At 48.6% G+C, this 59,926-nt stretch overlaps 4 protein-coding genes across 8 annotated transcripts; 3 read left to right on the forward strand and 1 right to left on the reverse strand.

Moving 5' to 3' along the window:
• The first annotated feature begins 3,525 nt into the window (after nt 1-3,525).
• Nucleotides 3,526-19,178, forward strand: LOC142831496 (serine protease 41-like). The gene is made up of 7 exons (XM_075941683.1): nt 3,526-3,660; nt 4,321-4,434; nt 4,576-4,608; nt 4,817-4,985; nt 12,838-13,118; nt 18,316-18,473; nt 18,823-19,178. The coding sequence occupies exons 2-7, from the start codon at nt 4,368-4,370 to the stop codon at nt 19,042-19,044; spliced, it is 930 nt and encodes a 309-aa protein (XP_075797798.1). The 5' UTR covers nt 3,526-3,660; nt 4,321-4,367; the 3' UTR covers nt 19,045-19,178.
• A 4,686-nt stretch (nt 19,179-23,864) lies between these two features.
• On the forward strand, nt 23,865-25,726 carry LOC142831497 (serine protease 33). The gene is made up of 6 exons (XM_075941685.1): nt 23,865-23,910; nt 24,276-24,299; nt 24,414-24,576; nt 24,727-24,998; nt 25,217-25,386; nt 25,568-25,726. The coding sequence occupies exons 1-6, from the start codon at nt 23,865-23,867 to the stop codon at nt 25,724-25,726; spliced, it is 834 nt and encodes a 277-aa protein (XP_075797800.1).
• A 4,950-nt stretch (nt 25,727-30,676) lies between these two features.
• Nucleotides 30,677-36,259, forward strand: Elob (elongin B). Its single transcript, XM_075941698.1, has 4 exons — nt 30,677-30,754; nt 30,859-30,993; nt 32,415-32,520; nt 36,084-36,259. Exons 1-4 carry the CDS (start codon nt 30,752-30,754, stop codon nt 36,194-36,196), a joined length of 357 nt encoding a protein of 118 aa, XP_075797813.1. The 5' UTR covers nt 30,677-30,751; the 3' UTR covers nt 36,197-36,259.
• Nucleotides 36,260-36,483: 224 nt separating this feature from the next.
• Nucleotides 36,484-57,450, reverse strand: Srrm2 (serine/arginine repetitive matrix 2). 5 transcript variants are annotated; one of them, XM_075941690.1, is made up of 15 exons: nt 57,277-57,449; nt 53,582-53,853; nt 52,653-52,760; nt 52,287-52,451; nt 50,721-50,798; nt 50,278-50,340; nt 49,960-49,992; nt 49,655-49,705; nt 49,055-49,147; nt 48,199-48,391; nt 39,471-46,051; nt 38,469-38,756; nt 37,273-37,386; nt 37,067-37,171; nt 36,484-36,977 (listed from the first exon to the last, which is right to left on the reverse strand). In XM_075941690.1, exons 2-15 carry the CDS (start codon nt 53,821-53,823, stop codon nt 36,968-36,970), a joined length of 8,124 nt encoding a protein of 2,707 aa, XP_075797805.1. In that variant the 5' UTR covers nt 53,824-53,853; nt 57,277-57,449; the 3' UTR covers nt 36,484-36,967. The 5 variants fall into 5 exon arrangements, 4 of the variants coding, with proteins under 4 accessions (XP_075797805.1, XP_075797804.1, XP_075797806.1 ...); XM_075941689.1 differs by having other exon boundaries at nt 37,067-37,174; XM_075941691.1 differs by lacking the exon at nt 53,582-53,853 and having other exon boundaries at nt 37,067-37,174.
• Nucleotides 57,451-59,926: the final 2,476 nt, after the last annotated feature.

The following is a 59,926-nucleotide window of genomic DNA, read 5'->3' on the forward strand; positions in this document are numbered from 1 at the left end:
TACACACACGGGGTGGGGGTGGGGAGGGTTTCGAGAGTTGCACAATAGGATCCATAAAGCCCCTCCCTCGGGTTATAAAGGAAGCTAACAGTTGCTGAGGGGAGGAAAGTTATAGAGCTGGCAGAACCACCTGTAAATTGAGTCATTCACATCTAGGGTGAACTTTGGCTATGCAGCTGCCTTTGCGTGTCCCATGTTCTCATAGATAATCCCAATAAAGTCACTAGTTCACGGAACTACGCTGGGGCTGAATCTTTTCTTTGGTCTGCCATTGGCATCCTGTCTTGGATAAATAGGCATCTGTTATTTTCTTTCCCAGGAAAAGTCACAGAATACTCCCCAAGAAGGGGGATAGGAATGGGAGGGGAAGGAAGGGGGTAAGGGGAGGGGAGGGGAGAGAAGGACAGGGAAGGGCAGGGGAGGGCAGGGAAAGACAGGAAAGGACAGGGAGGGCAGGGGAGGACAGAGGAAGACAGGGGAGGACAGAGGAAGACAGGGGAGGGCAGGGAAAGGATAGTTATTAGAATGGCTTACAGGCTGTGGTCTATCTAGCCCGACAATTGCTGCCTCTCAAAAGAAAGGCCAAGGATCCAGCAGTCTTTCAGTCCTTGAGGATGGGTGGCTCACTGGTCTTCAGTCTACGCTGGCATCCTGAAGAAGTAGCTTCTAATATTGACAAAGAAATTCATCAGCTGCAGGATAGATGAACCTGCCACAGAGGGTGAGGACAAGCAGGCAAAAAGCAGAAACTCCCTTCTTTCGTGTCCTTTTGTGTGGGCTGCCACCAGAATGTGCGGCCCAGATTTTGAGTCCCAAAGGCTCAAGGAAATCCCCCCACAGGTGTGCCCAGCTGCTTGAGTTTAAGTTAATTCCAAATATAATCAAGTTGGCAACCGAGATTAGGCATCACTGCGCTGACTGAGCCATCTCCCTGGGCCCTAGTGTGGAAAATGTTTACTACACATTGACAGTGATACAAAGAGACCTGAGTCCTAGCTCCTGGCTTGAACACAGATCGATGCAAATCCAGAGAGCTATGTTCCATAACCTTCTTTCATGATGTCACCCTTTTAAAATATTTGCCCCAGTGAACCAGCTCCACACCCCTTACCTCTGCTTCTCTTAACGCTTCCTTCTTTAGCTAGGTGCGTCTTACTGTGTGTCTCTTCTGCTACAATGCTTTAACCAGAACTTGTCGTCTCCACACCTATTCTCTCGTTGCTCTGTCCCCACGTAATTTCGGTTCAATGTATACAAAGGCCTCTCAAGTCTTCCTAAGGGGAGCCAGGCAGTGGCGGCACACCTCTTTCATCCCAGTGCTCCAGAGGCAGAGGCAAGCAGCTCTCTGAGTTCAAGGTCAGCACGGTCTACAGAGTGAGTTCCAGGGTCGCCAGGGCTGCACAATGAAACCCTGTCTCAAAAAACCAAAAAGAAAAAAGTCTACAGAGAATTTAAAAGACTCCCTAAGGGCTGTGCTCACATAGTGTCTCAGTTTTCTTTGCTCTTGGTATTTGCTTTTTGCAATGCTGAGGGTTGAACCCAGGGCCTTGCCTACGCTAGGCAAACCGTCTACCAGTAATTCTTAGCTCTTTTGGGTGCTGTCCTAGTCTATTTATGTTGCTCTGTGTTGGGAGCACAAAGGTCTTTTTGCTCACTGAAAAGTACTAGGAAAATCAGGAAAGTTAACCAGGGGTGACCCTTTACCAGAAGAGATAGACATATACCTCTCTGCCCAGAAGGTTGGGAATGGATGTGGCTAATAGTCTAAGTGACCCCTGTGCTCTCTGTAGGGATAGGCCATACCTGGCTCCCCCAGGATCTCACAAGAAGGACAGGATGTAGTTAATATCTGTTAAACCTCTGTGCTCCCTGTATGACCAAGACCACACCAGATCCTCCCCAGGGCCCTAAGGTAACCCATGCAGCCTGTCTCGAGAACACATCTCCATGGGAAAAGTGACATGTGCTTGAGAAGGGTTTTGATGTGATTATGCCTCGCTGTGCACAGGGAATTGTTACAGCAGGAGACCCTCCCCAACTACTGTATTTAACTGTGCCTGCAATAGACTGCCACGGTCAGACTCTAGAAGTTTGAACCAACACCGGCTACTGAGTTATGTTGAACTGGATTTCCTTCTTGCCCCTCACAGATCCTTACTCTCTTGGTCCTGGTGTTTGCAGAGACCCCCACAGCTGTGATTTAAAAAAAAAAATGCGGGCTGGAGAGATGGCTCAGGGGTTAAGAGCCCTGGGACTACTCTTCCAGAGGACCCGGGTTCAACTCCCAGCACCCACATGGCAGCTCACACCTGTCTGGAACTCCAAGATCTGACACCCTCACACAGACATACATGCAGAGGAAACACAAGTGCACATAAAATAAAAGCAAAAAAATTTAAAAAGAAAATGCCCTGACAAAACTAACTTAGGAGGGCCTGGAAGATGGCCGGAGAGTAAAGACGTCTTCCACCAAGGCGGATAATGTGCATTCGCCCTGGAACCCACACAGTGGGAGCAGAGAGCCAACTCCTGTAAGCATCCTCTGAGCTAACACTCGTGCTGGGCACGTAAGCACCAACACACACTAATAAGTAATATAAATAATTGTAATGTAACTGAAGGTCTGGAGAAGTGACTCAGCAGTCAGGAATGAATGCTTGCTGCGCTTTCAGAGGATCAGAGACTGTTTCCAGAAGCCACATCAGACAGCTCAAAGCCAGCTATGACCTCAGTCCCAGGGGAGACAAGGCCCTCTTCTGGTCTTCTCCAGCTCTAAAGCATACACACACACAACACACACATCACACACACAAGACACACCACACACACACACCACACACCACACACACACAACACACAGAACACAACCCACACAAGACATATCATATACCACACATCCCACACACAAACGCAGACACCACACACACCATACACACCACACACACACTACAACAAACACACCACACATAATACACTCAGAACAAGCATTCATCATATACCACACCGCAACATAAACATACCACGCACACTACACACACACATACACACACGCCTCAACACACACCACACACACACACCATACAGATACACACACCACACAATGCACACACACCAAACACACATCATACACACATACAACACACTCAACACACATAGACACACACACAAATCAAAGAAATCATTAAAAATAATTTTTAGAAGCTAGGTACAACAACACACTAATCCCAGCACTCGGGAGGCAGAGTGAGGAGAATCTCTGTGAGTTTGAGGCCAGCCTGGTCTACAGAGCGAGTTCCAAGACAGACAGGACTACACAGAGAAACCTTGTCTCAAGAGACCAAAATAAACAAATATATTTTTAATTTACATTTTATTTTATTTTATGTGTATGAGTATTTTGCTTGAATGCATGTCTGAACGTCACCTGTGTGGCTGGGTGCCAGGCTAATGCCTGAAATTAGCTACCACAGTTTTTTGTTTCTCCCCGTGGTGCTAGAGATCAAGCCCAGGACCCTGGTGCAGCTAAGCCAGCATTTTCCACCTGAGCGGCTTCTCCTTCCCTCCCCTCAGCCTCCTCAATAGGTCCTTCTGGTGCGTGTGTGGTTCTTCCGTGGGCAGGTCTTCGTTCTTGGCTGTTGTGCAATACTGGATTAACTTTGTGTGAGTAGTAAACGTCTTTACTGGGAGAATTAAGTGTGGTCCATTAGTCTGGACTAGTGAGGAAATCTAGAAGCCTAGGTCTGATTGTGACCAGCGACCTTTAGTGTACAAACCTTGACTATGAACGTATTAAGTCCTCTGAGTTCTGTGGGGACAGAGGGTTTGGGTATGGATGCTCAGCTGGCTGGGCATTTAAAAGGTAAAACAGCATGGCTACATTGGCCCCGCCAGGCAGGCCCTTACTTAAAAAGTAAGAGTTTCTGGCGGCCCCCATGCACTGTGTAGGGCATAGTGCATGGCAACTGGCCGAGTACAGGGCTCTAAGCCCTGTCTATCCTCGAATAGGGTCAGCCTTTGTTGAGAGTATCCCGCAAAAAAAAAATCATCACTTCTAACAACAGGTAACACGGCCCTAGACTCGAAGCCAGTGTACCCTGAGGCCTCCTAGGGGTGCTGGCTGAGGGCCAGAGCCTTGGTCCTCGAGAAAGCTGTCAGTACACAAAGGGAGGCATCCAGCGCCTGGACTCAGACAAGAAAAGGACGGTTATGGTTCGCTGGCTGAGGGACCACATGAAAGAGTGTTGTGCGACCCGACCCGTCAGGGGTCAGGCCAGGAGAAGGTAGCCAAGTAAGGCTCCCGATCTGCTGCTTCTCCCCTAGGGGGCGCCACTGAGCCTGTCGTGGCTCCCGACTGCAGCGGAGCGGCCATGGGTGTGCAGGGCCCCATGCCGCTGCTGTTGGTGTTGCTGGTGTGCGTGGCGCTGGGGAAACCTGGTGAGCTAAGGTGATGTCCCACCAGAACTGGGGAGGATGGGGAAGAGTGGAGAATGTGAAGGCGTCAGGTGAGGAAATCCCTTGCGGAACACCTACAGAGGCCGAGCGTACAGTGTCATCTTTTGCATTCCTCCCCCACAGGTCCCAAGAACATCACAAACAAGCTCCTCTCAGGTGACTGATGGGCTCTGTGGAGGGTTGGATGCCTGCAAACCCCGTGGGAAGGGTTCCAGTGGCATCTCTTCGACACTACCCCAGGATACGGGAGGAAGGGGGTTATGGGTGTGCGGTTCCCCCAGATCCTCCCTCCCACACACGTGTACCCTGGGGGCGCTATGGGCCTGCCTCAGAGCTCAGACGAGCGTCTCTTTTTCTGTTCCAGTGCCTTGTGGCCGCCGGAGTTACATTAAGCCACTGATAGTGGGCGGGATAGAATCCGTGCAAGGGCGCTGGCCATGGCAGGCCAGCCTGCGCTTGAAGAAGTCCCACCACTGTGGAGGGAGCCTTCTCAGCCACCGATGGGTGCTCAGTGCCGCACACTGCTTTAGAAAGTGAGTCTGGGGTGGCAGGGGCCAGACGGAGCGGCGATCTTGATCTAGCCTTCTGATATCCTGAGCTCCAAACTGAGCAGCAACTAGTTACAATCAAATAACCTTCCTCATTGCCCTGTGGAGAAAGATGTTTACTGAAACATTCCCATGTGGGTGCGGGTATATTCGTTTGTGCCCACCGCCCCCTGAAAGACCCTCAGAGAGGACCTTTCCTCTCTGATGAAGACCCCAGAACCAGGACACTCCGAGACCAGGCCACAGGATGCAATTAGCAAGAGGTTTATTGAGTAAACACAGGTACCTGCGGGCAGCAAGTCTTTCGGAGGACTTGCGCGCCTGCCAACTGGAGGACGGGCTTTTTATAGGGAAGAGCAAAAAGCAAGTTTACAGAAGCAAAAGCGTGGTTATCGATCGACCGGAATGAGGCGGGGGCATGAATGGTTTCCCCTCTTAGCATGGGTGTCAGCAAGAAGCAAGTTTACAGAAGCAAAAGTGTGGTTATCGGAATGCGGCGGGGGGCATGAAAGGTTTCCTCTCTCAGCATGGATGCCTGGCAACAGTCATCCTATTCCTATCTTATAACTAACCTGCTTTGTTGACATCCTATCTTATTGACATCTTGCCTTGCAGTCTTCCTATCTCTATCTCCTGTTCTCTCAGGCACCTGGGATGTTCTTACGGGAGCAGGCTGGCTGCTGATCCGGAGATTTGTTTAAAACAAACAGGACGTTCCCCCGGGAGCATGCTAGCTGCGGGTTTTGAGGAGGGGGTCTGTAGGGTCTTTCATTTCCCCCTTTTTCTTTTGTTAATGAGTTAAATCTTTTACTCAAAGCAATCACAGAACTTCGGTATCTTGTTGTGGTAACATGTGATACTGATGGGTCAGTACTAGGGCCTGAATGACTGACAGCCTGTCTTTTATAAACTGGACCAGGCGGTTTAAGATGCAAGGCCCAAACAGGAGTAGCAGAAGGAGGATAATCAAGGGACCCATCAAAGAAGACAATAGAGCTGTAAACCAGGGAGACTTATTAACCCATCCGTCAAACCATCCTTGTTGTGATTCGAACAGCTTTGTCTCTGTCTTAACCTCTCTCTAAGCTTGGTCATGGATCTTCTAACCAATCCAGTATGGTCAGCATAAAAGTAACATTTTCCCCTGAGTGTAGCACAAAGACTCCCTTTCTTTAAAAGCAACAGGTCCAGGCCCCTCCTGTTATGGAGCACCACCTCTGAAAGATTTGCTCAGACAATAGCCATATGAAAACTAGTACAACTGATGGGACAAAATAACTTATACTTTACAGAGCAGTATTGGGAGAAGATAGTAGAACATCTCTAGGGTGTACATAGCTCTTAACAAAATTATCTGAATGAGGCTTGAAAGTAACTACATGGTAGACATTGTGAACCACTGTAGACCCGAGAATAGCACCCAACACTGTGGCAATAATAGTCTATTGACTACAAAGAGCTTAACTCAGCCCTAAGAAACACATGGATGCCTTCTCATAAGAGGCAAGTTCAGTATTATGAATACAAATCTCTTTTGCTGTAGACACCGGGAGTGTTGTTCCTCAACTCCAGAGAATGTGCCGGAGAAGTCAGTTTCGGTCCAGCTGGCACCACATGGCATCTACAGGTTTCCATTGCATCCTGTAGCATCAGCTTTATCCAAATGTACAGGGTTGTGTCCATTGTGAGAACTTTAACAAACAATGAGAGAAAATACAATACAGGATGACAAATGTTTAAAACAAAACAAAAAGCCCTAAAACCAGAGGACAGCGAATGAGGACATAAATATCTTTTTGAGACTGACTTACTCAGGCTTTACATTTGTAAGTACAGCATTAAAAAAAGTTTTAACATCCCATTGATATCTATTTTATCATATATTAAACCATATCTGTTTATCTTTTGAAAGCCATATCATTTCATAACCCCACAGATTAAAACAAGATTTTCCTGTAGAAAAACAAAACCTATCAAGAGGTAAGGAAGCTTTAGGTGTGTTTGCTTTTTCTCTGAAGTTATCTGCACAAAACGGTCTGATCCGGAAAAATCTCAAACTGTAAAAAAATAATTCCTGTCAATAGGTCCCAGACACACAGTGGAGGAACAGAACAGAATTGCCTTTTGCTTCTGCTGTCTGATATTGTGCTTCAAAAGACCCTAAAAAAATGAGCAGAGCCCTGTGGGTTTCTGACTCTAGGAAAGAAGAGCCTTAAAGGTGATATAAGCCCACCTTATAGCGGATGTGCCTGCCCTGTGTAAGCCTTGAGCTCAGGATTTCATCACCAGGGTCAGCCACTGTCAGCGGATACATGAGCAGCAGCTAACTAGCCAGGCAACAGAACTAGTGGCAGCGATTGCCGGGGTGTTTTGAACCCAGGACAGGACAGGAGGGAGGGAGGTCTGTCCAGTCATTTGCTGGTCTCCAGGGCCAATTATGTCAATTTGTTCTTTTAGAATCTTATTTATCCTATCTATCTGCCCTGAGCTTTGGGGTTGGTAAGCTTAAGTTCCAATTGATCCCCAATGTCTTGGCCACACCCTAACTTACCTGGGCAACAAAGGCAGGTCTATTATGGGACATGATTATCTTGGGCATCCCAAACCTTAGGATGATTTTTTTTTATGATCTTCTTAGCCATTACATTGGATGTCTCAATCTTGGTCAATGTATGATGGCTGTCTTCTTTGGCAAATGTGTGGCCTCCTGGAGGCTCAAAATTTCAGCAGATGTCAACAGTCCTTTTTGTCTGTATATTGCTTTGAAGCATACCTGCTGTTAGTATAGACGTTCCCTCTGCCATCTGTAGAGCTTGTATCAAAGCCACAAGTTCAGCGTTCCAGTCGGGCTGCCATCCCTGAAGGGAGGTTACTGGCCCAGATCATTTGCTTCCTGTCCACCAATGTTGCCCCCGCCTTCCGCTTACCTTCAGTCTTGTGTACCTGCTTAGCTCGGACCGCCAGCCTTGTGCCCCTGGCAAGCTTCGCCCTCATTTTCGGCTCTGCCTGGCACAGCTTAGCCTGCCATTTTGCCATTCGCCTGTCCTTTATGCAGATGCTGGCAGGATCCATAGTCCATCGACGTCAGCCCAGCACAGGAGCAGTAGTCTGGCACAGGAGGGCACCTGTGGTAGCATGGTGACTGCTGTATCACAGTCTGACATGGGTGAGGGGAGCAAGACTGTAGAGTGAGCAGTCAGAGCTCATGCAGGCTTTAGAGCAAGCACAGCACCAAGGCAGTTGCTAGGAGGTGAGGATTTCTTCAGCGGTGATGGCAGGGAGAGGTGGTCATCCTGGTGAGGAGGGCGTGGTAGAGGCAGAGGCAGACAAGCAGCCTGCGTCTCCTGCAGAACTGAAAACAGCAGCGAAAGCAAAAGTCCCTCGTTTGGTCAACAAAAGGCTTTGGTCATACATTCAGAAGTGACCAGGGAGGAACGAGTCATTTATTTGTCTTTTTCCCAAATTTCTAGTTCGTACGGTGTCCAGTTTGTATTCTTTACTCAGTTCCAGTGTTCCTCTTCATTTGTCTTTGATCTTCTGTTGCCCAGGCTCCTAATCTGTCTGAGTCCTATCTTTCTTTTGCTTCCCGCCTCTCTCTCTTTCGCTTCCCTTTCTCTGTCCCTCGTTTAACATTTTTTTTTTTTTTTGGTCTCTCCAAATTTTACTAGGTATAATCTTGTGACCTATCTACTTGCTGTAACTTTTTCTTATATCTGATGTTGCCTGTCCTATGTAGGCCATGGCTACTGCTGTCTGCTGACTTTCAGAGGTTGGGTAAAATGCCTGTAAACTTTTATTAATCATTTAAAAAGCATAGATTTTAACTGGTCCCTGGAGAACCTCTCTTACCTTGGCCGAATTAGTGGGGTGCCTTGCAGCCCCCCCCTGAGATTTGCCATGAGCCCAGCATTTTGACTGTCAGTTTCTCCCTTTAAGAATTAATTAGACATTATCATGTAGAAGAATGAAGATAGATCCATATTTATCTCTATGCACAAAACTGAAATCCAAACAAATTAAAGACCTTAACATAAAACCAACAATATTGAACTTTTTATAGAAGGAAAAAATGTTTAAAATTCATTTTCAAACACAGCCTCAGTGGCATAGACGTTGAGAGAAACAATCAATAAATAAGATTTTTAAAACTGAGACGCTTTTTGTATAGCAAAGGATATAATCAACGGAATGTAATATCAACCTGTAGAATGGGGAGGTATCATGAGGCATATAAGGAACTTAGGAACTTAATCCTCATAAAAACAAATATTTCAGTACAATTATGTCACAGACCAAAACTGTAAATTCTCAACAAATGAACTTGAAATGACTGAAAGATATTTAAAATTTGCAAATTAAACAATTCTGAGATTTTATCTTATTCCTGTAAAACTGACCAAGATTAAAAATATCATTTGACAATTTATGCTTACAGCTACTTTGAACATTAGCATGGTGGATTTTCAGAATTAGATAACATATTACCTTAAAAACTTAGCGACATCCTTTATATTATCATTGACAGAATCTGAAAACAACCCAAAATGCACCTTTTTTATATTAATAATAAATGAGAATCTTTGCCATGTTTTTTTTTAAATAGCCATAAACATTATAAAGAGTCAAAAGGGCCATTTTAACTCAACCTCATCATTCAGTAACACCCCCTTTGCCATCGTAGTGGGGTGAGAGGCTTTAGCAGATCTTTGCCTTGTGGGGCAACTCGGGGCCCCCACCTTATCACAAGCATTGTGAGCAGACAAGTGTTAAATTCAGATCTAAACATGGGCTGGCTTAGAAGCTCAGCTGGGCTGTTCATATGGCCCTGACCCTGTGCCAGGCCTTTTACAGCAATAGTTCTTGAAGACAGTGTAGTCCTGCATCCATCTAAACAGAGCTGGGAATTTACTTTCCTCTGGACACACTGCATAGTAAGAAATATAGAAACCAACAATCTGTAGTTTTTTTTTTATAAGCATATTATTTTAAAGTGACTTAATTTAATTTTCCCAATTTTTAAACCAGAGGCTTTTACCTGGATGCAGCACATGATGACTGGTATAGAGCATCCCCGGAAGACAGATGTTATCAGGGCTGGTAGGCCCTTTTAATGTCAGCTTACTCCATTACCTGCCACTCCTAAATCCACATTCACCATTTACCAACAGCCACAGGGATATTTACTTGCAATCTCTTGCCCTACTGCCAAAATGGAAAGGTCCAGGTTCTTTAGGGGACCTTTGCTTTTTAATAGGGTATCCGACCCCAGAGAAATAACCTACTGTAGGTTCCCAGGCTTACTGGGTCCTGTGGGGAGGAATTAGCACCAGCTTGGACCCAACTGGCTGGCATGTGTCTCCACAGGAGGCCTTAGTTCTGTGACCCTGGCGTTAGCACCAGCTACTTCCCCTGGGCAAGGGCCACAGATCTTTGGCACAAGGTTTTACATGGCATTTGCAGATGGGGGCTGCCATTCAATCTCTAGCACCTTATTTTCCAGGGAAAACAAGCCTTCTCCACAGGGAACCCCACTGGGGATCCTCCCAGGACCTGGCTTCAGTCTCAGCTCTGTCCATAGTGAGCTCCTAGTTGTATAGCACAAGCTTCCCATACCCCACCTCAGTACTCACAGCAATCTAGCAGCTTTTCTCTGAATGGGATTCCAGAGGCCCCAGGAGGAATTCCCTCCAGGGAACTTGTGAGGTCAGGATTGGTCCACCGTCTGGAAGCCTCAACTCAGTTCCTCTTTAGCCCTCACACTGCCAGTAGCAGCTGTGAAGACCTTTGCACTGGCTGTAGGGGGAGGGAACACCTTGGACTGTCTAAGGCAGCCCTCCTCCCCCAGTCCTCCCCTGCGGTGCTGGTGGACTTCAGGTCAGCAAGAGAGGACGTCACTCTCAGCACAAGGATTTCAGGGGGTGCCCACAGCTGCCCCCTTCTCTGACTTGGGCCAGGGTTGCTGCCATGCCCTGCCCTGCGTCCTGCTGAGAAGTTTGCTCAGAGGCTGGTTGCCCGCCTAGGCCTGGCTCCAGGCTGCGCCGCAGGAGATCACAGCCCTGCTCCCTCCCCCCCTTGCAATAGCAAGCAGGGCAGTTCAGCAGCACAGCCTCAGCAAGGCACAGCCTAGAGAAGTAAAGGAGGGGCAGACTGTCAGCATTCCTTTTGGATTTTCATAGAGTTGGGGTCAAAGAGGTGGTTATTTACTGCCCCATGGTACCAGATTTAGACTCGAGTACAAACAGATATACAAAACAAAGAACATATTAAGCACAAAAATACACAGACAATACAGATGCGCCGGCACGGATTCGGCGTAATGCCGAAAGCAGAATTTCAGACGGAGACAATGGGAGTCCAGACCTCCCTTCTCCAACCAGATCCACGTATCTTTCCGACACGGGTTGAGCCCCGAAGGCTCCAGACGCCCCTGGAACGTCTTCCAAAAGGCTGCGAGGGAAAGTCCGAACTCGTCAGTTCCTTTCTACCTCGCCAGATTCAGAGCACTCAGATCTGAGCGTACAGAGCTTAACAAAGAACACAAATGACACAGACACAGACTAACAAATGGGTGCTGGCCAGCTTACCTCCCGGTGGTGGGTCGGTAGCTCCTGGGTGGAGGTCTTCAATTCCCGGCCAACGCACCAAATGAAAGACCCTCAGAGAGGACCTTTCCTCTCTGATGAAGACCCCAGAACCAGGACACTCCGAGACCAGGCCACAGGATGCAATTAGCAAGAGGTTTATTGAGTAAACACAGGTACCTGCGGGCAGCAAGTCTTTCGGAGGACTTGCGCGCCTGCCAACTGGAGGACGGGCTTTTTATAGGGAAGAGCAAAAAGCAAGTTTACAGAAGCAAAAGCGTGGTTATCGATCGACCGGAATGAGGCGGGGGCATGAATGGTTTCCCCTCTTAGCATGGGTGTCAGCAAGAAGCAAGTTTACAGAAGCAAAAGTGTGGTTATCGGAATGCGGCGGGGGGCATGAAAGGTTTCCTCTCTCAGCATGGATGCCTGGCAACAGTCATCCTATTCCTATCTTATAACTAACCTGCTTTGTTGACATCCTATCTTATTGACATCTTGCCTTGCAGTCTTCCTATCTCTATCTCCTGTTCTCTCAGGCACCTGGGATGTTCTTACGGGAGCAGGCTGGCTGCTGATCCGGAGATTTGTTTAAAACAAACAGGACGTTCCCCCGGGAGCATGCTAGCTGCGGGTTTTGAGGAGGGGGTCTGTAGGGTCTTTCACCCAAACAAAACGAATCAAGAAGGCACAAGCCTCATCCCCCCCTCCCCTTGGAAGAGGAGGCCGATGTTAGGCCCACACCAAAGTTGGTTGGCTCGTTTTTGAAGTGGATAGCTCAGGTTGGCCTTCAACTTTATGTGTAGCTGAGGATGGTTCTCTTGGCTCTGCCCCATGGCATGCTGGGATGGCAGGCATGCGCCACCATGCCTGATCTGTACAATGCTGGAGCTCAAACCCTGGGATTCTCACGCAGCCCCATTCCAGATGTTTGCTCTACTCTGTCCAGGCCCCACAGCAGCCTCTCCATCTTCGGAGTCGTCTCCGACTTGTACAGGCAGGGTCCTTGTGAAGTGATGAGACCACTGGGGGCAGTGGTCTTCCTGATCCTCTGATCCCCAGAAACAGGGAGCCACGGTCATGGTCTAGGCTCTGTTCCTGCAAGGGGTCCTTAGCCCCAAGAGAAAGAGTTGCTAATGATTGGCAATGAGCAAACACGTAGTACTGGCCCCGTGGTGCCCCTCACACAGGGGACAGGGGCCCAGGGGGCCAGCATTCCTCCCGAGGGTCCTGATCACGTTCTCCTTCCCTGCTAGGTACCTTGATCCAGGAAAGTGGACAGTCCAGCTTGGACAGCTTACTTCCAAGCCTTCTTTCTGGAACAGGAAGGCCTATTCTGGCCGGTACAGGGTAAAGGACATCATTGTAAACTCTGAAGACACCATGAGGTTCCACGACCTGGCCCTGCTGAGGCTGGCCTCCTCGGTCACCTATAGCAAGTACATTCAGCCCATCTGCGTGCTGCCCTCCACCTTCGTGTTCCAGCAGCAGCCGGACTGCTGGGTGACTGGCTGGGGAGTCCTTCAAGAGAATAGGAGTGAGCCTGGGACAGAGGGGGGCATGTGGGTGGGCTAACCTAGGTCCCTGTTCTGGCCTTTGGAGCTCTGCAAGTCTCCTGCCTGCCTGCCCGCCCTCCCGCTTGCCCACACGCCCCTGCCCGCCATTCTCGTTCTCCCTTCATTGCCTTTCTCCTTGTTCCGGCCTGTAAGGAGCTTCCTTCTCTCCTAGAGCAGGTGTGGTCCAGTGGCCAGATTTGCAAGAGAGGGACTCTTACTTAGCCAGGCCTGCAATCCCCAGCCAGCCGGGATGAGTACTCACCCTTGTGAAGAAAGCCTTTTTTACCCTGAGATTTACTTTACTATAAAACATGAACGTGCACAGTACTGTAGTGTAGTTCAGGGGTCAGCAGTGTGGTCACAAAGCTTGTCCTGACCAGGTGACCCCTCAGCACTTTAGCTTCTAAGATCAGGCATGTTCAGAGTGGTGAGGCCATAGACTGGCACCAATTCTAATTACAACATTTTCATCACTTCAAAAAGAAAGCCTGTTAGCCTGGTCTACAGAGCAAGTTCCAGGACATCCAAAGCCTTGGTAGGCAAGCTGGTATAATCTCAGCACTTGGGAACTGAAGGCAGGAAGGTCAGGAGTTCAAGTCTGTCCTTGACTCCATAGTCTAGACTGCATAGCAAGTTTGAGACCAGGCTGGACTGACCGCAGGACTACATGTAGCTCATATCCTCTGTCACTTCTTACAGTCCCCTCATTTCCCTGGATTCTGTAGCCCCTGGCAGCCCAAACCCTCTTTCTGTCCCTGGATAGTCAGAGAAGATGGCCTTTTCTGCTAGGGTTCTCTCTTGTAATTAGTGTCTTCATATTGCCCCCCTGTGGCCCTTGTGGGTACTGCTTCTCTCTTCTTCAGTTCACATACCGTTAAGGAACCACCTCTTAGGGTGTTCACAATACCGTCCCACTAGGGATCTTCATTCACACCCAGCTTTTACTCCTCATTAACCCCTCCCTACAGCCCTGATAACCAAGACCCAGCTCTCTGAGCATGCAACTATCATTTTCAGATACTGCCCACAGTGGGAAGTTTGGGGTCCTGAGAGTCTGGTTTCTTTCACGTAACAATCCCTCCTTAAAGATTTACCCCTTTTTCTCTCCAACTTGAATGCCTTTATTTCTTTCTTTAAAACAAAAAACTATGTCGTTTACTCCATGGGCATGTGTGTTATATTGTATGTGCTGTAAGTGTGTGCACGTGTGTTATGTGTATATATGTCTGGTGTGGTGTGTGGGGTGTGCTGTGGGGTGTGTGTGTGTGTGTGTGTGTGTGAGAGAGAGAGAGAGAGAGAGAGAGAGAGAGAGAGAGAGAGAGAGCAACTTACAAAAGGAGTTGGTCTTCTTCCATTAAGTGGGAGTGGACTTGGGCCCTCAGGTTTTGCCTTTGCACTGAGCCATCTCACCAGCCCTAATTTCTCCTTCTTACCTAATTGCTGTGGCTGAAACTTCCAGGATATTGTGCACAAAGCGGCATCCCCACTCATTATGACTCTTGGAGGGAAAGCGTTTTGGTTTTCACCACTGAGTGTGATTTAGCTGTGGTTTTGTGGACCTGGGTTTCCTTTGGATCCTAGCTTGCTTAGCACTTTTATCAAAAAAGAGCACAGAATTTTGTATTTCTTGGAGTTGGGAGGGGGGGGTATGTGCATCTTCGTGTGTGTGTGTGTGTGTGCAGTTCCATGAGTAAACAAGTGTGCATGTTCTTGTGACCAAAGGCCAAAGGTCAGCACTTCACTGCACTGGGATTGTGGACGCATGCTTCCATGCCTGGCTATTGGATTCTGATTTGGTTATGCAACAGAGTGTAGAATTGCGTCGGATGCTCTTGGCAGAGATGGAGACTGTTTTCCCTTCATTCCGTCAGTGTGTGCCGGTTTTCCTTGGCAGCGCTCCCTTGCACCTGCTCACAGATCGCAGTCCTTTCCTACGCTGACGGGCTCAGTTGCTGCATGCTCAGATCTTTGCAGAATATTCGTTTCTTATTTCATTATTTATCTCTACAAAGCCCTGGCTGTTCTGGAACTCACCATGTAGACCAAGCTGGCATCAAACTCACAGAGATCCGCCTGCCTCTGCCTTCCAAAAGCTAAGATTAAAGGCATGCGCCCCCACATCTGGCTTTAGGATATTCATGCAGAGCTAGGCAGTGGTGGCACGCATCTTTAATCCCAGCACTGCAGGAGGCAGAGGCAGGAGGATCTCAGTGAGTTCGAGGTCATCCTGGTCTACAAAGCGAGTTCCAGGACAGCCAGGACTGACTGTTAAACAGAGAAACCTGTCTCAAGAAACTAAAAACAGATCCTCTAGTCTTCTTCCAACTTCAGCCCCCGGTCTCATTCCATGGCCTAGTGTGGAAATCAGGAAGAGTTTCTCTCTTTCACATGTTTTGCGGGGGAGTTCAGAAAGGATTGCATGCAGCTCCTTTTTCTTCACATGTTGGTAGAATTCACCAGTGAAGCCCCTGGCACCTTCCTTTGCTGGGGGATGTTGATTGCTAAGTCCCTCTAAGTCTGCTTAACAGTGTATGAGGTGCAGGGCTTTCTCTGCATTGTCGTGGTGGGTAGACTCTGGTCCACCGGCATACAGTTCTCCCTAGTATTTCCTTGTTGCCCTTTTTGGTTTGTTTGTGCTACTGTTTTTATGAAATAGAGCTGGGGCTTGTTAAGATATTTTAATATAATTTTAAGGAAGAGATACTCGGAGCTCAGAGGTTAAGAGCACTGTTTGCTCTTCCAGAGATCCCGAGTTCAATTCTCAGCAACCACATGGTGGCTCACAGCCATCTATAATGTGATCTGTTGCCATCTTCTGGTCTGCAGGCATATGTGCAGACAGAATGTTGTATACATAATAAATAAAAAAGAAAAGAAAGAGATGCTCAGAAAGAAAGAAGCATTCACAACCACTAGTGTGGCTAACAAGATGGCTCAGAGGACCAAGAGGCTTGCTACCAGCCTAACCACCTGAGTTTCATCCCCAGGTCCCACATGGTGGAAGCAGAGAACTGGCTCCTGAAAATTGCCCTTTGACTTCCACCATGCTCCCCCACCATAAATAAATAATTTTTTTAAAAAAAAATTAAAGAGCATGGGTGTGGCCCCTTGGAAGAGTCTTTTTGGTTCTTTTTATTTTTATTTATTTGATTTGATTTATTTTTAAGATAAAGTCTGTGTAGCTGGCTGTCCTTGAACTTACTATGTAGACCAGGTTGGGCTCAAACTCACAGAGATCCGCCTGCCTCTGCCTCCCTAGTTCTGGGATTAAAGGTGTGCGCCTCCACTGCCCAGCCAGCCAGCTCTGGATTTAATTTGCTCTTCTCTTATTTCCTTAGATACGAAGGGAAGTTGTTGGTTTGTGGTTTCCTTTCCATTAACATAAGCATTGGCAACTATCAGTTTCTTCCTGAAACTGTTTTTGCTGTTTCGCATAAATTTTGGTCTGTGGCATGTTAATCTTTGTCTTCCTTGTTTTGTTTTTGAGGTAGGGTCTCAAATAGCCAAAGTTGATCCTAAACTTTCTATATACTAGTTGAGAATAGCTTTGAACTTTTGATCCTCCAACCTGATACCTACTGAATGCTGGGATTAGAAGCCTGTTATAACACACCCAATTTATTCTGGTTTTTGTTTGTTTTGTTTTGGTGGTGGTGGTGGTGGTGGTGGTTTTGGGGCGGGGAGCCTCCGTGGTTTCTGAGCAGCAAACTAACTCTTGAAGTCCCCTTGAGCTGGGGTTGACAACTCACTTCTCTCTTAACAATTTGTGTTAAACAAACAAACAAACATGTATGTCTGTGCGTGACAGCCAGAAGAAGACAATCAGATGTCTGTCGTTCTACCTCCTTTGACACAAGGGCTCTCACTGGCCTGGTTACTCACCAAGTAAGCTAGACTGACAGGCAGCAGCTCGGGTCCTGCCCCCAGGGCCTTGTCGCTGACAGTCTGTTTATGACGTGCCTCTGAGAGAGTTTCTCTGAGCTTGTCCTACTTAGAGCTTATTCCCTTCTTGAATCTGCCCTTTGTCTTTCACCGACTTCGGGAATATTTTAATCTTTCTTTAGTGTGTGCATGAAAGAGCTTTGGGTACATGTGGTATACACAAATGGAGATCAGGGTTTTGAAGTACTGTGCATTTATGTATTTTTCTTATTTTTTTTTCTATTTTAATTTTAAACAAGGTTTCTCTGTGCATCTCTGGCTGTTCTGGAACTCACTCTGTAGACAAGGTTGACCTCGAACTCAAAGATCCATCTGCTTCTGTCTCCCAAGTGCTGGGATTAAAGGTGTGCACACCACCACCTGGTTTGTTCTTCTTGTTTCTACTGTAGCACAGTGTGCCCGGGCCTGGCTGACCCATGCATTCTCTGCCTCCCACCTTGAAACAGGGACACTGAGATTATGGACGCAGAGCTCCACATCCGGCTCCCACATAGGCTCTGCGGACTGAACACAGTAATGGGGGGCTGTGGGGATCGAACTCGGGTTGTCAGGCTTGAACTCGGGTGCCTTTACCCATAAGCCATTCTATGGGCCCTAGGATTGTTTCTTAGACATTTAATTTATGCGTATGTGTGTGTACCTGAGTGTGTATATATGTGTGTGCACATGCGTACAGGAACCTACAAAGGTCAGAAGAGGCACCAGATCCCCTGAGGATAGAGTTACAGACAGCTGTGAGTCTCCATGCAGGTTCTGGGTCCTCTGCAAGAGCAGTAAGTGCTCTTAACATTCCAGTCCTTACCCTGGGAATATTTTTAGGACAGTGTTTTGCTTTGTAGTCTAGGCTGGCCTGAAACTCACAATCCTGTCACCTCAGTGCTGAGATCCTAGGCATGTGCCACCAAGCCTGTAAATTTGGGGATTTCCACCTTGGGTCCCATAATCTCAATCTCTCTCAGCATCCTTAGCACCTCCCACCTGTGCTTGGGCAGAAGAATTTCTCCACTGGATTACTCAGGAGCTAGTTCTTCCGCTGCAGAAATAGAGGGACCGGGACTCAGGGAAGCTTCTCCTTAACTGCCTGTCTACCCACCGGTTCCTTCTGTCCACGGACTGTCCATGGAGTGGGGTGATCAGCAGGGGCACCACTACCATGGAAGGTGTGCCCTCCCTACTCCTCCTCCCACAGAGAGTAGAGGAGACCCTAATACGGTGCTCTGTCTGTCCTCCTCCCAGAACCTCTGCCACCACCCTACCACCTCCGCGAAGTGCAGGTCAGCATCCTAAGTGACAGCAGATGCCGTGAGCTGTTCAGCAGTCCCTCTCTCCACCCCTTCATCAGCAGTGACGTGTTCTGCGCTGGTGCTGAGGATGGCAGTGCGGACACCTGCAGTGTGAGTGTGCCTCCCCTCCCCCTCTGAGGAAGCCCACCCTGCCTCACCCAAGACTTCTGCCGTAACCTGTCCTCAGGGTTCATCCACGCAAATCACCTACAGCCCCTAACCACCTAGCCCAAAAACATACCTCTTATTTTCTATTCACAATATTTTTCTCCATCCCTGAGCCCCTCAGAGGTAGAAAGCCATGGCCCTACTTTTCTGATAAGGAGGCTGAAGCTCTGCTGTTGCCAGGGGGAGAAGGAGGATCCTCACCCAGTCCTCTGCCCGACGGTGTTCCCTGTCCCCATGGCCTCTTCCCCAACCCTGCCTACCAACTCTCAGGCTCACCCATGCTGCTCCTCAGGGTGACTCGGGAGGACCCTTGGTCTGCAGCATGGATGGTCTCTGGTATCAGATTGGAATCGTGAGCTGGGGAGTAGGCTGTGGGCGGCCCAATCTGCCTGGCCTCTACACCAATGTGAGTCAGCACTACGGCTGGATCCAGACCATGATGCTCCTCAACAGTGCAGTCAGGTCTGCTCTGGTGCTGCCACTGCTGTCCCTCGCTCTGCTCCAGGCTCCCTGACTTCTGAGGCCCGCCTGAGCCCATGAAGCTGCAGCTTCAGGGCTTCATTTCCCCCAACCCCAGGACATTCGGTATTGGGTAGGGACATCCTGTTTCTTCTGTCTCCTTTGTCAATAAACTCTTGCATATACTGAGTTGGCCTGTGCAGAACATTATGGAGAACCGGTGACTTCCGGGACACTACCCTGTGTTCGCCTTGAGCAATCCAGCCCACGCCCCATGACAGCTTGTCTAGGCTTTGGTTGCAGTGACTATAGTGTGGACTGGAGACCCAGCTCCACGGTGCTGCCTGCAGTGACCTGCAGTAGCCTGTAAAGTTCCTCCGGAGCTCTGCCCGTGTGAAGCTGAGATTCCTGACTACATGCACACAGAGTTTCAGGATAGACCAGCGTCTAGTCAGAGCTTCTGTTGTTGTGGTAGAAGGCCATGACTGAGCGGTGTGAAGCACACCTTTAATCCCAGCACTTGGGAGGCAGAAGAGACTGCTCTCTGAGTTTGAGGCGGTCTACAGAATGAGTTCCAGGACAGCCAGGGCTACACAGAAAAACCCTGTCTTGAAAAATCCCCCAACAAGCTGGGTGATGGTGGCGCACGACTTTAATCCCATTTCGGGAGGCAGAGGCAGGCGGATCTCTGTGAGTTCGAGACCAGCCTGGTCTACAGAGCTAGTTCCAGGACAGGCTCCAAAGCCGCAGAGAAACCCTGTCTCGAAAAACCAAAAAAAAAAAGAAAGAAAGAAAGAAAGAAAGAAAGAAAGAAAGAAAGAAAGAAAAGAAAAATCCCCCAACAACAAAAAGAGCTACCACAACCAAAAGCAACTTAGGGAAGAAGGGTTGATTTCACCTTACAACTCTTAGGTCCCACCCCAGCACTGAGGGCAGTCAGGAACATGGGGTCAGGAACATGGAGACAGGAACTGAAGCAGAGACGGAGGAATTTGTTCTTCATGGCTTGCTCAGCCTGCTTTCTTACAAAACCCAGGACCACCCACCCCCTAAGGATAGCACTGCCAATAGTGAGCTGTACCCTCTCACATCAATCAGTAATCAAGACAATACCTCCAGATTGTGTTTCAAGACAGGCTCTAGCTGTCCTAGAACTCACTCAGTAGACCAGGCTGGCCTCAACTCAGAGATCCGCCTGCCTCTGCCTCGCGAGTGCTGGGACTAAAGGCACCACTATGCCTAGACACATCTTATGGAGGCATTTTCTCAATATCCCTTCTTACTAGACTATGTCAATTTGATAAAAGCCTACCAGCACAGCTAGTAGGAAGTAGATATTAAGAAGGTTTAGCATAGACCTGTGCATAGGGTGTCTGAGCTTCATGCCTGTAGCTGTGACATTGTCCTGTGGGAGCAGCCTGACGGGAAAGGGACTTACTTGGCTCACAGCTCCAGGCCGTAGTCTGTCATTACAGTGATGTCAAAGCAGGAACTTAAAACAGTCAGTTACACCCACAGTGAAGAGAGAGAGAGAGAGAGAGAGAGAGAGAGAGAGAGAGAGAGACCTTATCTTGAAAACATCAAAGACAAACAAACAAAAACTACCCATCACAAGGGTTAAGGAAAAGAGAGCAACCGGGTGGTGGTGGCGCACGGGAGGCAGGGGCAGATGAGTTCAGGGCCAGCCTGGTCTACACAAGAGTTAGTTCCAGGACAGCACCAAAGCTACAGAGAAACCCTGTCTCAAAAAAAAAAAAAAAAAAAAAACAAGAAAAGAAAAGAAGAGTGCTCAGGGAAAAGAGGAGACACAGGCAAGAGTTGGTGCGGAATCTCCAAGTAGGTGGCTAAGCAGTGGCCGTATATGTGATTTTTCTTTCTTTTTTTTTTTAAAGATTTATTTATTATGTGTACAACATTCCTTCCATGTGTGCCCGCATGCCAGAAGGGGGCGCCAGGTCTCACTATAGATGGCTATGAGCCACCATGTGGTTGCTGGGAATTGAACTCAGGACCTCTGGAAGAGCAGTCAGTGTTCTTAACCTCTGAGCCATCTCTCCAGCCCCATATATGTGATTTTGAGTGGCTCCTGAAATTACAAAAAATTGCTAAGGAATTTCTTTCTCTTTTGCTTCTCTTTTGTTATTATTATTTTATTTGTTCGGTTAGTTGGTTTTGGTTTTTTGAGACGGTTTCTCTGCGTGATCCTATCCATTCTGAAACTCAGTCTGTAGACCAGGTTGACCTCGAACTCAAAGATTTACCTGCCTCTTCCTCCTGGGTGCTGGGACTGAAGGTGTGTGCTGCTGCCACCCAGCTCATTTTTTTAATATGTATGAGTGTTTGCCAAAATGTCTATCTATGCACCACAATATGCATGTTTGGTGCCTGAGAAATCGGCTCCCTTTCAAAAACTAAATAAAAGACTGGAGCCCAGCAGTCTTTTTAGAGTACTGACTGCTCTTCCAGAGGACCTGGGTGTAATGCTATGTCCTGTCCCTTTAAGACACAAGCCCCACCCACTACCTCCCCTGTCCACCTCCCAGACGGGCAGATCTTCTTTCCTGCCTGCAGCCCAATTCTTTCCTTTTCTGTCTCTCCAAAGAGGTAGCTACTGCTGTAGAGGTAGCTGCTGCCGTGGCTCCTCTTATCTCCCCCACCCCTGCTCTTCCCCCTTCTCTCCTTACCCCCTCCCCCCTTCCCTTCCATAACCCACGAAATAAATACCCACTTCCTCTACATGGCCTGCCACCAGTCTCAGTCTCTCTCACCATGCAGCTCTGTGCCTAAAACCCACTGGCCCTCATTGCCTGTGGGCCACTCGGGGGCTCCCTGACTGGAACCCGGCTGCCTTCGTGGCCTGCCAGCCACGACCTGCTGCCTGCTGCCGCTTGGAGACCTGCGGCGTGGTCTCATGGCCTGCTGCCCACTGCCACCACTCAGGGACCTGCAGCGTTTCTGCCGCTGCCCACCCTCAGGGAACCTACACATTTTATTTAAACCATAACACCGAGTTCCGTTGCCATCAGTCTCGTGTCAGCTCATTGCTACAGACATTCAGGATTGCTCATTGCTATTTTACCAGTATTTTAAATTTCTCTATATAAAAGGAATATTGGCTAATGTGGTAGCTCAAGGCCCTTAATCTTGGCACTCCATAGGCAGAAGCAGGCAGATTGCTATGAATTCAAGACCAGTCTGGTCTACATAGCGAGTTAGGACAGCTAGGGTTACACAGTGAGACCTGGTCTCCAAAAATAAATAAATAAATAAATAAATAAGTGTGATATCTGTCTGTAGACAACTTTTGCACAGATTTTATTAATTGGTGGTGCTCTAGCCCTTCAGTAGGCAAGAGATGTTGCCAGACTCTGGGGGAGAGGACTTCCTTTGTCTTTCTGTCCTGCCTCAAACCTTCTCCTGCTAAGGGAGCATGAAAGATAACTTACAGAAATGATTCTATCTCCAGACTGTCTGGAGGCTGAGAAGACTGGGCTTCTGCTGTCCAGAGCCATAGGCCACACGTGGGCCTCGTCTCTAGAGCTCTGTCTTGCTTCCAGCTTGTCGTCTTGCTCCCCTTTCCCCTTACCTCTATGCCAGCTCTGTACAGAGCACAGTTCTGCCTACTGGAAACTCTCTTGGAATGAATGAACCCACTCTTTTATAGGCTTTCCATGACTAAAACTAAGTAGCAGAGGGTTGGAGAGATGGCTCAGCAGTTAAGAGAACTGGCTGCTCTTCCAGAGGACCCTGGTTCAAGTCCCAGCACCCACAATGGCAGCTCACAACTGTCTGTAGCTCCAGTTACAGGGGGTTGAACCACCTTACACAGACATACATGCAGGCAAAACACCAACTTACATAAAATAAAAATAAATATTAAAAAAATAGCAGAAGCAGGTTAACTTTATAAAGAAAGGAGATTCTTCATCTTACAGTTGTATAGCTGCAAAGCTCATTTCAGTCCTTGTGATCCTTGTTCTACCCTGGCCACCCCCAAACCAGAGTGTTCCCTGGTGTAGTGCATACTGCTGCTTGTGGCCAAGTGAGGTGCTACAGCAATTTGGAACCCGTCGTTCTCCTCTCCAAGCTCATACAGACCTGGGATCCAGAAGGGACTGGCCAGGTTGGGTTTGGTGGGCATTCAGCTGCAGGCCTGAAATCCAGGATGTGGGTCTGGGGTCTGGGCTTTCACATGGGGCCAGCTGGCCTGGCTGAGCTGGGATTACTGTGCAGAACAATAAAGCTCAGAAGCCCCAGCGAGCAGGTTTCACAAGGCAGCAGGATCCGGTTTAGAGATGAGCTGCCAAGGATCTTCTGGAGCTTCCTGGCCTAACCACAGCTCCCCCAGCCCCCACCCCGCTTCTCGGTGCCTGGTGTCCTTTTCCTACATCTCTTAAGTTCTGCTCAAAGCATCTTTGTTTGCAGCTGCTCAGGTGCTGCCACGGCTCCGCCTTGGTCTTGTTAATTACCTGGGCCTCCACCTCCTCTGTCTTTTAAGTCCCCAGGCCCTCCCCTGACCCCAGTCTTCAGAGAGGACAGCAGGCTTCAAGGGTGAGAGATGGGTCCAAGGGCCGCTAGGAAATGAAAGATGGGGCCTGGAGAGTGAGGATCCAGGGGCCTGGATCTCAGAGGCAGCAGAAGCTTGGTTAGAGCTGGTCAGTAGAACCTAGGTACCTAAAGGTGTAGAGCCTGGGTGGCAGGGACAGGGCTAGGACCAAGTGGAAACTAATGGCAGACAGAACTGCCACAGAGGTGCTAAGAGGGGTTGGATGTGGCCGCTGGCCTAGAATGTTCCCTTCTGCTCCCTGCCCTCTCTAGACCAGAAACCAAGCCTTGAGTAACATTACCTGTACCCAGGCCAGCCCTGAAGACAGAATGAGGGGTGCTTCCCACCTCCAGATCCTGCTCCTGTTAGTGCTGGGTGAGTGGGGCAAGCATCAGGGGTGTTGCCGCAGAGACATTGGCTGCAGACTGCTTGCCTTGCCTCTCCCTGAGCCTGGAGCCTCTAGAGCACCGAGGGGCATTCTGGTCTTTCTTCCAATGCATGGCGTCTCTCTGGCACTGACCTTGGGTCTCCAAATCTGAGTGTGCTGTATGTATATTGTGCTGATTCCCACTCCAACCTCCCCGTGCTCTGGGGAGGGTGGCAAAGGCTACCAATGGCACAGAAGCTTGGCATGAGGTCAGTGTAATAAATATACTCTACCTTCTACCTAATCTCTGACCCAGGCTCTGTTACCTGGCACCAGATCCCTAATTTACTTCCTTGCCTGCTTCCTCCTACAGGAGCCAGAATGCAGAGGTGTGCAGGTAAGGAAGCCTGGGTAGCATCTCTTCCCCAGCTTGGCCCTATCCCCCTTCCTACAACTACTTCCAAAGCCCCAAGGCCCAGCCAACCTTCACTGCCCACTTGTCCTGTCGCAGCTTGTGGGCAGCCCCGTATGTCCAGCCGAATCGTGGGGGGCCGGGATGCTCGGGATGGAGAATGGCCATGGCAGACAAGCATTCAGCACCGTGGAGCCCATGTGTGTGGGGGGTCACTCATTGCACCCCAGTGGGTGCTGACAGCAGCTCACTGCTTCTCCAGGTCAGCATTCACTCACTATTCCAGCTCCAGAAAAAAAAAAACAAAGCCTGGGGGAAGGTGGAGGTGTGGCCTGGGGAGGTGTGGGGGGTGCTGGCTTCTGACAGGCCCCAGGCCCACGCATGGTCAGCAGCCCCCATGTCTATTCTGCAGAGGGACACTGCCATCAGAGTACAGCGTGCTCCTGGGAGTACTGAGTCTGGGTGTCACATCATCCCATGAGCTCTTGGTTCCTGTATTACGGGTGCTGCTGCCCCCTGACTACTCTGAGGATGAGGCCCGTGGTGACTTGGCACTGCTGCAGCTGCGTCACCCGGTATCCCTGAGTGCCCAAATCCAGCCTGTCTGCCTGCCTGCACCAGGATCCCATCCACCACCAGGGGCTCCATGCTGGGTCACTGGCTGGGGTAGCCTCCATCCAGGAGGTAAAACACAAAGTCAGGCTATGGGGACTGGGGGGGGGGCACCCCATTCTCCTCCAGCTCTGACTGTAGGACCCCAGCCATGTGTGGGGACCCAAACTCCCCTTCCACTCTGACTCAAGGGGTTCTGACTGCAAGAACCCTCCCACTCATCTTTTCCCACTGAACCCACTTCAAGCCATGCTGTCTCCTGATTCTCAGATCTCTCCCTCTTCTCTCAGTGCCACTCCCAGAGGGGCGACCCTTGCAAGGAGTGAGGGTGCCACTACTGGACTCTCGATCCTGTGACCGCCTCTACCACGTGGGTGCCAATGTGCCCCAGGGTGAGCGCATAGTGCTACCAGGGAACCTGTGTGCTGGCTATCGCAGGGGCCATAAGGATGCCTGCCAGGTGTGTCTGCTAACCCACACCCTCTGGGATCGGTTCCCCCGTCTCTTACCTCCCTAGAACCCAGGACCCAGGAGGCTGCAGACTCCCAACCTAGAGCTACCACCCCAGAGAGCTGGACCTAGAAGAGTGGCCTTGAAAAGCTGCTGGAGGGCTGTTACCTAAGCTTGCCTTTTTCCTGCAGGGTGACTCTGGAGGACCCCTGACCTGTATGGAGTCCGGCCGCTGGGTCCTAGTGGGTGTGGTGAGCTGGGGCAAGGGCTGTGCCCTGCCCAACCGTCCAGGTGTCTATACCAATGTGGCCAAGTACAGTCCCTGGATCAGGGCTCACATGAGCCTCTGATACTGGCCGATAACGCGAATCTGGAGCTTCCTGGCCCATCCTACACTGAGCCTGAGATGCTGAGTCCGGCTGCCCATCCCCCTGCCTCCTCTCCTCCCTGAGGCCATCTGTCACCGGGAATTTTCTGAATCCCCGCTGTTTCACTTCTGCCCTCTCCTTTCGGCTTTTCCTTCTTTCGGCTTTAGAGAAGGGAGACCAGTTGGTGTTCCTCTGACCTGTGTGCCCTTTGTTTCTCTGGAGGAGTCAGACAGATTTAAAGCATAAGAGGAACTCAGCGTTAGAGAGTCTCCATTGTCAGGCATTACGAGTAGCACAGGGCAGTGACAGCCAGCAGGAGAGAAAAATCTGTAATCACCATTCTGCCCACACTCAGGAGACTGGATACAAATTTCTCCCATCTTCCAATCTCTTAGCTTCACACTGGGAAAGCCCTCAACAAAGAACTCAACTGAGCCACCACGCTTTTGATCCACAGGTTTTTGATTTAATAAATTTATGTTGTTTTAAGCTGCTACCTTTGTGGCAATTTGTTACATAGTCATTAAATCTAGTATACATAGGTTTCTCCCCACTGTGATGGAGACATAAAATCTAGTATACATAGGTTCTCCCCACTGTCATGGAGACATGCCAGAGGGAAACATACCCGCCCTCTGTGCTCCAGGAGGCTCAGGAAGCCCAGGAATACTCATACCAATAGATAGAGGTCGGCTCCTGGAGCACCAGGGAGAAGAGAAACAGAAAGAGATCCGGAGAATTTCGAAGCCTTCTCTGAGGAGCTAACAATGAGGAGGCAGAAAATGTGGTGGAGAATGATCAAAGGCCTGAATGTGTCTGTTTCTTCCCCTCTCCCCTGTCTCCTCCTACGCCAGGAATCCAGAGGACAGTACTAGGTAGATCAGGAAAGGGGCAGAGCTCAAGGCTGCTCTTCCTGCCCAAGGCTAAGAGCAGTCCACTCTGGAATAGACCTGGCCCATCTTTAGCAGGACGATAGGGACAAGGGTGCCCAGGACAGGGCATCCTACAAATGGCCATGTGCCTCCCTATGGCAGGACCCTGGAGCTCCTGCTGGGAAGATGCTGACTGCTCACAATGTCACTGTGAGGGCTGCACCCCACTCCCTTCTCCGTTACCTGCCGCCACCATCAGCCTTCCTAGAGCCAGTCAACCCTGCAGGAAGCCTAAGATGGCAGCATCTGAGGAAACACCGTAAAGAGAAGCACCTCAGGGCTAGGGCTTGCCATAATATAAATCACAAGCCTATCCAGACAGCCCAGCATTCCTAAGATCTGACCAGGTCACCAGAGAGATCGCAGAAGCGGAGAACTAGGCAGGGATCAGTTAATGACACCTTGTTCTCCTTGTGATGTGTGCTTGAATGAGCGGAGGGAGGGGCTCCCTGCACCACTTCAGCAAAGACTTGGTTTTCCTGTTTGCCAAGTGAGAAATATGGTGCCCAGAGTCACCACGGAGGCCAGTCACAGCTGGCAGGGTGGCAGAGCAGTTATTCTACCTTCGCAGTCTGCTTTTCAGAGTGTCCCAATGCTTTCTGCACTGTGTCTGGCCTCCCAGCCCACTCCTGGGCGGTCAGCACAAGTTGCTAACAAGGCATAGATCTCAGGTCCATACTGTCTGTTGAATCGTGTGTGACAGCAAAGTGGACCCAAGGCATGACCACCTGATGAAGCTCACGGTCGCAGCCTAGCCACTGGCCACAGCCCTTCCCTTCACGTCTGAGACACTAGTTGACAGAATGGGAGACTTGGGACTAGGCAACCGCAGTGAAGACCAATGAGGGATGCTGTGCATGAGGGAAAGAGATTTCAGAGGGCTCCTGAGGAGCCAGAGGCTTCTGGCTCAAATAACAGCCGCCAGTCCACAAGCACCTGCAGCTCCAGCCACAGGAAACTCCTGGCCTCCCCGGGGCACCGTGCTCACACGCACACCCCCCCCCCCACATAATTTAAAATAATAAAAATGCTAAAGTAGAGCCGGGCGGTGGTGGCGCACGCCTTTAATCCCAGCACTTGGGAGGCAGAGGCAGGCGGATCTCTGTGAGTTCGAGACCAGCCTGGTCTACAAGAGCTAGTTCCAGGACAGGCTCCAAAACCACATAGAAACCCTGCCTCGAAAAAACCAAAAAAAAAAAAAAAAATGCTAAAGTAGGGTAGGAATGCTCTATCAGAGAAGTTAGTATTACAGTAAGATCACAGTGAGCAAAGTTCACTCTAGACAGATGTGTGGTACACCTTTAATCCCAGGACTAGGTAGGTAGAGGCAGGCAGATCTCTGAGTTCAAGGCCAGCCTGTACCAGGACAGCCAGAGCTACAGAGAAACGCTGTCTTGAAAATAAAGAAGTCCACATTTGCTATAAACACAATCAGTTAGCATTGAGTTCCTACCTCCTTAACAATCTAGACCCTGCCCATCCTCAAGGACCCTAGAGCTTCAAAGCTGTGTGGCATTTAGGACCATCCAGATCACGGAGTCCCTCCCAAAAACCAACTAGAAGACCGAGCCCTGTATGTAAAAGCATGAGCCCTTTCATGTTTCAGGACAAGTCTTTTCCTTATTCCAGCGTGAGACTCTTGGGAGAATTCTGATTAATTGGGGACCATCGCTTTAACAGTCTGATAGCCAAAGAGAGGGTCACAAGTGACTCTTAAGATTATCTTTATTTTAGGGCTGGAGAGGTGGCTCAGAGGTTAAGAATGCTGACTGTTCTTCCAGTGCTCCTGAGTTCAATTCCCAGCAACTACATGGTGGCTCACAACCATCTACAGTGAGATCTGGTGTCCTCTTCTGGTTTGCAGGCGTACATGGAGGCAGAACACTGTGTACATAATAAATAAGATCTTTTTAAAAAAAGTAATAAGCATGTTTCACCTGTGTTTTTTTAAAAAAAAGATTATCTTTATTCCTTGGTGGTGGCACCCAGCACTCAGGAAGCAGAGGCAGGCAGATCTCTGTGAGTTCAAGACCAGCCTGGTCTACAAGAATTAGTTCCCTGTCTCAAAAAACCAAAAAAAAAAAAAAAAGTTTATCTTTATTTTTTCTCAGGTACACTTCCTGGGATTAGACAAGGCTAGTGGCTTGGGGCCCAGGCCTCACAGCTGCCCTAGCAGGCAGCACTGGGTTCCAGGAAAAGCCATAAGCTGGCATCAGCCAGGAACAGACCATCCAAAGGAAATTCCTAACGATCCAACATGTGTAGATAGAATCACCTGCCAGCACACACCCATTACTTTTCACCAGGGCACCCCTAGACAAATGTCAGCCAATCAGGAGTCCTGAACCTTAGAAATCCTTCACCCCTACCTTTGCTACCATAAAAATCCAGCTCCAACTAAGCGTGGGTCTCTCCCATCACTCCAATATGTTAGACACACGGAGAGTCCAAGTTTGCAAACTTGTGTAAGAATAAAGGCTTGTAGGAGAGACTGCAGCTGAGACACTGGGAGTCAAAAGATGGGCCACACCTTGCCTAAAACAGCTCATTTATTCTACTTCAGCTTCACCCCTGTCAAGAACTCCACACAGTCTTGGGAGAGTTACTGGTCCTCTTCCTTATGTGGCCACATTAGATAAATCTGTCTTTGCTTTCTGCTTTCCACTGTTTGTGTAGCCATGGGCCAGCCATGATAAGCTAAGTAGAAACAGACCACCCAAAGGAAGTTCTTTACTTCCAACCATCACTGCCAGAGTGGGACTCAGAGTCTCAGTAGTGTACCCTCAAGCAATACCTGGTTGCAGGAAAAACCAGAGAGATTACTTGAGCACCACCCAAGAACAGACCATCCAAAGGAAATGTCTAACATTCCAACCACTGTAGATAGGATCACCTGCCAGCATACACTCACCAAAACACCCCTAGACAAATGTCAGCCAATCAGGGGTCCTGAACCTCAGAAGCCCCCTCACCCCCACCTTTACTACTATAAAAACCCAACTCTAACTGAGCTCAGTGCTCTACGTTTATTCCAGTACGTTGGACATCAGAGAGACCGAGTTTGCAAACTTGCATCAACTAAAGGTTCTTTGCTTTTACGTACGGGACTCGGTCTCCTTGTTGACTTTTGGGGGACTTTGTGGATTTGGGCATAACAGTTCGCATGTTTGTCTTTCGACAGAGGGTTCCTCTTTGTAACATCCTGGAACTCACTCTGTAGACCAGGCTGGCCTCAAACTCCCGAGTGCTGGGATTATTGTGATCAGGTAGGTGGCCAAGCCTAGCTAGTCAGGCTTTGACCCTAATAACCACAGCACTAGCCCTATAAAACCAGAAGCTTCTCTAGCTCCTAACAGGTCACAAAGCATGCCTAAATTGAATTTAACAAACCCTTAGAGCCAAGCCTGAGGCTGGATGAGAACAAGGTTCAGTGGTGATAAGATCCAAAATTGTACATCTCAGAATGGGTGTAAAGTTACACCCTCGCAAGCTCTGCATGAGCTGGACCTTAAATAAATGTGGGCTGGAGATGATTAAGATGATTAATAAATGTGGGTTCAGTGATTAAGAGGGCTTGTCCTGTCTTTCAGGGGCTAGCTCCATTCCAGCACCCACATAGCGGCTCACAAACGGCTGTGACCCCAGTTCCAGAGGACCCGACGCCCTCTGCTGGCCTCCCCAAGCATTGCATGTTACTGGCGCACAGCCATAAATGCAGATAAAACACTAATAAAAATGTGTTTTTACGACCGATGAGCTTGAATCGTTCTCCCTAATTCTCTCTCTACGCTCCAAAGCAAGCCATGCTTACGCCTCAGATCCGTGAGCCATCAATACTAGCGCCTCAGCCTTTGCCTAGCTTGTTGTCTAGAGACACCGAGATGGCGGCACGCACAGCTACCGCTTCCGGATCGCGTAAGATGGCGGGGGACGGCAAGGGAGGGGCTGCGGGCACGAAGGGGGCGGGGCGGGGGGGCGGGCGGGGCCGCGCGGAGTACGCCGGGCCGCGCTTGGGCTGCCGGGAAGGGGCGGAGCGTGGCCGCGCCGGCGCGTCGAGCCAGAAGCAGCCGCCGGGATGGTGAGCGGGCGCGGGGGGGAGGGGCGCGGGGCCGGGGGCGGCGGGGGCGCCGGGGCCCGGCCGGGGGCCGCGGGCTGGCGTTGACGCGGGCCCGCCATCCTCAGGACGTGTTTCTCATGATCCGGCGCCACAAGACCACCATCTTCACGGACGCCAAGGAGTCGAGTACGGTGTTCGAGCTGAAGCGCATCGTTGAGGGCATCCTCAAGCGGCCGCCGGATGAGCAGCGGCTGTACAAGGTGCGACGAGCGGGCGTGGCGGTTGCGCGCGTGGGGGTCAGGCACGACGCCCGACAAGGGGTCTCAGATCGTGCGGTGTGGCCGGCGGCATCGGGTCCCTCCCAGGCCTGCCGCCCCGCCCTGCCAGGCGGCCTTGCTCAACGGTTGGGGAAACCGAGGCCTCGGTGGTCTTCTGCAGCCGAAGGTCGTGGCAGAGCCAGGCTTTGAACCACAGCGTGCCTGATGTTCGGCTTGCGGGAAGTCCACTGGAATCCCACCACCGGAGGGTGGGGTGGAACTCGATGAACGCGAGTATTGTCTGGAAGATAGGTCACGATCCCACCAGTGCTTCACCTAGCTAGTGTTTATCCTTGTCAGTCTCCTAATGGTCTTAGGACCACCTTTCATTCAAGCACACCTTTTTCTTGGGAAGCCAGCTCCAGTTTTCAGTAAGGCAGGCTATGGAGTTGGATCCTCATGCCCATCCAGAAGCATGATGTCAATCAATCACCTAAGTGCATCGAGCTAATTCTGGCAGTAAATGGGAGCTGACCTTTTGCTCTAGTTTAAAGCCTGCTTCCTATCTCTGAAAGGCTTTCTAGGCCTCTCTAAGTTATTGAAACTTGTGATTGTTCTGTGAGTTGAATATTCCAGAACACTCCCCCCCTTTTTTGTTGTTTTTTTTTTTTTCGAGACAGGGTTTCTCTGTGGTTTTGGAGCCTGTCCTGGAACTAGCTCTTGTAGACCAGGCTGGTCTCGAACTCACAGAGATCCGCCTGCCTCTGCCTGGTGCTGGGATTGAAGGTGTGCACCACCGCCGCCACCACCATTCGGCACGAAACATCCATTTTTAAGGTGAAGGTTGATTAGAAAAACAATAAACAAACTGACTAGTAGTCAGAGACTCAGCTCTGTTTAGTGCTGACATAGCCTGCATGGATCCCTAGGTTAAATCATCAGCCTGGAAAAATTGGTAAATAATCCTTTTCGGGAGGTAGAGGCAGGAAGAGCATAAAATGTATGAGATCTTATCTCCAAAAAATAAGAAAATAAGCACCCAGCTACCTTTTTCAGTTAGATTTACCTAGAGAGCTTGAGAAAGTCAGAACCCAGAGCCTTTGTGAGTTTTATATTTGTGTGATACATGCCCACACACAGTCCAGGTGCTTGCAGAGACCAGAAGACATCAGAATTCCATTGAACTGAAGTTGTGAGCCAATCTATATGGGTGCTGAAAAATGAACTTGGGATTCTCTGCCAGAGCTTGTAACCACTATGAGCCCCACCATTCCAGGCAGATTTGGAAATTCTTGGCAATAGTTCTAGAATGTGTGTTTTACTTAGGGATGACTCCTCAACATAGTTGCTGACATGCTGAGCAGAAGGCTCTCTTGGATTTGTCCCTTTTAGAACCTCTCCCCCAAACCTGCTTCTCTCTTCAGGATGACCAGCTCCTTGATGATGGAAAAACTCTGGGCGAGTGTGGCTTCACTAGCCAGACAGCACGGCCACAGGCCCCAGCCACAGTGGGCCTGGCCTTTCGAGCAGGTAAGATGGCTAACCTGGATGGCAGCTAGCAGTCTGCTAACACCCAAAGAAGGGACTTTGGGGAGCCTGTAGTTCCTCAGAGCTTTGAGGGAATATCTTCCCTGTCCTCAAAGAGCATGAGGTATTTGTTTCCTTATTAAAAAGCAAAGCTTGGGGACTGAAAATATAGCTCAGCAATTAAGATCACTGGCTGTTTTTCCAGGGGACTTGGGTTTTATTCCTAGCACCCACATGGCAGATCAGAACTGTTATTCCAGTTCCAGTGGATCTGAAGCACCAAGCATGCATATGGAACAGACTTACATGAAGACAAAACAACTATCCACATAAAAAATAATTTTAGAAAAATTGAAACAGGCACTTGGGAGGCAGAGACAGGTGGATTTCTTTTGAGTTCAAGGCCAGCCTGGACTACTGAGAGCTAGTTCTGGGACAAAACCCTATGGGGTGGGGGGATGAAACACAGGAGATGTGGAAATTAAAGATGACTTTCAGATTCCTAGTACCAGTACATTTACAAGATTTATTGAATACTTGGCCCTGTACGTTATGTAAATCATCCCATCTCATCTTTTGGGGGGAGGGATTTTCTGTATAGCCTTGACTGTCCTGGAACTCGCTCTCGAGACCAATCTGGCCTTGAACTCCTACCCACCTGCCTTGGCTTTAGATTAAAAGGTGTGGACCAGCCACACAGTGGTGGTGCACACCTTTAATCCCAGCACTCGGGAGGCAGAAGCAGGCGGATCTCTGTGAGTTTGAGGCCAGCCTGGTCTACAAGAGCTAGTTCCAGGACAGGAACCAAAAAGCTACGGAGAAACCCTGTTTCGAAAAATAAAAAAAAAAGGTGTGGACCACCAGGCTCAGAAGTAATGTGCCAGATTTTAAGGACTAGTGAGTTGGGGTAGTTAGAGCACATGTTGTAGATCATGTGTCAGACTGGTGGTACCTGCCTTTAATCCCAGGCAGAGACCAGCCTGGTCTACAGAGAGTTCCAGGACAGCCAGGGCTTGTAGAGATTCTACTTAGGGGGCAGGAAGAGATTTAATATTTTATTCTTTGTCTCTTGGAATTTAAACAAGAATCATAGGGCTTACTTTTAAGCTGTGGATCCAAGGACCCTATGGACAAGAAATGTGAAGAAATGGTTCAGCAATTAACACTGGCTCTTGCCAAGGACCTGAATTGAGTTCCCAGTATCCACAGCTCACTACTACCCATAACTCCAGTTTCATAGGCCCAAGCCATATACACATAGAGGAAAATCTTTGAATGTGACAGGAAGTACCTTTTTTAACTTGAAAAACAAAGTAGAACCAAAGGCTAAGACAGGAAGTGTGTAGTTCTCATTATACTTCTTAGTCTTTATCAAGAAAATCTCAGCAAGTCCTATCCTCACGCATAGCCAGTTGCACTCTTGTACCACCTAGCTTGTAGTTCCCCTGTCCACAGGGCACTCAGGCAGGGCCTGCCTTAAGTGCCCCATGTTAAAAGAATCTGCGCTGAGATAACTGCCTGTTAGATAACATTGGTGGGGCACTTGTAGGGCTGGTGAAGATCCACAGGCCAGATGTCAAATGAGCTTCACTTTCAATGGGCTCATGAGGCTGAAAACACTTGTCTGCTTTTTAAGCTAAGGCCAGGTTGTATTCTCTCAAATCACCCTTTTTCTTCAAGCAAAACCTAGTTACCCTGAAGGCAAACCTTGTCCTAGAAGACATTGCTAGCCCTATTTTATAGTTATATCAAAGCTAAGAAAAGGGACCTTTATATATATATAAAATATGTATATATACATGTTATATGTATATACACACACACACACACACACACACATCTGACATGGCTCTGGATATGGAGGCAACTCTGGACCAAAAGGCTCTGTATTATCCTCTGGCAGACATATGTTGTGACAGGATGTCCAGGGTTATATACCTCACAAATTTGCAGAAATACTTCTAGAAGCAGCTGTCAGCGTGGGTTTTTGGACCTAATTAGGTACTATCCCTATCTCTTCACTCAGTGTCCATGCTGAAGGATAAAGCAAGCTTCTCCCTAATGCTAACTGATAATAGGCTTTTTTTTTTTTAAAGATATTATTTATACAGTGTTCTGTCTGCAGGCCAGAAGAGTGCACCAGATCTCATTACAGATGACTCTAAACCACCATGTGGTTCTTGGGAATTGAACTCAGGACCTTTGAAAGAACCACCGAACCATCTCTCCAGCCCCATTAAATGGCATTTTTAACTAGACCCATATCAAGAATGAGGGAAATAGTTAAGTATCATTGTAGGTTTGTAGCAATAGATGATAGGTCTGTCTCCCCACACAGGGTTTGCGTAATTCTGGCTACCCTCAAATTCAGCCTGCCTCTACCTCAGCACCACTGGTGTTGTGTCCAGAATGGTTTACTGTGCATGCTGTTCTTACAGAGCACCTGGGTCCAAACACTCACATGCTAGCTTGTCAGCATCCTTGAATTCCTGGTAGCAGTCTCAGCTCTTCCCTACCTCCTTACCTAGTTATAACCAAAAGTATCTCCAGACATGCATGAATAACTCATCAGTTGAAAATTGAGAGCCAGATCAGAAGTTTCTAGGTTGGTATAAGCCCAGGAGAGATGTGTGGTTCATTTGTTTTTGTACGGAGTCAACAATAGGCACTGAAAATAGGGCTAAGTTGAGAGTATTGCTTACCTGACAGCATGAAGCTGAGGGTCTGATCCCCGACACTGCATTAACAAAAAAAAATCAGGTAATCCCACCACTTCCAAGTCTAAATTAGCAAGTTTGAAGAGTCTGGGACAATTAAAGCCAGTGGTAATACTTAAGTTCCCAAGGCATAATATACTCTTGAGGTAACATTTGAATTGAATCCCACTGTGAATACCCAGCAGCTACCTAATATTGGCAACTTTATAGCACCCAAAAGTGCAAAGGCTGCCTTGGGACATAAAGAAGTTGATGTGGTGTGGTATCTATGTATTGTGCCTGCCTGGAGCTCTCATGTCAAGACGGTTGTCAGATCTCCTGAAAACTGGCTTAGGCAGTTAATGAGCAGCCATGTCCCAGGTCCCCTGCAAGAGCAACATGCACTCTGGTTGTTTTCATTGAAACAGGGTTTGTTATCAGCCCTGGCTGGCCTTGAACTCAGGTTTCTCAAAGGTCTGCTTGCCTCTGCCTCCCATGTGCTGGAATTAACAGTGCACACCACCATGCCTAATGCAACAGTACTCTTTAAGCACTGAGTCCTCTCTGTCCAGCTTAAGTCTTGTGATATATGTGTGTGGTCAACATGTGGAGTATGATGATGAACAGTACAAGTAAGTCTTAAGCAAAGAAAATAGTCTTCAGTCATTTAGTATCAAAGGAATTGAGATGCTGGTGGAAGGTAATGGCAATTTGGGGACAGAAGGTAGTCACTTTCCTAGTGGGGTCAGTGGTAAAATTAGGCCTCTGGGGACAGATTACTTTGTTGGTATTTTGAAAGGTATTTTAAAAGACCATCCTTCCAAGTGAAAGGAAACACAAGGCATCTTAAGCTCTTCTTCCCTTCCACAGATGATGCCTTTGAAGCACTGCGCATTGAGCCCTTCTCCAGCCCTCCAGAGCTTCCAGATGTGATGAAGCCACAGGATTCTGGAGGCAGTGCCAATGAACAAGCTGTGCAGTGAGGGCCCAGGCCCACCCCCACTCCTAAAGACCCATTCCCTCAATAAAGATGATTTGGCTGTCCACCTGGCTGCTGACTTTGTTCCCTCTTCTTACATTATAGGTTCTACTTGCTCACTCAAAAGCTTATAAGGCTATCCTGTATTGTAGTCTCTGTGGCTCAGGTCCCACAGGCCAAACAGCACTAGGACTGAAAACCCAGTCCCCCAGGCCAGCCTATTGAAACAGCAAGGCATTCAACTCTTTGAAAAAAAATCTAGCCACAAATAAAGATTGTAGACCCAATTACTGTGTTTCTCATTTTTTATTTGACAGAAAAGTTGCTTTTGCTGTACAGATTTTAAAAAACCAAAATGCATTAAGAAACATGAAAGTTGGGGGGAGGGGTGTCACAACCTTATGAAGGGGGGGTGCAGCAACTCCAAAATTAACTCCTTCCTCTTCCAAGAACATGTGACTTACCAAGTTCCAAAACATCAGTCACCCCCAGGAACTTGAGCAGGAACAGCTTCCTGGATCATTACAATTTCCTGAACTGTGCCCCTCCCTCCCCAAACTCATTCCCTCCCCCTCCAACCCCCCAAAAACATATGAACCAGGAAAAACTCACAGAGATCAACATTTCACAGGAACAAAAAAAAAGGGGGGGGGAGCCCTCCCCTCAAAATGCTGCCAAGGTTCAAGGGAAGGCAGACAAAGACTCCTTCCATGATTCTTCTGGGAAAAATGAGGAATACTCATGTCTCCAGAGCATGAGTGTGGTGGAATCCAGATTATGGAGACCTGAAACAGAAGATTGGTCAATGCATCACTTCAAATAGTCTCAACTAACTTCTAATTCTCACAAGGACTAGGCTTCCAAGGAGACAGACCTGGAGGAACGGTGGCGATTAGGTCGGGGACTGGGTGTCTCCTTCCTGCGCTTGTGCCCAGGAGAACGGCTGTCCCCACGCTGGCCTCTCCAGGAAACTCGCTCACTGCTATAAGAGAATAGAAATTAGGCACTAGAACAGTACCAACAAGTTTTTTCATTGGTGGCTAGGTGAGCTAGATTAATAGTACCTGCTATGTGCCCTACCTCTGTTGATCCCTTGGTGAAGGCTGGGGCGAGGGCTGGTGACGCTCCACAGGTGAGTAACTGAGCGATCGGGAATCCCGAAGGGAGTCTATTGGCTTTCGAGGGCTGCGTGACCTAGGGAGCAGAGTAGGCCTCTATAGCACCATGTCCTCCCAAACCCACCAGCCAAGCATTCAGGACCACCCACCCAGGTCCTGACCACCAAACCTCACACCACACAGGGCCAGCCTCAGACCCACCTTTGTCCGCACTCACCCATCCGCCCGCACACCATCCACCGAGTGCCCCCAGTGGACAGGGCACAGCGGGGGATGCAAAGATAAAAGAGTCCCTGCCCTTGGAGTTTTGTTTGGGAGTGAAGATCAACAATGAAGGCACACATGCCCCCTATATAGGAAACAGGCCAGCAGGGATGGATGTGCATGGGCCTGAGGATCCGAGCAAGGATGGGGGGACCTGGGCAGGGCAGGGAAATGGCAGGGCAGTCTTCTCGAAGGTGCTGTTTGGGTGCAGTCTTGCAGAACGAGTTCACCAGGCAGACAAGGAAATCCCAGGCAGAAGGAACAGCATGTCCAAAGGCATGGGGCTCTCCTTAAGACTGCAAGGCGCTGGGTATGACCGGAGCACAGGGCATGTGTGGGGGCGGGCAGGAGGAACACAGGGCGGGCAAGGGCAGCTGGTGAAGAGCCTCACACGCCATTCCTGCAGAGGTGGCACTTTATCCTGCAGGCCACAGGGCGTCCCGGAAGGATTTGTGGAGTGAAGGGAAGTAACCAGATGTGCGTTTTAGAAAGATCCCTCTGGCTACGTGTGGAAGAGAATGGCGTGGAGGCAGGGAGACAGGGAGGAGGCTGTGGACAGAGTCGGGAGAAGATGACGGTGGCCAGACCAGAGCCCTGCAGCAGCAATGGGGAGACTTAGAGCTAGAATCTCTGAGACCAGGCTGCTTGTCAGGGGAGGGGAGAGGGAGGAAGAATCCTACGACTTTCCCAGTTCTGGCCTGGGCCCTCAGTTGGATAGTGCAGCCCTTGACCAGAACACAACACTGTGGGAGGATAAGAGGAATGTCGGACTCCTCCCGTACAACCAGACACAGACGTCCACACGAGGCACCCCAGCAGGAACCTCACCCAGGGTCCCTTTTCTGGAGAACTCACCCCCAACCCCCTTTCCACAACAGGCAAGGAAGCACTCACCTCCTCTCGCCAGGGGGTGGCTTCTTGGGGCTTGCAGGTTTGGGTAAGGCCTGAGGGCCAGGCTTAGCAGGGGAGGGGGAGGAAGAAGAGGAAGAGGAGGAAGAAGAAGAGGAAGAAGAGGAAGAGGAGGAGGTGGAAGAGGAAGAAGAAGAGGAGGAGGATGAGGAAGAGGAGGAGGAGGAGCTGGAACTGGAGCTGCTAGAGCGCCTCTTCCGTTTGGCTGGGGTTGGCTCCTGAGGGCGTCCTTCTCGCACAGCCTCCTTTGGGGCTGGGGTGGGACTGGGGACCCTGTGAGAGAAAAGAAAGGTGTCAGAAGTTGACAAGATGCCCCAGCCCCAACCCTACCTTCCTTGGCCTGGAGGAACGGCAGTGGAGGAGGGGTGCCTGAGAAAGGCCCTGGGAATACTCGAAGGCAGGCCAGTAAGCACTTCTCTGGAGCAGTGGCACAGAGCTGACCAAACCTCTGCTAACACAAGCAACAGGCTGGGGCCCGAAGCACAAGGGATCAAGGTTAAACCTCAAGAATGTCCCTGATGAAGGAATAAAGCCCCTGGACTCAGATGTGGAAGCTGAAGCTGGGTGGTCTCCGTCCTTGGAGAGCCGCAGCTTGGGGAGGCCCCTGTGAGTGCAGGTTGGCAGGGGAAGGGCCGTCCTGCCTGGAGGCAGGGAGAGGGATGGGATGACCTCTGAAGATCCTTCCAGCCCAGGGAGTTCCTCTTGAGGTCTAACTGCCATCCCTCCTGCTGTAAAATTAAGTCCATTTCCTCTAGTTCTGTCCTCTGTAGAGATGGAAAACTTATCATTATCCTCTAGAGAATTAACCTTTGGAGACTTTTATCTGTCCCATTCCTCCCCACGAAGCCCCCACCCAGCATTCTTTCTACTCCCAACTTGAAGGTCAAGGTCCCCCAAACTTTCAAGTGCTTCTTTAAAGTTTTTTCTCCCTCCCAACTCCCCCACCCACTGTAAATACCTTCCCCCTAGATTCCTTAACTCCCTCACCTTTTCAGTGCCACCTCAGGCTGAGCAGGAAGGCTGGAGCCCTCAGAGTCGCTAGAACTGGAGCCAGAGGAAGAGGAGGAGGAGGAGGATGAAGATGAGGAAGAGGAGGAGCTAGATGACGATGAAGAGGAGGAAGAGCTCCGACGTTCCTTTGCTGGTTGCAGAGCAGCCAAAGCAGAAGGCTGCTGGGCCCCAGTAGAGGCTGGTGGTTCCCCACCTTCAGCATGGGACACCCCAGGGGCAGGGCCAGAAAGCATGCCATTGTGATCACTAGCAGAGGATGTGGACTTTGCGACCGTCCCAGATGAAAGGGACTGAGACCCTGCTACAGGAGTGGTCTGGGCAACTGAACGAGATTGGTCTGAAAAGGCAGATGGCACAGGGGACCGAGGTCTATCCTGTGCTGGAGGGAGAAGAGATTGCGAAGGAGCCTGAACCATTCTTGAAGCAGGGGAAGGAGCCCGCTCAGAGGTCATCCTAGACTGGCCTGGGGCAGATGGTGGTGTTCTGGACCTGGCTCGGTCAAGCAGTAAAGGTGAGGTTCTGCCACTGACACGCTCATAAGCAGAAAGGGGCACCCTGGGACTGGTGAGATTTGCACCAGACAAGGCTGGAGCCATCCTGGCACTTGAGAGATTTGCAGGAGCCAAGGATGCAGGGGTTCGAGAGCCAGCAATATTCACAGGAGCTGTGCCATGTGCAGATCGAGGACCCACCAGGTTTGCAGGAGGAGGAGCCTGGGGTGTTCTGGAACTGGAGGGATAATTTGCAGCAGTTGGGGGTGTCCCAGAGCCTGAGAGACTCAAAGCTGCCAATGCAGCTGGTGTTCTAGCTCCCGTGAGGTTCACAGCTGTAGCTGCAGGGGCTCGAGGATCAGCAAGGTTCACAGCTGAAGGAGCCACTGCTGTTCTAGGGCTGGCTAAGTTCATGGCTGCTGCTGCAGCTGGTGTTCTTGAGTCAGCAAGGTTCACTGATGGTGGAATAGCAGATGTCCGGGCACTGGCAAGGTTCATGGCTGCTGCAGATGCTGCTGGAATCCTGCTGGCAAGGTTGGCAGCTGGGGCTGTTCTAAGGCTCATGAGAGGTACAGGAGCTGGAACCTGGGACATTCTTGCGGCAAGGCCAGCAGCAGACATAGACGGAGGTGGTCGGGCAGTGCCAAGACTGATAGCTGTCAGGGCAAGTGCAATTCTAGACTGAGCATGGTTCTCTGGAACAGATGTTCTCGGATGATCAGGAATCCGGGGACCTGGACCATCCATCATTGAGCCACCAGTCTGCTGTAGGACAGACATGGGTGTTCTAGCACTGCCAAGGGGTTCAAGCATACCAGGTGATCTACATCGGTCAAGAGGAGTTGGTGACATGCTAGGACGACTGAAGCAGCTCATCCTAGAGCTACTGAGTGCTACAGGAGGTGTACGAGATCCAGAATGATTCCTTGTTGCTGGAGGAGTGGCAGAACGTGACCGATCAGAACTACTTCCAGATGCAGACCGCCTACGGATGGCTGGAGGAGATCTTGTTAGAGACCGCTTGCCTCGAGTTGCTCTAGGAGTACGAGACCTAGAACGGCGACGGATAGCAAGAGGCGAGCGACTTCGAGAGCGCTTGCGTGGCAACAGTGGTGTCCGGGACCTAGAGCGTCTCCGAATAGCTGGAGGAGTTCGGGACCTGGAGCGTCGGCGTGTCACTGGCGAGGTTCGAGAACGGGACCGCCTCCGGGTGACTGGAGATGTTCGAGACCGAGATCTTCTTCGAGTGACTGGGGATGTCCTGGATCTCGATCTTCTTCGAGTAACTGGTGAAGTTCTGCTTCGCGATCGCCTCCTGGTTACTGGTGGAGTCCTAGATCTGGACCTTCTGCGAGTCACTGGAGGAGTCCGTGAACGAGAGCGACGACGTGTTGTTGGTGTTCTGGACCTAGACCTACGGCGAGTTACTGGTGGTGTTCTGGACCTAGATCGCCTTCGGCTCACAGGGGATGCTCTTGATCGAGATCTACGCCTATTTACTGACCTTGACCTTCTCCTACTCACAGGTGAGGTACGAGATCTGGACCTACGTCGGCTAATTAGGGGTGTCCTGGACCTGGATCGCCGATGAGTAGCTGGTGAGGCTCTAGACCTAGAGCGCTTCCATGGAGCTGGTGACGTTCGTGACCGAGATCGCTTCCGACTGGTCAAGGGTGTCCGAGATCGGCCTCTTCTGCGTCGAGATGAGGTTCGGGAACTCTCCTGTCTGGTAGGTGATCTTGAATGGTAACCAGAGCCACCCCTCCGTCTGCGAGTGACCCGAGACCTAGACCGGCTCCTCTGTCTTCTTCGTGATGTTGACTGAGATGATCCAGACCTATCTCGGCGTCGTGTTGTTCTGGTTTTCTCTCTACGTGAGCGGGATCGGGATCTTTGGAGTCCACGAGGTTTTGGTGAAGGAGATCGACCTCTCCTTGAAGTTGTCTTGGCACGGGGTGATGAAGCTGAACGCCGCCTCCGTGAAGATCTTGACTTTTCAGTTGGCTCTGGTGAAGATACTGAAGGACTTCTTCGACGTCGTGGTGGAGTTCTGGAGCGGGTTTCTGGTGATGAGGAGGCAGAGCGGCTTCTACGAGAGACTCTAGCCTTCCTGGTTAGCTCAGGAGATGAACGAGAACTCCGACGTCGAGGTGGTGTGCGAGACTTTGTCTTTGGCTCCATTGAGGACCTGGAACCTCTTCGAGCAGTTCTGGATTTAGGTGGGTGTTCTGGAGAAGACTCAGAACTACTGCTTCCTTCAGGTGAAGGGCCTCTCTCTTTGCTTGACGAACCTGATCTACTACGTCTGGGCAAAGCCCGAGGGGCAGATGTTTTGTGTTCAGGAGAAGAATCCGTACCGCTCTGAGCCCTCTGTAGCACTCTTGGCTTATCTTTCATTTCAGGAGATGAGCCAGACCTACTGAGGCGGGGAGAAGGTCGAGACTTGCTGTCAACCTCTGGAGATGATCCAGAATGACTCCTCTGTCTAAGAGGGGTTCGAGTCTTGGGTTTAGAATCTGGAGAGGAGTCTGAGTCACTTCTTTCCTGAGGGGACGTGCTGGGTTTTCCATCAAGCTCTTGGGAAGACCCAGATCGACTTCTCTGCCCAGGAGAGGTTCGAGCCACAGTTTTCTGTTCAACTGAGGATTCTGACCCACTTCTTTCTCTCTGAGGTGTGACACTCTTATTGTTGAGTTCTGGGGATGATGGAGAATGACTTCGCGCTCTGGGAGTATGAGGCAATGCTTTTGGTTCGGGGGACGAGTCACATTCACTTCGTCCCCTGGATGGGGTTTGAGGTGTGTCTTTGATCCCAGGAGATGATCCAGATAGGCTATGCCTGGAAGGAGTCCCAGACCCATCTCTAAGTCCTGGAGAAGACCCAGACCGGCTTCTCCTAGATGGAGTTCTAGGTAAACCATCTTTCAGTTCAGGAGAAGATGCAGAACTACTTCTTTCTCTTGAAGGTGTTCTGTGTACAGTCTCAAGTACAGGAGAAGACACGCTCTGATTTGAAAATATTCCTACCTTTTCCATTACTTCTGGGGAAAACTCAGAACTACTGCGCCTAGAGGACCTTGCTGACTGTTCTTTCATGTCTAGAGATGGATCTGTCTCCATTTGATTAAGAAATGGCCCATTCAATTCTTCTTTAACTTCAGGAGAAAATTCAGCATTTACCTCTGAAATGGGGCCTGAGTTTCTAAACTCTAAAGATGACTCAAAGCTATTCTCTCCAGGGGGAGAATGAGATAGCTCTTTATGTTCTGGAGAAATCTGTGGCCCACTCCAACATGAAGCCTCTGCGGGGATTTCTGCAGCTTTTGAAGAAGGCTGTGCCTGGCTTTGGTCAAGAACAGACAACACAGCAGGCCTTTCTATTTCAGGAGATGATTCAATGTTACTTCCAGGCATTTCTTTATGTTCTGGAGATAAACTGGGTAGAATCTGACTTAAAGGTTGCTCAGATTTTTCTGCTTCCATTAATTCACCTTGGCTTGAATTAGGTAATGAACTATTTTGGTCTCTTAAGCCTAGAGGTGACCCAGTTTCACTTCTTTCCTTTAATACTCTAGGTATGTCTTTCAGTACTGTAGATGACTCAGGCCTATCCTGTATAGGACTAAACTTTTCTCTTGGTAAAGATGACAATGCAGCAACATCCTCTTGAATTAAACCTAGTTTCTCTTTCAATTCAGGAGGCTCCAATATGCTCTGTACCAAAAGAGATTTAGACTCTACTGAAGGATATAGATTAGAGTCAGGTTTAGCTTTATTCTGGTCTGGAGACATTCCTGATTTCAGCTTTGGATCCATTGGTAATTCACCTTTATCTTGTTTTACTGGTGATCTGAGTGCCAGCTCAGTGACTGGAGATGAAGATCTAGAAGGGCCACCCTTAGGAGATGTTTGACATTTGCTCTGCAGTGAGGGAGATTCCAAGTGAGTCTGTCTCACTTCTGGACTTGAAGCATCAGCCCTGGGATCTGGCCAAGTTTGAGACTGTCCTTTCTGCTGCACAAATGAGGAGCTATAACAGCTCTCTCCTGGTAATGTATTGAGTGTTGCACCTGGACAGAGGGAAAAGGATCCAGAGCTTTCTGTTGGTGAATCCTTAGACTTCTCCTGGGAACAGGGCGACTTTGATGCAGAGAGATTTTGCTCTGGAGGGGTCTGGAGCATGCTTTTTGGGTATGGTGACTCAGAGTGACTGTGTCTCGGTGGTGTTCCTGGTTCCACTTTAGTATCTGGTGAGGAGGATCTAGAACGGCTTTGTCTTGGCAACAACCTAGAATCCACCTTGGAGCAGGGAGATACTGATCTGCTTTGCCTCTGAGGTGTTCTAGATGTCACTCTACTAGGACTTGGAGAAGAGGACCCAGAATGGCTTCGTCTTGGTGATATTCCCATTTTGACTTTGGGTTGTGGAGATGATGACCTACATGGGCTCTGTCTTGGAGGTGTGCTAGATTTCACACGAGGAGAAGACCCAGAGCAGCTTTGTCTTGATGGGGTCCTCGATTTCACCTCACCATCAGGTGATGATTCAGAAAAGCTCTGTCTTTGTGGTGTTGTAGACTGTTCATCGACCTGTGTGTTTGTTACAGACCCTGGTCTTGGTGGTGTTCCAGATTTTACTTTGGGCTGAGGAGATGAACTTGAATGACTCTGTCTAGGTGGAGTTTTTGACTTCTGTTTAGGCGGTGAAGAACCAGAGCGGCTTCGTCTTGATGGTGTCTGAGACTTTTGTTTAGGACACGGAGAGGAACCTGAAAGGCTTCGCCTCAAAGATTTTGCTTTGGATCTTGGTGAAGAAAGAGACCTGCTTCGTCTTGAGGAAACGTGAGATTTTTTCATTTCTGGGCTTGAGTTGGATCTGCTCCTCCTCTGAGATGTTCTGGATTTATTCTTCCTCTCTGATGAGCCAGACCGTCCTCTTCTTTGTGGTGTTCTAGAGTGAGATCTTCCACGTCTAACTAGACTTCTGCTGCGAGATCTTCGCCGTGCTGGTGTTCTAGAGCGTGACCTCCCTCTCCTGGCTGGTGTCCTAGAGCGTGACCTGCCACTTCTCCTGGCTGGTGTCCTAGAGCGTGACCTGCCACTTCTCCTGGCTGGTGTTCTAGAGCGTGACCTGCCACTTCGCCTGGCTGGTGTTCTAGAGCGTGACCTGCCACTTCTCCTAGCAGATCTACTTCGAGACCTCCTTCGAACTGGTGATCGGGTCCTAGATCTGCGCCTAGCAGGTGTTCTCGATCGAGACCTGCCCCTGCGAGCTGGTGTTCTAGACCGAGACCTACGCCTGGCAGGTGTCCTAGACCGAGACCTACGCCTGGCAGGTGTCCTGGACCGAGACCTACCCCTTCTAGCTGGTGTTCTAGAACGGGATCTGCCCCTAGTGGCCGGAGATCTAGAGTGTGACCTGCCACGCCTTGCTGACCTAGACCTGCCTCTTCTCTGGTTATTTCTACTCCTGGACCAACCTGGTCTCTGAGGAGATCTAGAACGGCCACGCCTCTGGGGACTTCTAGATTTTCCCCACCTCTGTGCAGACCGTGACCTACGCCACTGAGGGGACCGTGACCTAGAATGACCTCTCTTGGTGGGGGTTCTAGATCGAGATCTTCCCCTTTTAGTGGCAGGACTACGGGATCTCCCTGCTCTATGAGATGGAGTACGAGAATGAGATTTATCCCGCTTTGCTCGGCCATGTGAACGATTCTTAGATGTAGGTGAAGAAGAAATCTCTCGGCGGGCCCCAGGAGCTGGTGTGGGTTTAGGACTTTCAGGGGAGGAACTGGCATGCCGAGAAACTTTGGTAGGCTGGGGGGATGGTGGGCAGCTCTCTGAGGAAGACGACTGGGGAGGTTTCTCAGGAGACTTAGATGGTGAACAGCCCCGGGTTGGGGAGGCCTCAGATGAGGGGTTAACTGGCTCCTGACTGGATGGGATTGCTCCAAGGGGTCGTGGGGAGTCGCCATGTTGCTCAACAAGGAGCGGAGTGGGGGCAGGTAGTTCTGGCCCTGTGCTGCTCCTTTCCGGAGAGGGACTAGGTCGAACTGCAGATTTCTAAGAGTGAAAAAGAAAGTAAGGATAGTGATAAACACCATAGCTCTATTATCACCTGAAAGATTCCAAAAGTTTCTAATAAAACTTCCCTTTATACACCTCTCAAATCAACTGACCCTTTCTCTACCCAAAGTCACACCCAATAAACAAGACATCATGTAATACTAGCAGGGAGGCAGCAAGATACCCTTGTAGGCTGCAAACCATGGGTCTCATGTGGTAGAAAGAAAACTTCTCTTTCTATGTATATGTATACCCACCACATATACACATACAAAATAAAGACTTTTCTTTTGGTTTCAACACAGGGTTTCTTCAGTAGTTATGAAGCCTGTCCTGGAATTCGCTCTGTAGACCAGGCTGGCCTCCAACTCACAGAGATCTATTCTGCCTGCCTCCTGAGTGCTGGGATTAAAGGTTTTTAACAAGACCACCCAACAAAATTAATGTATTTTTAAATTAAGAAAATAAAGCACTAGTAGGGAAAAAAATTGAATATATGAACAATCAGATCTCAGTAATTCAGAAAAAAGACAAATTGAAAACAATGCACTACCATTACCAACAAAACCATCAGTGTCCTGAGACTAAGTTTTCTTCCTTAGTCTCAAGGGAAGAAGTCTGGCAGTATGTGGGGGATACATAATGAACACAACACCAGCCAAAGAAGGTATGATTCAATGAAAAGTGAAACCAGTTGGGTGACAATAACTTTCCACTCAAATATGGAATAAATTAAGTTAAAAATAGCATAAAGGGGGCAAAAAATAGTATAAAGGGAGTATGATTTTTCTTGGCATGGTAGAGTACTTTAATCCCAGCAATCAGGAGGCAGAGGCAGGTGGAGCTCTGTAAATTCAATGCCAGCCTGGACTATGCAGTGCATTGCAGGGCAGTCAGAAATAATGTAAGGAGACCCTGCCTCTGAATAAATAAGCACATGAATGAGTGACCAATAAATAAACAAGTAAATAAATGGTATAAGCCTGGTGGTTACCAGAGCTCAATCCCCAGAACCCTTATATAGGTTGTTCTGACTTCTAAACACCTGCCTTCCCCTCATCAGACACACCAAGGTCTCGCAGGAATAGGCCAAAAGAGGCTAAACCATAAACACTTTAAAAATAATTTTTAAAAAAAGCATTGAAAATAGGCAAATGAACCAACTTGTAACTTAAAAAAGTTATCTCTAAATGAGACAAAATATGAGATATTAAGTTATACTAATTACTGACACCAGCAAAAGCAATCAGCCACAGAATCAGAAAAGTATAAAGCTGGAACTACCAAAATGTTTTCAGATTGGCAGCAGCAAATTAAAGGGTCAAAAAAAAGTGCACACATGTACACGCACAACACACACAAAAGGAAACAGAGACACTGTAAATAGAAAAATTAAAGCAATTTCTTAAAAATCATTTGTTCCTCTGTATGGATATAAACAAATAACAAATATAAAACCTACAACTATCAACTGAAGTTTCATTGTGAAGACTTCACAATTTAGTGGGTCACAACTCATTTTAAAATACTTGGAGGTGTAAAATGTCTTGGTAAACAAAGATGAATTAATATAGAAATAGAAACTCAAATGTTTCTTAGCATTTGAGTTATAAAATGTCTGTCATGCAGCACTGCTAAGCCTGCCCACTTTTCTGAGTTCTCATACAGAGAACTCTTACTTTTTCTCATTCTGCATCTCCTTTAAATAATATCCAAAATTCTCATGCTTGCTATTACACTATCCCAGTCTGTTTCTCCAAAACCACCCTCATTCACACATACACACACTCTCATTCTCTCTTTCTCACTGCCTTCTATAGCTTCATGGCTAAACCTAACCATAACTCAAAAGGGTAAGATTTTCTCTTAATAAAGATACCTTACCCTACTTGTCATACTTGTTCCTTTAAGGCAGATGCCTGAGTAAAACTTGCGACCCAATGACCAACTCAGAACATAACTCCTGGCCGGGCGGTGGTGGCGCACACCTTTAATCCCAGCACTCGGGAGGCAGAGGCAGGCAGATCTCTGTGAGTTCGAGACCAGCCTGGTCTACAGAGCTAGTTCCAGGACAGGCTCCAAAGCCACAGAGAAACCCTGTCTTGAAAAACCAAAATAAATAAATAAATAAATAAATAGCATACCTCCTTTTTATCTTTATCTTCATATGGACTGCTAGACTGCTTTGTAGAAGGGTCTGGGCTACTAGGCTGCTGTATGTTGGTGGCACCTGGCTCACTAGAAGGTGCATCTCCCTCCCCTTGATGCCCTGAAGCATGGGGAGGACTTTGCCCAGTCAAGGCTGTTGTATGAATTTTAGCAGCAGCACTTCGAGACCTGTGAGTTGATGAAGGGCAGGGGAAAACAGGGAAATCAGCTCAAGGGAGAATAGAAAACCCCCTCCACCCCCAGCCTGCAATCTACTTTCCTTTACGAACAACCCTCTTTGGGGGGGAAAACAAAACAAAAAAAACCAAACCATAGACACATGACTCAAATCACTTTTAAAAATGCAAATGCAATCCTTTTTTCTGTTCCAACTCTTCCCAATACAATCCCAAATAACACCCCTCTAGGCCTTTACTCACCACCCTCCAACATACCCAAACCTTCCACCCAGGCCCTTCCCTACCCACTTCATTCACAACTCACCTCTGAGCCCACCTCCTTCAGGAAGCCTTCCCCGATTAAGGAAGCCAGGGTAAGGACTCCTTCCTCCCCCAGACACCACCAAACCAACAAACCACCCCCCGCCCTATTCTGGTAGTCCATATACATCATAACAAACAAAAAATAAAATTAAAAAAAAAAAAAGACAAGGGGAAATGTATATATGTCTGTCCATCCTGTTGCTTTAGCCTGTCAGCTCCTAGAGGGCAGGGACCGTGTCTTCGGAATGGTCTGTGCAGCGCCTAGCACACCGTGGGCGCTCAATAAATATTAAATTGATTAACCCATCATCATTCCCTCTCCCTCCATTCCTCCTGGACCACCCCTTACCGACTACGAGAAGTATCAGAGGAAGAAGCAGAGTCAGCAGAAGTTGACCGATGGGCTCGACGACTCTTAGGAGCTGGTGTTGTGCTTCGAGACCTGAAGAAAGACCAAATCAAAGCTCAGGTGTCTGTCATACTTATTCTGAATTCTCCAAACTCATCTCTTTTTAAAAACAAAGAAAATCTGTTGGGCATGGTGACCCCCGCCTTTAATGTCAGGACTTGAAGGCAGAAGCAGGCCAATCTCTTCTAGTTGAAGTCAGCCTGATCTACAGAGTGAGTTCCAAGACAGACAGGGTTACATAAAAAGACCTGGTCACAAACACACACATTACATTTAGTTTGACTATATATGTATGCAGAAGGAAATCAGAAGACAATTTATAGTTCATTCTCTCCTTCCACTATGTTGGTCCCAAAGATAAAACTCTGGTCTCTTTAGGTTCCTGTTTAGTCACAGTACCCACGTAGTTTTTGGTTTCCCCTTTACACATCCATCTCAATCCTTAACTACTAGTCAATGACACAACTGATTTCAATCTCGTCCCCCCAAAGTGTGTGTGTGTGGGGGGGGTGCTTATCTATTTCTTCCAAATACACTTACCGCTTCCTCTTCTTGTCCTTCGATTTACGTTTGCTCTTTGGAGTAGGAGACCTGGAAAATAAGGAAAAGTTGTCTAAAAAGAATTTGTAAAATATTAATAAAATCTGAAGTAAAATGGAAATATAACTGGCCAAGTTTTTATTGTAACAGGTAGATAAAGGATTGCACTCTACTAAAAACAAGAAAAGGGAGGACACCTTCTACAAGCCAAACATTGAGTAAACAAAGCCATCAAACAGTAAATAGCTTACCACGCCCCCATGTGCTGCTATGTCTCCCCCAAGAACCAACAAGCTCTTTCTTACCTGTGTTTTCGTTTCTTGGACTCAGATTCTGACCTGTCAGTGAAGAAAAAAAAAAAAAAAAAGAAAAGAAAAAAAGAGAAAGAGAAATCATTAAACCACAACTACTCTTCAAGAGCTGCCTCCAATCACTACCAAGAACTTCCACCTTAGCCAGGGGTGGTGATGCATGCCTTTAATCTCAACAGAGGCAGGTAGATCTCTCTGAGCTAGAGGCCAACCTGGCCTACAAAGTTAGTTCCAGGACAGCCCTATGTAGAGACCCTTCCCTTAAATTAAAAAAAAAAAAACCTACAAAAAAAGAAACTTTACACCTCATACCTGTGTTTCTTCTTCTTTGAGCTCTTCTTTCTCTCCCGTCGAGGAGAACTGCTCTCTGACCTGCTATAATGGGTTCAGAAGCAAGTCATTTTACTTGGCTTTCTCTCTGGCCCTCTAACCTATAATTCTCAAAACTACTTCAAAGCACCCAAACAAACCCAAACAGCATCAATGGTCCACACTTTATTTACTTCTATATTTAATCGATAACCACAAAATCGAAATCCAGAATGATGCTGGCCAGCTTTTTGGGCTGAGCTATAGATTCAATTATTTCCCACTAAGCACACAAATTTCTGAGCTGAAACTTGAAAAAGCAATTCTGTCTCCTACAACTGTCTTTGCAATTTGGATTATCCACTACCTGAAAGCAAACTCAAATTCTAGAAGTCCAACAACAATGAAGAACCCTGAATAGAAGAGTAACTTTCCAACTGACTTACCGTCCTCTATCTTTCTTCTTTTTCTTCTTCTTTTGCTTTGGAGTTGGTGATCGAGAACTGCTCGTCTCTCGAACAAGGCTGGGAAAAGGCAAAGAGATTCTAGGTGGCCGGACAAATTTCCTTAAAACATGTCACTCTAGTAAACATACTTGAAACAGTTCACTGATAACTACTTCACCTTAGGACAACTGCTACATGTCAATTTGTCTGAGTGTGTGTGTGTGTGAAAACTTCAGAATTAAAATATGTAAATTTTCTGGGCAGTAGTGGCGCACACCTTTAATCTCAGCACTGGGCAGGCAAGAGCAGGCAGATCTCTGAGTTTGAGGCCAGCCTAATCTACATAGTAAGTTCCAGGACAGCCAGGTCTATACAGAGAAACCTTGTCTTGAAAAACAAACAAAAAGATGTAAATTTAAAAGTGGTTATCTATTTAGTTAATTCTTGGGTTCTGTTAGTGAGAAAATGTGTGTATTTTAAGGCAGGTCTCACTATATAGCCCTCCTTGACTGTCTGGAACTACCTATATAGAGCAAATTATAGCCTCAACTCAGAGATCTTCCTGCCGCCTCTGCCTGCCAAATGTTGAGAATAAATGTGTCATGTTTGGTTGCATTAAAATGTTTTGAGACAGGATCTTACTATGTTATGACTGGCCTTGAAATCAAGAGATCTGTCAGCATCTGCCTTGAGTGCTGGGATAAAAGGTGCGCACTACACAATAGCTTAATTATTTGAAAAAAATAAAAATAGGGTCAGCAGTTAAAAACACCAGCTGTGGGGCTGGAGAGATGGCTCAGAGGTTAAGAGCACTGATTGCTCTTCCAGAGGTCCTGAGTTCAATTCCCAGCAGCCACATGGTGGCTCACAACCATCTGTAATGGGATCTGGTGCCCTCTTCTGGCCTGCAGGCATACACACAGACAGAATATTGTATACACAGTAAATAAAATAAATATTTTTAATAAAAAAAAAACAAAACACCAGCTGTGCCGGGCAGTGGTGGTGCTCACCTTTAATCCCAGCACTCAGGAGGCAGAGGCAAGCAGAACTCTTGAGTTCAAGGCCAGCCTGTTCTGTAAAGGGAGTTTCAGGACAGCCAGGGCTGTTACACAGAGAAACCTTGCCTCGAAAAAAAAAAAGGGGGGAGAACACTGGCTGCTTTTCCAGCAGACCTGAGGTCCCATTTCAAGCACCAAGGTGATTCTCAACCATCTGTAACTCTATTTATTACCAGGAGATCTAACGTCCTCTTCTGGTCTCCAGGCACATGGTACAAAAACATTAATAGAAACAAAACATAAAAACAAAATTTAACTAAAAGACAACAAAATCTAAAAACCTTTGGAAAGGCATTAGTGGCATAGACCTTCAAGCACTCAGGAGGGCAGAGGAAGGCAGCCAGCCTGATCTACAGAGTGAATTCCAGGACAGCCAGAGAGCTACATAGTAAGAGCCTGCCTCAGAAGAACTGAAAAAAAAAAAAATCTAGAAATACTAGTAAAAACAATAAAATAAGAACTTCCTTTTAACAAGGAAGCAGATCCAGGCTTTTCTCCTGAGTACCTGTATGGTTTAGGAGGCTCAGGAGCTGCTTGTTTAGCTTCCCGAGCACGTCTCTGAGGATCAAAAGAACTACCGTCCACATAGGAATCACTGATGCCAAAGGCAGCACGGAGTCGCTCATTCTTCTTCTCGTTCAGTTCTGCCAACTGATGAGTCTCAGTTACCCTAGAGGGGGGAAAAAAAGGCCAAAATCTGAAGGATATACATGGAACAAAAGTGAGAGTCCTAAATCAGAACTTAATTATAAGGATGAGCCAAACAGCTCTGGACTAAGGAAAGTAAAGGCAAAATCAAGTCCAAGGAGGGGAAAAAAAAGAAAGGACAGCAGCAGCTCTAATGGCATAGATTCCTGAGATCAACACTCACGTAGGCCTCTGCCCTGGGGTTTCTTCCTTGCCCCCAGGGTTCACATCCTTCTCCAGCAACATGAGTCGAAAGGTCGCCACCTTCTCCTGAATCTGCTGTTCTTCGTACCTGAAGGATAAATCCCTTCAAGGTTAGAGCTTGACGGGGTTTTCCCAAGTCCCAATTTATAATTGCTTCCTTTCCAACATGGTCCTTTTTCCTCTCCATGCACACAGTACTTGTCACTCAAAAAGTTTTCCTTATCTTCCCCTACGACTCTCCTTCCTTCTCTACACTATGCTCTCTAGAACAGTGGATTTTAAACATGCTACAATTCAGGGGCCAAGAGAGGACAGTTTGCTTGCTGGCAGAGTTCCCAGTGCTCCTTTCCCAACTTCAACACGAATAGATCTTTTATTTCCTGGGACTTCAAAGAAAACATAATGTATAAAAGGATACCATTGCTCAAGTTTGAAAACCACTGCTCTAAACAGGTTTCTACCTGAATATGTTCCTTTTCCAAAACTTCACTTCTCTGCCAAGCTCATGATATCCTCTAATTCAAATACTCTTTCAATTCCAATCTGCCTTTGCCAACTTCCAAGGCCGCAATCCTTAAATCCACCTACCTTTCTCTTCCTTCCAAATAACAACACCTGTCAGGTTACCTAGCTCTTCTGCCTGATGCTACTTTCCTATACAGCACATTTTTGTTCCTTGATGGCCCCCTTCCCCTTCATAAATTCAGCTAAATAATTCAGACCCCCTTAGGCTGCTATTAATGCTCCAAATAGTTCCTTGACATCCCACTATGCACTGACCCATGACTCTTCTCAATTCTTCAAGCTCATTTTCTTTCTCCCCTACAGCTCCTTTCTTTCCGCACATCCCACCTAACACCCAGCTAAGCACTCACTCAGTGCTTGGCTTCTCCCCACCCATTCCCTCACCCCTGCTCTTCCATCATCTCCTCCAGCTCGAGGCATCGCAGCTCCACGCGCCGCTTGCGCTCGTGGTCCAGGATGTCAGGATTAGGCCGCTTCACCAGGGCAGCCTCCAGGCGCCGCAGTTCCTCCTCTCCCTTGTAGTCAGGCCGCTCACCACGGCGGCCCCGCACCAGGGACAGGTTGCGCTGGACGTAGCCGTTGGTGCCGCTGCCCCGGGGCGTCGGCAGCCCGATCCCGTTGTACATGGCCCTGTGCCCAGGGGGGCACCACCGCTCCTGAGGGGGAGCGGGGAGACACCAGTCAGGCTCCTGGCCCCAATCTAACTACTTACCACATCTCCCATATCCACATCCCTGGCTCTCTTAGTTCAATACTTAAGTCTCACACTGAATCTCCATCAGCAAAGCGATGCTTCCTCATTCCACTAGTCTGCAAACAAACCCTCCCTTTATCCTCCCCATACTTCATCCTTTCCACTAAATCACCACTACTTTTAAACCTTTTCTCACAATGTACTCTCACCAAATCATAAGCCATTCTTCTTTGTACTTTCCTTTCCTTTCCATACCCTAAGCAAACAAAATCCAGTTTGTCTCAAATCTCTCCACACTGCCCTTTTATTCTTCTTTGGCCACAATACACACAAATGGTATCTTCACCAAAACTCTGAACATAACTACTCATAACCAAATCCTCCAAATGGCACAACAAACACTATAGATTAGAAGCACCTTTAAGCCCACAGTCCATTTTCAAAGGCTCCTCCAAGAAATAAAATATCTAGGCTAACCGGAACTAACAAGAAATGGATTAAACAGTCCTAGATATCTAAATAGGTAAACTGGCTAGTTAAAATGTCTTATGAAGCCTCACACCCAAACTACAGGCAAGCAAGAACATCAGAAACACAGAAACCATGGGTACATAAGCTTATACTTCACATGGGGAAGGTGAGCCATCTCTTTGATTCCAAATATTCATAGCTCCTATCAACTACAGTGACTATTATTTTAGTCTCCTTCCCAGTAAAGTTTACCACATCACTTGCAGCTCCGCCAAGTCTGGTTAGCTCGTTAAATATTGCCTGCTTTCAACGTCATAGTCTAAACACAAATCATCTTTCTCTCTGTTCCAACTGTTCCCATACTTCCTTTACAAGTTCTAGAAACCTTCAAACTCCGTATCTCACTTTAATGTAACATTGTTGACTTTCCCTATTAAGCTCTGTTCTGGAACTTCATTTTTTTTCCTCCAAGTTCTGCTCTACTCTTCAATTTAACCCTATGTTTTCCAGTCAGGTTCTACCTCTTGTTCCAACCTCGGCATGACTAAGAGACCCCAAGCTCCATTTTTTTTTTGGACTGCATTACTCGTTCTCTGTCCCCTTCTCACTATATATGCTTTTTTTCCTCCAACATATTTTCTCCAAGATAGATTCTCTGAGCATAATGGAAGAAAACTAGCATAAAGAAGCACACAAAACAGGGAAAAGTGGGGGTTAGTAAAAGCATACGGAAGAGATAAGAGTTGGATGAGATTACACTCATGTAATTCCAAAACTAGTATATCAATTTCTGAACAAAAACAACACCAAAGTGTGAAAAAAAGAAATATAAGCAAATGCTAGCCAGGCGATGGTGGCGCATGCCTTTAATCCCAGCACTCGGGAGGCAGAGGCAGGCGGATCTCTGTGAGTTCGAGACCAGCCTGGTCTACAAAGCTAGTTCCAGGACAGGCTCCAAAGCCACAGAGAAAACCCTGTCTCGAAAAACCAAAAAAAAAAAAAAAAAAAAAAAAAAAAGCAAATGCTGCATGTAAAGCAAACACCCAAATGTACTTTTGCCCCATCCCACCCGCAGGTCTAGCCTAAGCCCTACTCAATGAAAACAGCTTTAGAAAACTAAAAGCAAGTAAGAGAAGCCTATCAGGGTCAAGAATGACAGAGCTAAACCTATGAAAGACATGTGCAAATCAGGAAGAAATGGAAAAAAAATCTTTTTAGAGCCAAGAAATATGCTTCTGCAGCACCTTCCAACAAGCATTCTTAAAAGTCTAAGAATACCAATCCTCCCTCCCTTCCTCTAAATCTAGGGTCTATACAGCTTCCTTGCCCCCTTTAACAATCTTTTAACCTAATCATTCACTCACACTTCCACCATTTTACACAGAAATCCACCCGCCCACTCCCTACCTGAAGAAAGCTAAGCAAGAGATACTAAAATCATGATTTTAAAGAACTTTCAGGGAAGGGCATAAAAAGTGGGAGGGGGGAATTTACACCCAGCATCTAAAGCAGTGCTCAAGACACTAAAAGAGAAACGACAACTACCAAAACCGGGCAGCACAAAGCATGCGGCTTCCCAAAGTTAAGAACAGAAAGAAAAAGCAAGTTGCCAAGGGAAAATAATTATCAGAATTTCAAACTACAAAGAGGTAGAATTTAGAACAAAAATACTCAAGAAATGAAACGGCACCCGAGAGAACAGCAATGGGTCCTGGAAAATGGAAAAGGACAGAGCAAAAGACAGAACTCGGTGCTGAGCGACTATTAACTGCGTAGGCACCATGTAACACACGCAGCCCCAAAATTAACCCAGCAAGCGACCTAACCTAAGCCCATCCAAATGAGGAAAAAACGGTCTCCTTGTGAATCTTTGATTCCAAGACGTCTTAAAAACTGCACAATGATAACAGCATAGGTAGAATTACATGCCAAGAAAATGGCTGACACGGCCAGGCTGTTTAAGTCCAGAATTTTCTTCCCATCGAAAAGCTTCAAAAGCCTCGTTTGTTCATTTGAGGAGGTATGTTTAAAAAGCAGGTTAGGAGGCGGACATGATGGCTAGCGCACGCCTTTAAACCCAGCACTCGGCAGACAGAGGCAGGAAGATCGCTCTGTGAGTTCGAGGCCAGCCTGTCCACATAGTGATTCCAGGACAGCACAGAGACCCTGTCTTATAAAACCAGAAAGTAAAAAAGAAAGAAATAGAAATAACACGGCAGGAAGGAGCACATGATCCTCCTTATCCACGTTCGGTTTTTGTCTTTTCTCTGGATCCCCGCCCCCGCCCCCTCACACACACGCAGAACCTCGGCACCGATACTAACGACCAACTCCCGAAGTTCAAGGCCTCCGAGCACTCATCGGGCCGCCGAGCCTATTTTCGGCCTTGAGAAGGGGGAGGGGGCCGCGCGGCGCCCCGCAGTCTGCGCGGCTCCGGCCGTTTCTCAGGCTCCCCCAGCAGGGGCAGGAGGACCCACGCCGGGGTCAACCGGGTCGAGAGACCTGCGGGTCCGGAGCCGGGCGGGGGACAAGCCCCCCGGCTGCCGCCCCCTCCCCGCCACTCAAAAGAAGGGGAAGGCGACCGCGGGGTGAGGGTCTCCTCGGACCCAGGTAGAGCAAAGGCGGGCGAGAAGCAGAGCCTCGGGCACTGCGATCGAAATCGTCGGGGGCGCGCGGCCGAGACCCAGCGGCGGCGCGCGCCGTTGCCAGGTGGGGGAGGGGCGAAGGAGCTGAAGGCCGCGCGGCGACGGGAACCGCGGAAGCGGGGGAGGGAAAGGAACGAGAAGGCGTCCGCGCCGGCGGCGGCGCCGAGCACGCGTGCGCGGGGCGGCCGGGGCCGTTCTCCGCGCGCTCTGGCCTCGAGCCGAGACCGCCGCCCCTCCCCCACCCAGCTAGCGCGCTCCCTTTCTCTCACCCGCCGCCGCCTCCGGCCGCCGCCTCCGAAGGGGAGAGGTCCTGCCGCAGCTGCTGCTAGAGTCTCCGAATCCCTCGGGGCCTGAAGCCGCCGCCTCGCCGGTCCGCAAGCCTCAGCCGCCGCTGCCGCCGCCTCGCTCGCCTCCTCAGGGGCCGCAGCGGGCTTCGACTGCGCCACTCGCACCCCGCCTGGATTGCGCTGCACGTCAGCACGACCGAGTGCGTCAGCACGCAATCACGAGAGCCGCTGGGCCCTCTGGGAGCCGTAGTGGTCTTTGCGCAGGCGTTGAAGCCACACAGGTAAGTGTAGGTTTTTTGGTTTTTTTTTTTTTTTTAGGCGCAAGGGACGTTCGAAAAACCCGAGTCCCGTCGGGCACTGCGTGGAAAAGCGGGGAAAGGCGGGGCACCGTACCGAAGAGGCAACGTCTGCGGGAAATCTTCTGTAGGAAGGGGGAGGGGATGGGAGCGGCAACCCACGACGCCGGGGAAGAGCTCAGACTCACGCCTTCCGCGCAGAGAGTTCTGGGAGTTGTAGTTCAGTCACGAAGAGAGCGAGAGACTCGTATAGCGCCTTCTCTGGGCAGCCATTTTGTCTGTCTGTGTTGTGCGGCAGTGGTTCAGCAACTCAGCCCCCTTGACTGCGGGTTTCTGTAGCAAGTTTGAGGCCACAGAGCACCGGGTCATCCGCGCTCAGCAGGAGATGCTCCGGAGCAAGCCTCCTGGCACCCCTAGAACCACTTGAGTCTGGCTCTGGCCCAGGTTCAGAAGCAAAAGCCCAACTAGTCTTCTATGATGTCCATAGTTTTCACCTTCTTATACAGGCCGAAATAGGGCGGGCAGGCCCGCCAATGACAGTTTCTCTTGCTTGGCGGTGATGGCTCACACCTTTAATGCCAGCACTCAGGAGGCAGAAACAAACGGATCTCCAAATTCGAGGCTAGCCTAGTCTACAGGCAAACTCTAAGACAGCCAGGACTACATAAACCCTGTCTCAAAACAACAACAACAACAAAAAAAAAAAAACCCTCTAACCTTTGAGTAGAAGACTAGATAAGCGATTTCGCCTGTAGAATCTGCCGTGTATGAAGGAATGTGTCAGGAGTAACAATTTAAAATGTTTAACTATGTACCATTTCCTGGCACTGGGCCTCACGACCTTAGTTTGACCCCCTCTGACCCATATGGCAAAGGAAAGAAGCAACAACCAACACCTACAAGTCCATGGTATTCGTGTGCTGTGTGCCTGCCTCCACATATAAACACACACAACAAAACTCCTAGACTGTTTTTTTGTTTTGTTTTGTTTTTTTTAGCCAAGGTCTCCCTATGTAGTCTAGGCTAGATTCAAAACCTCTATGTGACCCAAGCTATCCTGAACTTAGGATCCTCCTCCCCTGTAGTGCTGGGAATTGATGCCAGGACCTTCATATGTGCTAGCAAGGGCTCTACCATTAAGCTACACTCCCAGCCTATTTCCTATTAAATTTATGTGTTAAAAACGATGTGCATACATATGCTTGTCTGTTCGGGGTGTGTGCACAAGTGCAGTTTCTGTGAAGGTCAGAGGCTGTGGGGGCTTATTTAGTTCCTCCGTGTGAATAGTACTAAGGTCTTAACTGAATCCTCTCTCCAACCCAGCCCCATTAATTTTTAAAGGTTCTTTTTCTAGGGCTGATTAAAAGATGGTCTCCCAGCTGGGCAGTGGTGCACATGTCTTTAATCCCAGCACTTGGAAGGCAGAGGCAGGTGGATCTCTGTGAGTTCGAGGCCAGCCTGGTCTGCAGAGGGAGTTCCAGGACAGGCTCCAAAACCACAAAGAACCCTGTCTTGAAAAACAAAACAAACAAACAGATGGTCTCCCGCGAAGCAGAGATGTAGAAAGCTTCTAGCTTTCACGCTAATGTCTGACAACTTTAGCGGATGTAGTACCAACCTGTCTGCAGTCTTGAGTACAGGAAATTAGATTTAATGTTGTTTTTTTTTAATTTACCAACAAAAGGATATACTCAGGTGCTAGAATTCCAGGACTGTGAGACCCACCACACTTGAGGTCACATTTCTGTGCTCTAACCTTGTTTCCTTGAAGTCCCCAAAACTGCTAGACTTCCATAAGCTGGGCATACCTTTGGAGATAATACAGCAATGTATTTGAGGTTCAAAGTAAAGGGTGGTAGTTTCTTTAAAGATCGTATCACTTCTAGTGAGACCTTCCCTGCCAGCTAAATTCCCATCTAAAGTCCTCCTATTTTGTGCCAAGTTTTGTACCTGAATTGCGCATTAAAGGTTGACGAAAACCCCATGGGTCTTTTTCCATGGCAACAGTGAATTCCTTCACGTGTCCACAGTGCAATTTTCAAAATCAAAGTAACGTTGAAAGCTGGGCATGCATGTCGGTTCTCTCAGGACTCAGGAGATTGTCACAGGAAGATCCCTGTGAGTGCAAGGCCAGCCTGGACTGTATGACAAGAGCCTTCTCAACGATGACAGCAAGAATGTAGGGCTAACAAGACTGGCTCAGCTGGGAAAGGAAGGTAACGTGTGGTAGAAGAACAGAACTACTTCTGAAAGTTGTCCTCTGGCTTCCTAATGTATGGCATGATATCACCCCAGCCCCCAAACAAAATAAATGCATAAATAAAAGGTGGCTGTAC

This window comes from Microtus pennsylvanicus, chromosome 11 (assembly GCF_037038515.1).
Source record: "Microtus pennsylvanicus isolate mMicPen1 chromosome 11, mMicPen1.hap1, whole genome shotgun sequence".
Taxonomy (NCBI): domain Eukaryota; kingdom Metazoa; phylum Chordata; class Mammalia; order Rodentia; family Cricetidae; genus Microtus; species Microtus pennsylvanicus.

Bases quoted from the DNA above. Each gene is read 5' to 3' on its own strand.
- LOC142831496 (XM_075941683.1), top strand. From the start codon at position 4,368: ATGGGTGTGCAGGGCCCCATGCCGCTGCTGTTGGTGTTGCTGGTGTGC. The intron at 4,435-4,575 runs GTGAGCTAAGGT...CCTCCCCCACAG, and splicing joins CGTGGCGCTGGGGAAACCTG to GTCCCAAGAACATCACAAAC. The intron at 13,119-18,315 runs GTGAGCCTGGGA...TCCTCCTCCCAG, and splicing joins AGTCCTTCAAGAGAATAGGA to AACCTCTGCCACCACCCTAC.
- LOC142831497 (XM_075941685.1), top strand. From the start codon at position 23,865: ATGAGGGGTGCTTCCCACCTCCAGATCCTGCTCCTGTTAGTGCTGG. The intron at 23,911-24,275 runs GTGAGTGGGGCA...TTCCTCCTACAG, and splicing joins CCTGCTCCTGTTAGTGCTGG to GAGCCAGAATGCAGAGGTGT. The intron at 24,577-24,726 runs GTCAGCATTCAC...TCTATTCTGCAG, and splicing joins GCAGCTCACTGCTTCTCCAG to AGGGACACTGCCATCAGAGT.
- Elob (XM_075941698.1), top strand. The intron at 30,994-32,414 runs GTGCGACGAGCG...TTCTCTCTTCAG, and splicing joins ATGAGCAGCGGCTGTACAAG to GATGACCAGCTCCTTGATGA. The intron at 32,521-36,083 runs GTAAGATGGCTA...TCCCTTCCACAG, and splicing joins GGGCCTGGCCTTTCGAGCAG to ATGATGCCTTTGAAGCACTG.
- Srrm2 (XM_075941689.1), bottom strand. From the start codon at position 53,823: ATGTACAACGGGATCGGGCTGCCGACGCCCCGGGGCAGCGGCACCAAC. The intron at 50,341-50,720 runs GTAAGTCAGTTG...AACCCATTATAG, and splicing joins AAGAAGAAAGATAGAGGACG to CAGGTCAGAGAGCAGTTCTC. The intron at 37,175-37,272 runs GTAGGGCACATA...ATTCTCTTATAG, and splicing joins TCACCAAGGGATCAACAGAG to CAGTGAGCGAGTTTCCTGGA.